We start from the raw sequence: 72,089 nt of genomic DNA, 5'->3' as shown, positions 1-72,089 counted from the left end.
CAGAGTATCTCTTAAAATTCTGCAAACGATAATGTGTTTGCAAGTTTATATTTGATGCATGAAACGTGGAGAAAGTTCTCTCTAACTTTTCTTCCTCTGTTACGTGATACCTAAAAAATTATAGCTTTGAACAAATTCGGTATAAAGCAGAGGTGTAATCATTTACCCTCTTAAAATCTTGGAACCTAAGACTGTTCCATTCATCTCTAGAAGTAGGAAGTAAAACTTCCTTTAGATGACCGAATCTGCTTTTCAAATCTTCCCATATCATATATGGGCTATCATAATTAAAATACTCATGTTGTAGTAATTCATCAATATGTTTATGGATGAAAATATCAGCTCTTGCTTTATCCTGGTCAGAGCAATCATTGTATTCTTGGATTGCGTCTAACACATCCATATATTTTAAATGTCTTTTGACATTTGTTGTCCAAGACATATAATTTTCTCCAGAAATGTTGAGTGCAGGGAATTCAAGTTTTGCTATATTTGACATTTTGTTGCTAAACATAATAGAGCAAATAATAAGATAAATATTAGAATCCATATAATCAATCAACAATGAGATACAATACATTGGTAGAGCTATAAACATATAAAAGAAAAAGAAAATGCCGAAATCTTCAGATGGGAGATTAAAAATTAGAATGAGAAGTAGTATAAGCATTATAGTGACCAACATCAAAACCGGGTGAATCATTTTGAGAATTTTATCTTGGATAAATTTAATAAGAAGAATGTTTGTTGTAAATGAAATGGGGTTAATGATTGGTTATTTATAGTGAAAATTTATAACCTTTTACAACGGTTATATTACCGTTTATAACGGTAACATTACCGTTTGTGTGTATATATATAATATATAATATTAATTATTTTAAAGTAAGATAATAAATAAGATATTAAATACAGTTTATTTTATAAAATATATATAATTAGTATGCACAATAATAAGAATAGAATTGTTGGTGTAAATAAATCTAACTTCTAAATGAGATATTAGTGTGCATATATAAATAAAAGTTAAAATAGTTATCAAATTTTAATAACAATGTTTATACACATTATTGCTATTACTCAGTATATTAGTTAGTATATGTATATGCATAGATATATATCTAATGTACATAATTAAAGAAGTGTTTATGATGCTTATGTAGATACATTTGTGTCTATTACCTTTCTTGGTTAGGATATAAGCGGCTCGTGCTGATAACGTGTTATAATATTACCACTAAAATTATAACAAGACTATCAATGTATTAAACAATTTGAAGATGACAAAAAACAAAAACATGAGAGAGATATATATTCAGTAACTTTCGATTGTTGCTGCTTCCTTTGTTACATAAGGTTCATATATATACAACTACTTTTACTATTTAGGAAACATATGCATTAAATTTGTGTTAGAAAATGTTCATCCATTCACATGGATGTTTCTTTTCTTACACGTTTATAACATTTATGTTTTTATTTTCATTTATTACTTATACCAACTATACATACATCATACAACACATCATACATATAGAGATATATACATACAGGGTTTCTTTATCTTCTCTTCTCTTCCTCTTCTCTTCTCCCCAAATTCAATCCAAAGTTTTGTTTTTCAATTCAAAGTCTTCTGGGTGTTCTTGTTTCTTGATTTCTTGATTTCTGATTCAAGTTCATCGCATTTCCTCAATTTCTTTGCGTTTTGTTCAATTCCAACTTCTGGGTGTTGTTTAATTTGTAATTCTGTACAAAACCCAGTTCCAGATTTTGATTTGGTAACAAATTATTATGAGGGCAGGATTGAGTACGATCCAGCAAACCCTAACGCCTGAGGCGGCAAGTGTATTGAATAATTCAATATCATTAGCCGGCCGGAGAAACCACGGCCAAACGACGCCGCTTCATGTGGCGTCGACACTCCTGGCCGCACCGACCGGGTTTCTCCGGCAAGCGTGTATTCGGTCCCACCCAAATTCCTCCCACCCGCTCCAGTGTCGAGCGCTGGAGCTTTGCTTCAGCGTGGCACTGGAACGGCTCCCAACCGCGACGTCAGCTGTTGCGGAACCGCCTATTTCCAACGCCCTGATGGCGGCCCTTAAACGGGCCCAGGCCCATCAGCGGCGCGGTTGCCCAGAGCAACAACAGCAACCGCTTTTAGCGGTTAAGGTGGAGCTCGAACAGCTTATTATTTCCATTCTCGATGACCCGAGCGTCAGTCGGGTCATGCTAGAAGCAAGCTTTTCGAGCCCCACCGTTAAAGCGACTATCGAACAGTCGCTGAATAATAACGTTACTAATGTTGTTAATAACATTAGTAACAACGTTAGTGGCGTTTCTGGTGGAAACAACCCGAATCCGACAATCCGACCCCTCTAGGGATCGGATTCCGGTCGTCCACCACGCCAGTTTCGTTACCCGTAAACCGGAATTTGTACTTGAATCCACGGTTGATTCAACAAAAGAATAACAAACCAGCATCTTCGTCGCCACGAAATCTTTATCTGAATCCGCGGTTACAGCAACCGCAACAGGGGAATCAAGGTTCAAATCAATCAGGACAGCACAGGACTGATGATGTAGAAAGGGTTATTGATATTATGACAAAACCGAAAAGAAGGAATTCGATTCTAGTGGGGGAAGTGGAACCCGAAGCAATCCGTAAAGAGATCTTGATACGAATCGAAAAGGGGGAATTCGCAACAGGTGGAGAGCTGAACAACAACGTTGACGTTATTTCCATCGAAAAAGATTTCGCATCTGTTTCGGATAAGTCACTTATTCCGGTTAAGATCAAGGAATTAAACGAAGTACTCGATAAAAGAATTGGGGGTTTCGATAGTACTAAACGGATAATAATCGACCTGGCTGATTTAAAATGGCTGGTGGAGCAGCCACCAGCCTCGGTTGCAGCTTCGGTTGGCCGAGAATCTGTGGCCGAGATGACCAAATTGGTTGCGAAATTTACTGGGAAAGTCTGGTTGTTTGGTACAGCTACCTGTGAAACTTATTTAAGGTGTCAAGTTTATCATCCATCTATGGAAGCCGATTGGGATTTACACGCGGTTCCAATTACATCAAGATCACCTCTCCCAAATATGTTTCCCAGGTAAATCTTTATTCATAATCGAAAAGTTGGTGTTGTTTAAATTCATGTTATGAAGTATGAAGTATCTTTGGATATAAATTTATGAACTTGTTTTGATTGTTATTATTATTATTGTTAGGATGGGGACGAATGGTGTTCTTGGTGGTTCGGTTTCGGTTCAGTCTTTAAACACTTTAAAACCGTTAAATAGTTTCACAACAACTATGAATCTGGATCTTGCCTGAAAGGCGCCTTACTGCCTGGTTTGTTCAACTAGTTATGAACAAGAATTGGCAAAACTGAAAGAGTCGGATAAACAGTTGGATTCGGTTAACAATAGTTTACCTTCATGGCTGCAAAATGCGAGAACGAACGATCAATCTCAGGTAAAACGACGATTTAATTATCTAAGTTTCGGCTGTCTTTTTTTTTTTTGTTAATAATTGTTTGTTGATTTATTTGATAGAATAAGGATAAGGAACATGTTTTGAAACAAAAGATTCAAGATTTGCAAAAGAAATGGAGCGAAGAGTGTTCGCAGATTCATCCGAATTATAACCATAACCAATCTCCAAGATTGGATAGAGTTGTACCCATGGCTATGCCTTTGACCAGGGCGTATAAACCGAACATGCTTCTAAGACCAAGTCAACCCGGTCAACAGCCACGGTTACAACCACCTAGAACTCTTAAAGAGGCGTTGCAGCCTGTCCAGCAACCTCGGTTAGAGCCGCCACGAAGCCCTGTCGTGACTGATCTGGTTCTCGGGCCAATGAAACCTTCAGAACTCACGGGCCCGAAAGATAGCGAGGATTTGGCTGTTAAGGACCTTTTGGGTTGCATATCTTCCGAGCCAATAAAGGGTAAATTCGCCAACCAAGCCGACACCGACTCGTTTAAAAGACTACTCAAAGGTCTAATGAAAAACACTTGGTGGCAGCCTGAGGCGGCTTCCACCATAGCCACAACGATAACACAATGTAAAGTAGACACCGGGAACCGAGGTTGCGTGTGGCTACTGTTTGCGGGTCCTGATCCGGTTGCAAAGAAGAAGACGGCATCGGTTCTTGCCGAACACATAAGCGGGAGCAACCCAGTCACTATTGCGCTCGGGTCGAGACGTGACGGTGAGGAAACCGATACGGGTTTTCGTGGTAAAACGGTTTTGGACCGTATAACGGAGGCGGTCCGTCAGAACCCTTTTGGGGTAATCGTACTTTCGGACATTGATGAAGCGGATATGTTGATTCGCGGGAGTATTAAACGGGCCATGGAAAGAAGCCGGCTTACGGATCCTCACGGCCGGGAAATTAGCCTCGGGAATGTCGTTTTCGTACTAACCGGGAATTGGTCAACCGCTAGCGTAGACGAGCATCGGGCTGATGAGCAACGGCTGCACTCGATGGCGAGCTCTGACTGGCAGTTGAAGCTAACGGTCAGTGAAAAACGGTTAAAACGGAGAGCTAGTTGGTTGTCTGGAATAGATAAGTCAAGGAGACCCAGGAAAGAATCGGGTTCGGGTTTAGATTTGTCACTCGATCTTAACCTAGCCATAGACTATGAGGAGGACCGAACCGATGGGTCGATAAACTCGAGCAATCTAACCATTGACCAAGAAGACGAGAGTCAACAGTTTGCGGTCATGTCAATGCCTCCTGAGCTCGTGGTGCATAGCGACGGGACCATTGTGTTCAAACCCGTTAATTTTGAAAACATTCGTAGTGAAATCGAGAAAACCATCACTAACGCGTTCTCGACTATAGTTGACGATAAGTTGACCATCGAGGTGGACGAGGGTGCGGTTGAGAATATACTGGGCGGGTTATGGTTCGGTCGGACTAGTCTAGAGGAATGGGCTGAACAGGTATTGGTACCGAGCCTGCGCCAGGTCAGTGCACGGTTACCGGCTCAAGGCGAAGACATGATGGTTCGGCTCGAGTCGGACCGTGACTCGGTCCAGGTGGGTGGTGGTGGGGATTGGTTGCCTAGTAAAATTGCAGTGGTGGTTGATGGGGTATAATTTTGGTACTTGAAAACTAAGGGACTATATATGTAAATAGACCATGGTGGGGTGAGGTATAGTGAAACTTGTAGAAAAGACGAGGGACGTTAATAGATGTAACGCTTTTCTTCGTCTTTTTTTTTTGTCGTATAAATATAATATTTCAAAGTAATTATTACAATTTAAGTTTGAGCAATAAGATGATTTATTAAATGATGTTCACTTATTTGTTTTGCTGTTTCCGTTTTGATATGATGTATGTTGAGTTTTTACTCAAAATGAGTTGGATGGAAAATTTATTTATCAATTTAGGTGATTTGAAAACTATTTATCAAAATAGGTTAAAATTACTTTTTTCTCACACCTAATGCTATTGAATACATTTACTTCTTATTAAAAAATAAAAATGTCAAATATATTACATTTATAAAATATAAGATTATGTGGCTAATATTTATAAATATTTCTTTTTCATAATCTTGGTCATATCGTAACAATTAAAAAAAATAGCCGTAAGTGTTTAAAATATTTTTTCAAACTATGAATTTTCAATTTAACTTATTTAAAAAGCATATTAAAATAAGTTATATAAAATCTTTTTGCTTCCTTATACATAGGTATAGTCATATGCATTTTTGTACACGCAGATGTTATATTATGTTCTAATATGTAAATATCAAATTGCTGTTATTATATATATTAAAAGAAAATGTCAGTATATATAATATAGGTTTTTTTTCTATCGTTTCGGTGTCAATTTTGCTGAAAACACAGTTATATTCAAAATATATTATTTTTTTGAAACGTAAGTTATACGAGTTCCGGTACCACACATGTACCTTCATGAATTATCGAAACGGTTCCGACCAAACAGTGTCGACACATGTATCGGAATTTTTTGGGTATATTACGATTTTATTTTGTGAATTTTTCTAGATTCTTTATTTTAGGTATTTAGAAAAATAAATAATTTTTTCTTTAAAAATATTCTTTGAAAACTGAAAATAAAACCTAAATTTTACTTTTTTTATTAAAATATATTTTAATTCTTAATAAAAATTTTTTTAGTGTTACGATATTCCTAAATTAGAGAAAACATTAAAATAATAAATTATTTAAAAATGAACTAGAAACAACTATTTTTAATCATAAATAACAAGTAATTATTAATATTTATATGTTTGAGAATAATACATGACGAGCAAGAAAAAGAGAATTTATTCTGTTTAAAATGTTTTTTTAAAAAGAAAGTTTGTTTTTTAAATTTCTAATTAAAAAAATATATTTAATCTTATTAAGTTTTTTTAGTATGAAATATTGTATTCTATTTAGGAGCGAGAAAAAGTAATTTTACCTATTTTGATAAATACTTTTCAAATCATCTATATTGATAAATAATTTTTCCATTCACTCTATTTTGGTAAAAAACTCATGTATGTTTGTGCTTCGGATTTAATCAGTAACTAAGTTTTAATATCGTTTCAATTAATTTCCAGGTAAAAAATATATACATAGTAATCTGTTATTCAAGTAAAAAAAAATATAGCGTTAAAACATCTCTTGAAATTTGAGTAATCCAATTATGACAAAAAAATAACGATGTAATTGAATCAATATTGAAATTCGGTTTTTACTCTATAAAGTTTTCCCTTGAAAAATGATTAAATGTGAGAAAGAAAATCACTATACTTCATGGAATTAATGTTAAATACAATGTGACTTGTGAATGTTAGTTCAAGTCACCACAACCTACGCCCTAAGAGAAAGGGGGGGGGGGGGGGGATGTCCGCTGGATTTTTTTTGTTTTGCTGTTTATATGTATAAAAATCCGATCACCCTCCTTTAATTTAGCGTTAAGCCTCCTGTTGTTCCTATGAACAAAAATTTCTAGGTCTGCCTGATTGTAACTAAAACTAACAGATTTTTAAATTGCCATATCATTATAAAGTAATAACCAAAAGTAAAAGGGGCTAATATGATCTAGAAAATTTTTTGGGGTCTAAGTGACAAATAGGAAAAGCATGGGAAGGTGACTGTGAATGTGTGAAATAAATATCACATGGCGATGATATGGTTCACTGATGAAATTTAAGCGGTCATAAAAGCACTTTTTGGTTTTATTAAATAAATAATAACAACAATAAGATAATGTGGATGTAAGCGAGTCTAAACAAGCACACGTCTTGGCCTCAATCTATGTCTAGCTACTACTTCTATAACTATACTCTTTTCACATTTTTATATTTATATCTATTTATTTATTTTTATTAGCCACTGAAAAACTAATTCTTATATATAATTGAGAAATGAAATGTAATGTAAAATTATAAGTGATTATATTTATTTTTTTTAGCTTATTAGCCATTACAAAATTTAATATTTTTTAATATAATTGAGAAAAGATGGATAATGTAAAGGTATAAATGATTGTTTTATTTTAATGGTTAGCATAAGTGATTGTTAAAAGCAAAGTCTTAAAGAACACATAGGCTTGGAGGTCTCGGTTTCAATTTCTGTTTATATCAAATTTAAAGAAATTTATCGCTCTAAAAAAATATATATTATTAAACGTAAGTAAATTTCAATCAAAGTAGATGGTAAGGTCATTGATGGCTTTGATTCTTTATTAAAACTATAAAGATATCCTCGTAAAGTCATTAATACACGTTTGTTTCCATTATTTTTTATTTCTACAAAATGACTATAAACGATGGCCTCTTGGTTGGTATCATATTTATCCTTATCAAATTGGTGTGGACTTGAGTCTTATAAAATGTGCTTCGTGTAAATTTTATCCTTTTGAAGCCCTAGTTGTAGTAGCCCCATTCGTCTGCTAGATTGTTCGATTGGAGTGGGAACTATATGCCTCCTGAATAACGTATGCATAGTTGTTTGGAAATGGCAAAAACACACGTATAGTTTATATTGAAGGCTGGATTGAATAACGTGTAGTTGTAAATCAAAGCTAATGAATAGTTAATTTACTGAGACAGCTAAATTTTGGTTTTTAATATGTATATATAATTAGTCATCGCTAGGTGGTAGATGCTATACCCCTTTTTGAAGAGAAAACGATTATTCAAATTCTTATATAAGGTTGATTATTTGTTAATTAAATAGATGAGTATGTGAGTCGTCGTTTAAAGAATAACAATATTTTTATATATAAATCAATAAACATGGGATCCATGAAATTACGTAAATCACCAAAAATGATTGATCAGAAAGATGTACATTAATAAACACAAAAACACTAGAGTTATTAAAATCTAAATTAGACATTTTTACAAGGTTGGGTGCAAACAAATGAGTTTCAATCTAATTCAGCTAATAAACGAGTTTGAGTTAAAGTTCATACACTAAACTTGATTAGTATCGTAAGTATAAACAAAACTGTCATTTATATAAATATAATAACGATAATATGAGCATATAATAATACAATTATATAATTTATTATTATATATATCATTATAACACGCTAAATATATAATAAACAAATATTAAATCAAACTTGAGCTTATAATATTTTTTTTTAAGTTGAGCTCTATGAACCTCAAACTCTAGACATAAAACTTGAAACGAGTCAAAATAATTATGTGAATTATGCTAGTTATTTAAATTATAAATAAAATTGGAGTTATATAACTTATTGTCCAAGTCTCATTTTCAGAAATTAAAAAGAAAAACAAAATAACACATAAATCCAAGATCCATATTCATTGAAACTAATATTACCATCTTTAATAAATGATAATTGACTTTATATGCAAATTTAAGGGCAAAACTACACCTATCAACATTGTGAGTTAGGTTTGCCTACAATGCACGATTGCGATTCTTAACGACATTTGGTGTCGTTATTAATGTTTGAAGATGAGTTTTGACGAATCTTCCCAGTTTAAGCTTTTGATTACTAAAAAGAAAATGACCTTTTTTGTAATAAAAGTTCTACTTAAAGGCTTCAAAGACTAAGTAAAATTAGCATAATATATAAATAACACTCTTGACTTAATCTAACTTCATCTTTAACAACTTTATATTAAACATGCTAATACGTGCACGCAATAACAAAATCCATGCAAACATACATGAATAAGAAAACTAGAATTTACTAGACCGAAACATGTCGGGACGGCTAAGTAAGTTCGATTATGTTCAACACTTTGTTGAGATTGCAATTGGATTGTTTTTGTGGTAATAAAAGCTTGTTTTGCTGGTAAGAAATAGTAAACCACTACAATTTACGAAATTGCTTATATAAAATGGACAATAATAAATCATTAATATTTGTGTTCTTATATATTTATTGAACCAAAACTAGTCAAAGTTTTTGACGCAGCCTGTTTGAAGAGGAGTGGCATTATTAATGCCCACAGCATATAAAGATAAGAAAAGCAGGACCATTTTGGTATTAATAAGATTTTCAAAATTTCTATAAGTTCTTTAAATGTGGATACAAAGACAAATATTGTTTTGAGAGTTGTCTTGCATTGATGCATGCATGTTGTCATGTGTCATGTGCCACACTTTCTAAACTTAGGTCTTTGCCCATCCACACCATGTATTCTCATTTATTATGATGTATGCTTTCCTCTTTCACCTCATATCAAATCCAAAATCAACTTAGATCATGAGTTAGCTACAAAAAATGTATTTTTAATTAAAAGTTATAATATTTAAATTAGTATAAAGTTTTATCTTATTATAGTTATTATATTTCGCTCTATTAAATATATATATTTCTTTTAGAAGCATATGCTTTGAGTTTGGTTATTTATTTGATAAGAAATAAAAAGGAATATCAAAAATTCAAGTGACAACTTCTAAGTAGAAAGGCAACAAATAGAGTGGGAGAGTAAAAGTAAAAAAGAGGATTTTTCACTTCTTTCTCTCATTCAAAGCCATGCATGAGAATTTCATCTCACACGGCTCCCAAGTGATAAAAGAAAGAAGAACATGTCTTCTTTATTTTTCAATTGCGTTCCTTGCATATGTATACCACCAAATCCTTTCAATTTTTTAAAAGGATTATTTATCTGTAACTTCTGAGGAATCTTTCATCGATCAGTTGTTGTGAATGACTGATTTTTCAATCTTTCCGATCTTGATTCTGTAGGAGCAAGTCAGATTGTAGAACCATCTGATTTGATTCAATCTAAAATAACCACGACATAATCATCTTAGGGTGGGCAGCTGCCCTCGTCATTTCTTTTAGAGTTATGCATACTCAAAAATCCTGATTGCTACCATGAAAAGATATCGTAGGTCCGTCGTTGTCTAATCTTTTGGAAAGATATTAATTTAGGAATATTGGACATGATAACAAAAATTGCATAAAGATGTTGGTTATTAAAATGGACTGTTAGTTATGTATCATGTGCGGCTATAGAGATTACATATTGAATTAAACATGTTAATTATACCACATTCAATAAGTAACGTGTAAACTTCTTCTTGTTTCCAAACCATAGTTCATGATTTCTTTTCACGTGGAATAATTATGCATAGCGAATTAGGTGTGATATATAAACACATACCTAAGTATATATATATCTTCTTTTTTACACGTGAATTGATAATATGATAATGTAAAAAAACAGAGAAAGTTAAGATCATAAAGAATACGCTTGATTGCAGTGGCGAGGTTTGGAAGAGAACCCTGGAGGTGGGGGGGGGGGTTGAAAACGGATTAACTTATACTAACATATAAATATTTTCGGATGCAAACGGGTACATTTACACCACTTAACAAAGCAATAAGAGGGTTGGGAACCTCCCTCGCCCTTATACAAGCTGCGCCCCTGCTTCATTGAAAATTTTTTATAAATGCATTAATGATAAACTTTTAAAAATATAAGTAAACACGATGTAAAGCTAAAAGCATCACAACTAATTATTCCTTTAATTATAACAGGTTTTGTTTTCTTCCATTTTTTGTGGCTTTTATGCATGTGGAGAGATTTGTGGTAAAAGCGTGATCTCAATTATGAGATTTTTTTATTTGGTCCTCGTGTAAAATTGATATCAAAATCATTAGATCATGGGTGTGGAAACGGCCACTTGCCACGTAAGCGTCATGTTATTTCCACATCACTTTATCACTGATCCATAATTAAAAGGAGGCGTGGTTTCACTTTCCACGTGTAAAAATTAAAATGCCATTTTTATTTTCTTACACTAACAATTAAAACATTACATAATGATGATTGTGAAACATAATACAAAATTAAATAAAATTTCTGAAAATATAGTATAAAAAAACTACAATTCGAAGCAGTTAAACAAGCGAAACTTAAAAAGTTCGAGCTATATTTTGAAGCCAACTCGGATTTCAATGAATTTATATAAGAATGTTTAAAAAAAAGAAAATAAACAACACTATGTAAAAAATTCTACCCATCTCATCCCACGCCTTCAAAGGCAACACCCACACCCATCAATCTAAGGATACTAATTGTTAACTTTGCGAAGTTTAACTTATGTTATTCTAATTCAAAAGTTTGATGATTTTAAAGTTTCAAAAAGTATTTAAGCCATATATATATATTGGGGAAATTTCAAATGAGAACCCTTTTGAGTTTTAAGAACTCGAAAGAACTTAGTGTAACGATTTTTTTTTTCGAATTTTTTTTACACATGCGTAATATATGTAGGTTACATAGACGTAAAAAAATTACAGAATTTTTTACGCATCGAGTCGACTTTTTACACATGTGTAACGGACGTAAAAGTTAGTGTAATCAGTTACATCTTTATTCTCTCTCCTACTTTGACTTTTTTGCCAGATTTAATCTCAACCACATATTCCAATCCATTTAATTAAATGTGTGGCCTAGAATAGAGTTCTTAAAACTCAACATGGTTCTCAAAAAATCCCTCATATATATATATATGTAATGGATTATATAAAAACTTAAGAATTGAAGTCAACAATTTGTATATTCAGTTTTGTGTCTTGTATACAGAAACACTTTAATAGAGGTTTAAAGTGTCAATTATGCTAGCTGTGCAACTTGTATCATCAGTTGAAAGTTATATGTGCAACTTCGATCACGTTTAACCCATCTTGCACGGCCAAGTTGATAATATGTGCAATGCATCGGCTATGAAAAAACGCTCCATCACAAATAGGTTTATACTTTAATTTTAAATGGCCAACCGCGGCCGTATTGTTGGACGCGTTATCAAACGAAATTGAAAAGATTTTATGTTCAATCTTGTATTGTCGAATGACTTTATCCAAGATTTGAAAAATATTTCTACCCGTGTGCGGGTAATCAAACAATTGAAACGCAACGGTTCGTTTCATCATTTGCCACGACTCGGGGTCAACCCAATGAGCCGTCACACAAATGTATGAGTCGGGCGAACCATGAGGTACCGACCACACATCCGTTGTTAAGTTTACACCAGTTTGTAAGTTTGAAAAGTATGAAATTAGTTCGGATTTAGCGTTTTTCCATGCTTTAAGACAATCTCTTCTAAGGGTCGAACGACTTACGTGTTGGTAGCGTGGTTGAACATAGTTTTGCATCATCTCCGTGAATTGAGGGTTGTCGAAGTGGTTGAAAGGAAGTGTTTGTTGAATCACAAAGTTTGAAAACTTTTGACGTACCGCTTCAACGTCGTACGTAAACACCGCTCCTTGATTCGTCATCTCCGGCTGCGAACTACTTCCCGATTCGTCCTTCAAGGCCTTGCAAAAGGGCCTTTGTACATGCGCTTTTAAAGTGGAGTTTGCATCTTTGCCATAAAACTTCAAACAATGTTTGCATCGAGCTTTTTGGCTACCGTTAGACATTTCGCATAGGTCGAAATGTTGCCAAACATCATGGTTTCGTTTCGTGGGGATGACCCGAACGACCGTTTCTCCCGTGTTCGAGGCACCCATGTTGATGGATGAAGCAGCACTTTGGGAGGCCATGATAATCGACTACGAAATAAGAGCGTATGGAGTGGTAATGTGGTATAATTGAGCGTGAGATAACAAAATAATCGCGTATGAAATAAACGTTTAGAGCGTTTGGAGTTGTATAATCGAGTGTGATCTAACAAATACCCAACCTAAACTATATATAGATGTTTGTGGGGGTAAAATGGTAAAAAAAAAAAACGGTCAAAAAAAAAAAAACGGGCATATAGCCGTTATACAACGTTCAAAAACCGGTTTTTAACTGGTTAACCGGTTATGGAGAAACCGGTTAACCGGTTTTTCCACAACGGTCAAAAACCGGTTTTTTTATAAACCGGTTAACCGGTTATTAAAAAAAATCGGTTTTTTCATTAACCGGTTCGTTAACCGGTTTTGGATCTAAAACTTGTAACCGAAATACGAACCGGCGGTTTGTAAACCGGTCAAACCGATTTTTAAAAAACCGGTTTTCGTAAAAACCGGTTTCCGGTTTAAACCGGTAAACCGGTTCCCCAACCGGTTTTTTTGACCATCTCTACGTGTGCCTGTGCGCGCACGCGCGTGTTGTATACATTTTAATGAATTGTAAACGTTAGATAATCTAGCATTATAATTATAAAGTATTACATTGTTACTTTAATTAAAAGAACCTAACATACAAAAGACAAATCGAGAAAAATAACAATTTAAAACATAATTCTATGTTATGCCACATATTTATAACTTATAAATTGAAACGAAAAAGACATATTAGTTAAAACTCTACCATCTACTAAAGTCATATGTTGTAAATTGTGAACCGTGAACATATAGATGTTGTAACATAAGTTGTGCGTTACAAAAACTATTTTTATTGAAATAATAAAACATTTATAAATATCCATACATCCAGTCCAAACATTTATAAATAATTTCCCAAGTCAAAAAAATAAAATAAAATAAAATAACAAAGTCTCAAAATAAAAAAAAACTAGCAATGAAAACAATTAATTGTCTTTATTACTCAATAAATGATAATTATAACAATTTATTTTGAAACTTTCTCCAACTTAGGAGTTAGTGGTTAAATTAATGTTTAAATTAACATGTGAAAATTATATAAATAAAAAATTGATGAGTTGGAAGCCTATATGAACATTCTCGTTGAATGCCATGTGAAAATCTTATATTGCTTTAATAATATAGTAAGATAAGATGACTGGTATAGTTTTTCTATTATATATATGATGGTTTACGGTAATTGTAAAGTGTGGTTTTCTAGTGTCTGTATATATATATATTGAAAGATTAATGATGAGTTATCACAAAAATATAAGTATTGTTCATGTTGTTCTATTCAGTTAATTCCAAAATATTTGTGTTAGTTTTATAATTTTTTTTATTAATGTCTAAGCTTTATTCAATCCGATGATGTAATAATGATGATAATGTTTGAAAAAAAAATGCTTGCTAATTCGGCTAAATGTTAGAAATTAAACTATTTTTCACAAGATCAAGAGTAACTAATACATATAAACCATATATTAATTGAAAAACTTTGGAAATCATAACTCCATAACTAGAATTTCAAATCACATATTATATGATCTGATATTTGTAGCATTCGATATTATTAGAAAATAGAAACTTCACACTCTTAATAATTTTACAATTGAGACCGGCCGTCTAGAACAATAAAATAAATAATATGCATTGCGGGTTGTACAATAATTTGAAAACATCTTTATAGCAAAAGACAACACATGTTATAGCGTTTTTGAAAAAAATTACAACATTAGCAACATTCTCACCAAAAATCATTATGGATTAGCTTAGAAAACCGAAAAAACGTAACCCTACAAAACTTGTTAAATAAAACTAAATAGGCATTATATTATAGTTGATGACATAGAGTGTCTTTTGAAAAGAATGTTATCTAAATCAAAAGTACTAAACTAATCCTAACCCCATATAAAGTTCACCTTTTATGTGACCAACCACTCTTAGGTCACACACATTAAAATAATTAACACTTAATTAATATTCAAATAGATAAAATGTAATTAATGATTAGAAGTGGGAAATAAAGCTTTTTAATTAGAAGGAAAGGTCCACTTTGGTTTGTTTGGAAGTAGGATGCCTTTTTTATATCAAGACAAAACAAACCCCTCCTTTCCCCCTAACCACTCTTGTCATCTTCACCTTTCCACCCACTACATCATCTTTTTTTTAATCCACTTCTTTTTATTAGTTTATAGATCAATAATAGAATTAAAAATGCCATAGATATACATTGAAATTGACTTGTATTTTGGCCAAAGGAATTTAGGTTACTTTTATATGGACTTTGTGATTCATTCGTCCCTATCAAACCAAAACATATAAGGTGGGTTGTGAGGTGTTATGATTCACAGTTTGGAGTTTTGTGACAAGGGTTTCATGAGTTTTGATACAAAATACTCACAATTTGCAGTCATTTGTTAATTTATTATTATTATTACTAAAATAATAGTTGAAAATGATATTTTATTAATGTTTCTGCCGACTGAAATTTATTCTCTTTTGTGGACTTTTTGTGTATATTTTCACACCTCAGGTTTTGGGCATGTGCATGTGCATGTGCGCACGTACGTAAGGGGATTATGTAGTTGGCACAAAATTTTTGATGCTTTTGTTTTGTGGAATTAACATTAGGGTGACATGACATGACATGTATGCTACGTATCCAATGTTATTTCAATTACCAATGTACACAACATGAGAGTGTGGAAAAACATATAGTCAAAAAGAAGAACGAAAACCGGGTTCGTTATATTTGTTAGATGTTATATACTCGACGAAATTATAGCCCACATATTTCAAAAACACGTTTTATCAATCAAACTTTACTTTTCAGTAAAATGTTAGAGACCTTTTAAAGTGATTGGTACGTTGATATTTTAATGATTGACTAATTACAACAATAACCAACAAGCGCATCCCACAAATAACAAAGATGTTGGCAGGGTTTGGGGATGTAAGATATAAATAAACCTTAACTGTGTCTACAAGAATAAAAATGTTGCTTCCAGAGAGAACCATCGGCTTTTGTTAGAACTATAGAATAAAAAGTTACCAATAACAAAAGTAGTGAGGTAGTAACATCTACCTATTATAATAAAAGAAAATAACTACGACACGTGTTACTTGAAGATTTATTCTTAACATAAATTTCCCGCTCAAACTATTTTATATTTTTATTGAAAACATATTTATATCAGTGTAATAATAAACATGCCAATACATCCTTAAATTAAATAAATAATTACCTAAATTATAATGACTGAAAATATGCGGGTATTTATCTCAATACAATCAAAATGTTTATATCTTTAGTGAAATCAGATTTACCTTTTTTTATTAAATAAATTTATAGAATGATATTTATAGGTCTAAAATGATAAAGACGAAAATATTATGAATGAATAACAATTTTATTATCACATATTAATTCAACTTTTATGAATCCATGAGGTTTTCATTAATCTCTTTCGAAACTATAATACAAAAGTGTGTTTTTATTCATGTTTAATTTTATATGTGGTGTTCTTTTTTTCATATCATTAATAATGAAGCTTCTTATCATCTTTTCTTAGAATTCAATATTCTATTAAAAATATAATTACAACTTATAAAATCATTAGGTGCATCTTTATCGTAATTATAAGGAAATTGTGTGTAAATATACCACGAATTCATATAAATATTTCATTAGATTATATAATTTGAACTTTAAAACATAATTTGATAAAATATAGGGTTAGTTTTGTTCAATTTAATCATTTAATTTCTATAACTTGATTATATTTCTTTTAAGAATCCCGTGCATCACACAGGTTCTAAAACTAGTAGTAAAATAGAGACACCCATAGCCTCATTTAGTAACTGCTTGCTATATTGTGAGAAAGTGACACAAGCGTGACCCAAGTTAAATATTTGGTGAAACTTGAATTTATATTATCGGGCCCATTAAAGGTATAGCCACGAGATTAATGTGTATTACCACGATTATAGTTGTTGTCTAATAGTGTGTGCTAAAGAAATAATTTATTTGAAAAGTTACTTCACTAAGCATCAACTTCTCTACCCCGAAGTGATGGCATGACAAGAACATGAATAAATAAGTAACTTTAATTTTATTAACTTTCTCACTTTAAGAATACTTGTAATTAAGGTTTCATTTTATTTTTTGATATCTAAGATGTGACTAAATAGACCATAGATTAAAAGTGTTATGAACACATAAAGAAATAATATATACTGGTTCAAATAAATGTTAGCAAATTCATTGTATATCGACTCTTTGATCACCAACCTTGGGTTCTTCAGGCTTGACTAAGCTTCTTTTTAACTCGTAGAGCTCAACGTTGCTGAGTTTCTTCGTTGAGCTTATTTCCATGACATATTAATTTTACAAGCTTTTAAGTATTACTTTCACATCACACAAAATATGAAGTTATAATGTTTAACGGATATGAAATTATGGATACATAATACATTCATATATTTTGTTACATCATCTAACATACGCTAGAGAAAGATTAAATTATTTATTTTACACTCGTTTGTTACGGGATCAAGGGACATGAATGGTGATACCTAAAACCCATCGAAAGAAAAATAAGCTACAATTCTTTGTGATCCAACTTAAAATCGGTGTTTGTTAGTGAATATCGCAAGAGATCGTAAACAATCACACGCGTTTAACCGACAAACGATTATACACCTAAACTAAAATGTAAATATATTTTTTTCAATTTGCAATGATCCAATGTTTGAATTAACCCGTTAGAAACGAAACTAGTGTCTGAAATATGGTATTTCCCACCACATGTGCAAATATTGGTATTATTGACTTAAAAAGAGAGAGAATATTTGATTGATTCAATCATCTTTTTATGACTTTCAAAAAGTAGGGTGTGTTTTTATATTTATTTTCCACGTTACACCATACATAAGGAATATTATTATATGATTGAAAAGTATAGTGTAGAAATTATTGTTTGCTTAATTAAAACTTTCTCATGAACAGAGATGATGATGTTGGTTTTGTGGGCCTAGTATCTTCCTATAAACCTTAACTATTATTTTCGTTTCACGATTTATAACCGTTAAAGTTTTTAAGTCATTTGTCTCCTTTTAAATTATCGATATAGGTCGCGAATTCAATCAAGAGTCTTTATCACTTTCATCAACATCGTATGGTACATCTCGGCTAATCATAATATATTTGTACTAGAAAACGTACAAAAATTATCACAAGAAGTCAAACAACTTAGAGCATGTTTGGGAACGAGTTTGAAAAATGCTTATTGGCTTATTAGTTTTTTCAAAAAATCATTTTGAAAAGCCAGGATTTAAGACTTTTGAAAAATTGCTTTTTAATTCTTTCAAAAAGCTAAAATAAGAAAGATTTTTGTGATTGCCAAACGCATTTTAATTTATTGGATTTTTGAAAACACCAATAAGTCAATAAGCATTTTTCAAACTCAATCCCAAACATGCTCTTAATGAAACAAGTTGGATATTACCTCGATAAAACGGTGCCCACACTCTTGGATTTGCATAGAAGCAATCATACTCGACGGTCGATTGTTTACTTGCTTAGTTAGAATTTGGACCTCACTTGGTTTTTTAATTAGGTAAAATGTGTATTGAATTTAAAAATTGAGAATAAAATTCAATTTTAATTGTATAGCTTATTTATAATGCATTTATATAATTATATTTGTTGAAATTTTCATTTTCTTATTAGGGTCGGTCTCAAACTTTTATGGGATCATTCTTTAAATTCTACAGCGGGCGATGTCAAAATTTCACAGAAGACAGTCAAGATCTAAACACTATAATAGTACCAAAGAAAATTTAATAAAAGACATCTGATCCCAATAAGGGTAAGCCCGCCCTGAATATAATATGTATAAGAAAATGACTACTTTTACTGTATAAGAAAATGACTACTTTTACGGCATATACAATTTAAAAGATATAGATTTTTATTATATGTTTCTGATATCCTACATGATGAAAAACTGAAAAGTATGGATGGGTCCTCAAACTTATAAAAACCCCACAAGGAATAAAAATTTATAATTTTTTTTATATCATTTCTCTAATATCAAATTTAAAACCTTTAATTTCAACTTTATAAAAACCCCACAAGAAGTAGGAAATTTTCAAGGTGATCATTTACAAACTATTCCAAGTGGATGACATATTACAAGATGACTTTTTTACCTTGTTCATCTTTTTGTAGATATGCAAACTTTTTTATAGCACCATGCTTGCTTGTTCCCTCCAATCATGTATCAATAGAAATCAAAGAAAGGGTGTCTTCAATCAACTCAATTTTCTAATGTAAAGCATTTCATAGGGCAATTTGCTCACTTATATCCCTTGTTAATTGGTTCTCCTTTGAGAGTCAAAAATACAATCATCTATCATGAATAATTTAATACATTTAATACAAGTACAATTATCAATAATGAAGCGGCTTTTGATTCACTCTATAGTCATGTAGTCTTGAAAATATTTTTATAACCACAAAAAGAAAAATGTATTCCAACTTTCCAAGTATTAAAAGCAATCACTCTAACTATGATTTCCTTATATTTGGAAACTCTGTTTTGAAAAGGAAAAAGGTAATACCTTTTACACATATATAAAACTCTAGTTCATTTTTATATATAACATATACATGTATGTATGAGCGGATGATCCCACATTAGTTTGAATAAATATTTTTCTCGAGCGGTGTCAGAGCAATGACTCACCTGCTTAATTACTGCTAGTTTGGCAGGGTCGCCTTTAGTTCGAAACAAGAATCCTCCAATAGAGATGCTCGTCATATTAAGTTATTAACTACACTTGCGACGACCGAACCCTGAAAACCCTAGAAAGAAACCATTTTGAGAAAATCTCCTGACCATCTATAAGGGCATAACAGCCCAGCAGGTTTATTTTGAATGTGTGGTATACGCATATCAAAATCAAACGAATTTATATTCGTCAACAAAATATTTTTTTTTCTTAACACGGTTACTTTAAACTACAAACGTGTGATCTACAATAGGTTATTGACTGACCAAACTCGTAGTAACAGGACCCGAAATGGTTCCCTACAAATGATCGTACACATTTTTTTAATAAGCGTGCTACCAAAAACACCACGTTTTAGCCAACAAAAACAACTTTTTGACTTTGTAAAAAAAAGGGAAAGAAATAATTGGGATTACTAAAAGAGGGTATAGAAAGAATTTGAAACCAGTTAATAATATGACTACTATGTGGTTTTTGTAGGTGGCAAATTTGATCGGCATGGTTGTAAAAGTCGCTAGGCGGACCCTATACGGCCGATCGAGAAGTTGGGTGTACTCGGACTACTTGGGGAATACTCGAAGAGTACTCGGATTTGGTATAGATAAAGAAAATTATTTTTTGAGTAATATATATATATGTCAAATATCATACGTATACTAATATTTATAATAAAATAAGTAAATATCCATAAAAATAAAAGAAATACATTTTTAAATACTAAATTATTCTAAAATTTGCTAATCATTAATTAAAAAAAAGTGTGATATATTTTTTTTAATATTATAGAAATATGATTATGTTTTATTCTTAAAGTCAAAATCGGCCCAAGTTACTTTGTTCTAGGTTAAATTAACGCTTGCGATTGCAGTTGTAGAATCGACAATGTAAGGCTTTCAACTTAAGCAACCACACCTTTGTCTTCAGCGGAGGATTCGTTCTCCAATTGGTAACGATTCACGCGTTATAATCTATCCATAGTCGCACATTAACTACAACTCCGAAATTTTGATAGTTAGGGGTTAATGATTAATCAAATTAAATGATTTAAGGCACCCTTCAATCCATTCCCATCACAGCTGTTGGATTGAATTCGGCTTTGTTTTCACATGGATAATTGATTAGGGCTTTAGAGCTCTCTGATGGGAATCATCCACTTAGCAAGGTTTGTTAATAGCATGCATTTATCTACTGTGTTCATCTATTCTATTCAGTTGAAGCCTAATTTTGATTCATTTAAGATTGAGACACCCTAATATTGTCCAAACAGGAGGTGCACGACCGCTGCTGGTCATAGTTACATGAAGGGCAATGCTACCAAACAAATCCTAGGTTCGTATCACACAATCCAATTGAACTTTTTGGATTAGTTTCGAGCTTTTTATTAGTCCCATCTCGCGTAACTCGCGAACGACTCAGCTCACTTATATATTTGTAATCATTTTTTTATTCTTTTAACAGCCCATATTATTAACCCAGTGCGGATGAAAATTTTTAGTCTTCAACTTCTACAGAAAGTTAGTTTATATTTCATATTATAGGCACAATGTCAAGGTATGGAGTTTATATTTCATAATAAAAGTTGATTCATTTCTAGCATATTGAGGTTTTACATCGATAATTTACTAGATCACTTGATTATACAAATTAGGGTTAAATTTGTATGTTTGCTCTTTGTAGTTATACATGTTACATGATTAATTTTGGATTTTATGCTTTATGTGAGTTTTTTTGTCATATTGTAGTGATTGCAGGCTTTGAAGTTTGATCTAAGCTTCTTATTAGCAATTTGTTTCTGTAATCTCTTTAAATGATAGTGTGAGAGAACAAACAGAAAGTAGGTAATTTTATTAATTGTGTTTTTGTTAGTAAATAATGAGTCTCAATACATCTACATATCGACTAATGCATAGGCTTATAACTAATTCAAAGTCAACTGTGTAACTAACTCTGTCAACTCATTAATAGAATGCTTTCTGTAGAGTATTTAAATGCATAACCCAGTGGCAGGATGTAAAGATTAGCATGCTTTATAACTTATTAGATGCCAAAATGTAGATTATTTGCATAATTTGGAAGTGAAGTTGCTTATATGTAATTATGTATTATAACAATTTGTGTTTTGTATATAATTGCGTGTTATATGTGTGGTTGTGGATATGTTGCAGGCCTTCATCTTGGGTACAACATATGCCTCTAGACAACAAAACAGGGATGGATCCACCAGGGACTATTTCACCCCAGGATATTTTGTTTGACTGTTTTGATTGCTAACTTGGCCCGTGTTGGTTACGAAGAGAAAAACATGTACATGGCTGCATATGACTGGAGACTCTCATTTCAAAACACAGAGGTAGGTTTTGTTTCTGCTTAACCAGGTGGCAAGATGGATAGGCCATGTCATAACTGAAATGGATTGTTTTGTTGTGTCAGGTAAGAGACCAAACATTGAGCCGGATAAAGAGCAATATAGAACTAATGGTTGCTACAAATGGCGGTAGAAAGGCGGTTATTATCCCGCATTCAATGGGGGTTATCTACTTCCTGCATTTCATGAAATGGGTTGAAGCACCGGCTCTAATGGGTGGTGGAGGTGGACCAGATTGGTGTGCTAAACATATGAAGGCGGTGATGAATATTGGTGGACCGTTTTTAGGTTTCCCAAAAGTTGTATCCAGGCTTTTCTCTGCTGAAGCCAAAGATATTGCATCAGTCAGGTACTTAGGTTTTTCGTTAAACTTTAGCATGTAATACATCGGTCGGGTTTATATTAACAATTTAACATTTAGTACTACTTGTATGCAACTTATTTGCAGAGCTCTTGCACCGGGTTTGTTAGACTCGGATTTATTTCAGATTCAAACATTACAGCATGTAATGAGAATGAGCCACACGTGGTATTCAACCATGTCTATGATATCGAAAGGTGGGGGCACCATTTGGGGCGGTCTTGATTGGTCACCCAAAGACGGGTATAGTCCAAGTAAGAGAACATTCAAAAAATGACACTGAATCTTCCACCAAAAGTGAGTCGGAAATTGAAGCAACACATGCAAATTATGGAAGAATAATATTGTTTGGGAGAGATGCAGCAGAGGCACCATCTTCAGAGATCGAGAAAATAGAATTCTGGGTACGATTTTTAGTATTAGTTTATTCAAACAACCATATCGTATTACTGCAGTTTCAGAACCAATAATGTGTTCTAAAGTAAGTGTTGATGTTTAGGGTGCTGTAAAGGGTAACAATGTTGCAAACAATACATGTCGAGATGTTTGGACCAAATACCATGACATGGGATTTGGTGGAATTAAGGCTATTACAGAGTACAAGGTTTATACAACTAGCGACATTGTGGATTTGCTTGAGTTTGTTGCTCCAAAAATGATGGAACGCGATGCTGCTCATTTCTCATATGGTATTGCTGATAACTTGGATGACCCAAAATACAAACATCACAAATATTGGTCTAATCCATTGCAGACAAAGTGAATCTTTGTAACACATGTTTGTTATGTACCGTTTACAAAATGACCTTTTTGCCCTTTACTATTTAGCAATAATATCCATTTTCAGGTTACCAAACGGTCCAGACATGGAGATTTATTCAATGTATGGAGTTGGTATCCCAACTGAAAGAGGATATGTTTTATAAACTCATAACCGTAGCTGAATGCTACATACCATTCCAAATTGACACGTCAGCAAAGGATAAAAACGAGGACGATTGCTTAAAAGATGGGGTTTATACAGTTGATGGTGATGAAACCGTACCAGCATTCAATCCTTCGGGAATCAAAACGTATGTTCGGGAATACGATCACAACCCTCCAGCTAACATTCTTGAGGGCCGGGGCACCCAGAGTGGGGTCCACGTGGATATTATGGGTAATTTCCAGTTGATTGAAGATGTTATTAGAGTCGCAGCCGGAGCCAAGGGTGAAGAACTGGGAGGTGATCAGGTGTACACAGATATGTTCGAGTGGTCCGAGAAAGTAAATATGCCAATGTATGGAGTTTTTGTGTTATAGCATATATTCTTCCATATGGTAGCCGCTCTTTTCGTGCTCGATCTGAATCCAAAAATTTTTGCGCAGTTTCAAGGCAATTCTATGTTTAGATGAAGCCTTGAATAAACGGTTCGGAAATATCGAATGGAGTTGCCAGTCACTGGCCCGGATTATGCAAGACCTCCATACCGATGAATCTATACAATTACAGGTGCAATGATATGTTTAAATGAAAGTAACACAACATTTGTTTTGTATATATTGAATGTTAAGATATGTTAGATGTAGATTGTTGGATTGTTTATTGTAATATTACCACTCGAAAGAGGCGCACTCATTTGTAAATTGTAATGAATCTTATGTTAAAACGGTCTAGACTTCATCATACCAATCAAATCCTCATTGCATCCCCGCCGTAACGCGCGGGCATACGTACTAGTGAATATTTATATATTTAGCTTACGTTTTTAAATGCAATTACTTCATTCTCTAGTTCTTGTAATCACATTAACCAATTTAAAAATATACAATTATTCACCCTTAACCATCATATCATCTCGTATTAAAAGCACTAGTTTTCTTTTTGGGTACAAAGAAACCCCACACGTTGTATCTTGGGTCACCTGACAAGTAAGCCCCATGCTCCACAACCCATCTAACATGATCCGTGGAATTAAGACATATAAGCTGTGCATCATACCTTAAAGAAGCCCAAAGTCATTGATAAACCACGCTAAATCCGAACTAGTTTCATACTTTTCAAACTTACAAACTGGTGTAAACTTAACAACGGATGTGTGGTCGGTACCTAATGGTTCGCCCGACTCATACATTTGTGTGACGGCTCATTGGGTTGACCCCGAGTCGTGGTAAATGATGAAACGAACCGTTGCGTTTCAATTGTTTGATTACCGGCATACGGGTAGAAATATTTTTAAACTCTTGGATAAAGTCATTCGACAATACAAGATTGAACATAAAATCTTTTCAATTTCGTTTGATAACGCGTTCAACAATACGGCCGCGGTTGGCCATTTAAAATTAAAGTATAAACCTATTTGTGATGGAGCGTTTTTTCATAGCCGATGCATTGCACATATTATCAACTTGGCCGTGCAAGACGGGTTAAACGTGATCGAAACGCAAAGAAACAATTTTAAAAGAATGTTACGAGATGTTTTTAGCAACAATAAAACATTTTCAAGATACAAAAAATTTTGTGTAGAAGCTAATTGTCAATGGTTGGGGCCAAATTGGGATTGTCCAACAAGATGGAACTCGACTTGTGATATGTTTGAGAAAGCCATCCAACAAAAAGAATCATTAATTGCGTTTCATCAAATTTTGTCAAGTAGGGGTAAATGTGCACCGTACGATCCTAGAAACTGGTTATTGATTGAGATCGTTACGGAGGTCCTTCAAATTTTTAAATCTTGCACAACTAGTTTATCCGGGGTTTACTATCCAACAAGCCCCATTGCTTTACAAAAAATTGCTGTCATGTGCACAAAGTTGAGTGAACTTCATTGTCGGGGTGCACCTTATTTTGATATGGGTGTAAAAATGAAAGAAAAATTCCGAAAATATTTTCAAGAACTACCCGCTGTTTTGACATGTGCTGCTGCGTTAAACCCTTGCATCAATGTTGGTGGTGTTGAAGCTTTAATAGAAAAAATTTGTGACGAGCTAGAGTTAAACGACGATCAAAACCCCTATTATAACCAAACTTTAAAGAATGCTTTCAACACCACCTTGTCAAACATGTATGATGTTTACCTTACAAAATACGGGTCGTCTTCCCAAATTCATGACTCGTTAAGAGCTGTTGCCCAATCCCAATCCCAAACCGACCTTGAAATGGGGATGTACTACATGATTTGGGAAGACACCGGTAAACGTCAAAAGGTAAACACCCCAAGCAGTGAACTTGGAAGGTATGGTAGTACCAACTTTGTGAAACACATGACTCAGGATGAATTTAGAAGTCTTGATTTGCTGGCTTGGTGGAGAGGTAAGGAGGATGAGTTTCCGATCCTCGCCGCCATGGCCAAAGATTTACTAACGGTCCAAGCTTCCACGGTAGCTTCGGAGTTTGCTTTTTCTGTTTCTGGCAGGGTTATATCGATTAGGAGGACTCGACTCACTCCACCAGCTGTAGAGATGTCGATTTGCTACAAGGATTACTTGGACTCTTTAGATAGGGCACAACATCAACGCTCACTCGAGGGGGAAATGGACTATGAGGCGGGCTTGTATGAAGACGAGGTCAATCAAGGACACACTCAACCAATGACCGATGAAGAAGCCGCGTACGACGATTACCTAAGGAATAGCTCGGGATCGGGTAGCGAAGAAAATTAGTTAAAGAAACAGCAAACATGGAGGCAAATAATGAGTAAGAAACAGCAAGTTGTTAATGTAATCGTGTCTACGCATTCTTTAATGTTTGTATTTTTGAGATACGAATATGCGATAACGATTTAATGTTTGTATTTTTAATGTAAAAGCTATAAATGAAAGTTATGTGTTTTTAATCTTCCAAGCAAAGAACCATAACAACGAAAGCAAAGAATGGAGTAAGTCAAGTTTTGCCTTGTAGTTACCGGTTTGCCTTGTAGTTACCGGTTTGTTTATACTGTGAAAAAATAATGGTTATTTAAAAAAAAAAAAAAAAGGGTTAACCTGAAAACCGGTTTTTATAAAACCGGTTAATAAAAAAACCGGTTTATTAACCGGTCTGAACCGGTTTCTAAACCGGTCCTAACCGGTTAGACCGGTTAGGGATTTCAGATAAAAAAACCGGTTATTAACCGGTCCGGTTAATAACCGAACCGGTTTTTTTAAAAAAACCGATTTGTGCACCTCTGCCTTAAATCACGGCATTCTTAAGGTGAGATCCGTGCCTGATAATCCTTGAAAATTCGAGTGTCTTGGAGGAGTAAAGGAAATAGGTCTCTAGATTATATACTCAATAACTCGTATCTAAAAATGGGCCCCTCGTTATAAACCCTATATATATATTTGTGTTTTCTAAATAAGTTTAAATTTTAAGACAATTTTTGGTTTAGTTGGGTCAAAAGAGAATTGGATTTATTTGTTTTTATGGCCCTAAACTAAATAAGATAAGTTCATGGGTTTAAAAACATATTGGGTTTAACCTTTTATTTTCAATTATATGTTTTTTTTTTTCTAAAACTACATTTAGAATATATTTATTAAAAATTATTGGGCCCCATGGGAGGATGGGCCCGGGGCGTTCACCGTCACTCCCTCACCATAGACGATTTCTATGGTTTTTTCGGAGCTTTATACATTGAACCAAAGTACAAAAGTAGATTACCCATAACTATTTGACCAACACAACCCGACCCCCCCCCCCCCCCCCAACAAAGAAGGCTTTGGCTTCCAGTAACTCAATCTTTCTTTAATTGATCTTTTGCTAATAGTATTCCAAAATTTTGACAACCTCATGTTTGCCATAAAGGCAACCACAAGAAGGTAAAAGACAAGGACGTCGCCTCGCAACGAAAAGTACTCGTCGTGCTATTAACCTTGGACTCAACCACCGAAATGTCGTATACTTGACTCTTGACCACGTAATGAGACATGTATACAAGTATGATATGAGTTTAAAGCTGCTTTGGGTATGAAATAAGTATGATATCTAGTAACACCTGACCCAATTACCTTAAATGTTCATACCCATTTATTTGAACCATGCCTGTAATAATTTATTTTTATCATCGTTGTTTAATATAGTAATCTATCAATTTACCAACTTTTAGTATGCATATTTCTATTTTTCTTGGATAATATAATTATATAAAAGATTAATTAGCGAAAAGAAATTTATAAGAAAAGCTCAAGACACGGTTAATACATGACGGGAAGTTACGTATTGGGTCATCGAATGAATTTAACAATACTCGTCATATTATCATGCCTAAATAGAAGAATTGAACACTTAATTTCCTATAATTATTATTAATTTTTTTCTAAAAGTGACATCACTTTCAGATGCTCACAATCTTGAAACTTTAAAGTTAAAAAAGTCTATATCCATGTGATTAACCTATCATTATGTGTTGTTCTTAGGATGTGAAGTCACGGATGAGGCTTCCACTTTTTAAATGAAAATGAAAAATGAGAGTAAAGGTTGATAAAAACAAATAATAAATGATATATAAATGAAATAATTGGGATATTGGATTTTAATAATCTTAATTAAATGCTATTAGCAAATAATAATTTTAATTGAGTTTATCGTTACTGGTAATCTCAAAAAGTTTTAGGGCTTAATGCTGTTATCTTTTTTTTGAAATTTCAAACTAATATTATAGGGCTTTTGATTATAAGGAGGATACATGTTGAGTAAAACTTAGCTTGAACAGTGATCCAAACGGCTTAATTTTTTTTAATTGGATGTTCAAACACCCGAATTGAAACATTGTTTCGTCCTTTTGGAGTTTCGAACTACGTTTTACATCAATCGACTCGTATACTCCTTCCGATTAAAAACCCTAAAACATTAGTTTGAAATTCAGAAAAGAAAATATAAAAGTGGGGGACCATTGAGGGCAAACTTTTTTAAATTTGAAATCACCAGTGCCGATAAACTCAAGTGAGATTATTATAATATAATTAGGTAGCGTTTGGTATGCATGAATGATAGGGGGAATGAAATGATTCATTACGTAAGAATGAAAAAAGTGGTGCTTTGTTGCTCAATGGAATGGACTCATCCATTACACATGTAATCTCATTCCATCAAAACCATTCTCTCCTACCCCTCTTCTTTTTTTTTAATTTCATTCCTCATTCATCATACTTTCTCAACAACACCATCACCACCTAACAACAACTACCACTACCATCGCCATCACCGACACCTTACCGCCACCATCTCCACCACCACCGCCTCCGCCACCACCATCTTACCACCAGCGCAACCACCGCCGCTGCCGTCGCCACCATTGTCGCTGTAACTACTGAAAACATTGTAACCGCCGCCGCCTGACCATCACCACCACCCTACAATCGCCATCACTACCAATGCTATCACCGCCACCCCCACCACCACCGTCGTCATTGCCACCACCATTTTCGTCACCAGAGCTAACACCACCACCATCGCCATTGCGATTTTTTTTTTTTTTTGTAAAAAAAATTATTTTGAGATAGGAGTGTTTTTATTATTTCTATTTCAATCATATAATTTTTTAGAATACCAAACAACATAAAGTAATAATTCATTTCATTTCCATAGGTTAACCTAACAAGACAAAGAAATGGAATGATCAATTTCATTCCCTTGTCCATTTCATTCATTCTTCCATTCCTTTCCCCCTTTATTCCATTACCTCCAACCAAACATACCATTAAGGTAAAAGTTGATTAATCCAATGACACACGAATCTTGAGAACCGATGAAAAAGGAACGATTCTTACAAGATCACGGATTCCTATCTTAAAAAGAACAAATAGTTTCAAATGCTTTCTAGAACCAGAATATCTTGTCACTTTCTGGCTAAAAACATGGTCCACGGATAACCCATTACTTGCCTCCTATCTCCAACCAAGTATATACGTTTCGTTAAGCTTAATGATCATTAAACAAATAATCCATTTAACATAAGTAACACTTGTGCTTTTGTTTTGATTTGTACATATTCGATCATCAATAGTTTTCTTCTTCAAAAGTTATGTAAATGGTTGTAACTGCAATATTCTCGTAACCGGTTTGATTGAGTTAATTTGTACCTATTAGCAGCTTTGATTGAGTTAATTTAAATCAACTAGATAGTTGGACCACGTGAACGAGTGTGCTTGAAATCAAGAATTCCAACCCAAAACAAAAAACCGACGGTTTATTAGTTTTATGTTTTTGTAAAAACCAAACTTATGGTTTGGTTTTGATTTTGCATGTAATGAAACCATGATTGAACAAAAATTCTAAACTTTCATTCTTTTTTGCTTTTTATTTGAAGTAATTACTAATAATTTAATAAATACATAACTCTAATATTTTAGCCTAAATGTATAATAACCAAGTAGGTTTTTAACTTCTTTTTAACAAAACGATTTTAAACCTAAATTGATTATTTTGCCAGAATTTTTTTTTCGCCAAAATTTCTGGCAAAACGAAAAACTAAACCGGACCAAAACAAAAATTGAAAAACTGAAACCGAACGATTTCAACCTTTCTAAAACTAAAGCTTTGGTTTTGGTTCGGTGTTAGCCAAAACCAACCCAAACTAAACTATACACAACCCATCCCCGCGAACCTACAAAACGGACACATGGTGACATTGTGTGATACAACAAATATACTATAATAAATTATTAATATCTGGCTTTATTTTATACATATATAATTTTTTTTTCACTTTCTATATATAGACATATAGTTATGGCTTTTACTTTAATGAAAAGGGAAAATAATTAGTGGGAGGATGAGTAAGAGATTCCCAAAGGACAACCATGATATTAATACGAGGAGGCACGTCCCTTTAACCTTTTAGGTCATCAATCGTTGTTAACATTCTTCGGCTTCTACATATTCATATTTTTAAAATGCCAATAACCTTACACATGCATGTTTTTATATAGACTCGACCTTACAATTATATAATAACTTTTTCAATATGGTTAGGCTAAAGGTATTTTCAAGCTTTTATATATATATATATATATATTTTGTATCACTTATCGATCGTAGTCAATGCCTATCTATTACTACTAGAAACAAGCATTCGCCAAGACTTGAAACGACACGTCATGTACAATGACCTGGACGAGATCAATCAACAAAAGCTCGGGAATTTGGTTTCGATTTGCATTTGAGCAACAAAGACACCATAAGATCAAATAAACTTGGAAAACGTCTACAAAGAAAGGAATCTCCTGAATAAAAATCCGACTGAGTGAAATTGAAAAATAAAAAAAATTATATGCTAGTCGAGTGACAGGTGCTAACCTTTTTAATTTTAGTACTATTTTGTTGTATAACATGTTCTTAGGTTAGCATATACTGATACAAACGATGGTATGACTCGACTCAAACCGGTAGAAGCCGAAGTGATACCACAAGATTACCAAACCCCAAAAATCGAATATGTGGACAGCACTGTTAAAATTTGCAAAAAATAATGGTGTTTCAAATGAAATAGAATTGAAAAACGCCTAGTCATATATAACCGGCTACCATCAATGTCCTTATCAAACTATCAAATAGCGTAATAGCGGCGATCTCAACAAAGCAATATTAAAGATTAAGCAGACATCTTACAATAGATGAAACTGATACTCGACAATGACAACTTGACATGAAACATAGATGAAGAGTTATTACTCGTATTCGGATTTGATTTGTTACGATCGGTTACACCTAATGCTAAAACTGAAATATCGTTAAAAAAAAAGAACCGATCTAAATACAATTGTCTTTGAAATTAAATACCACAAGGATCTGAGTTCACCCATATAATTTAACAATAGCATAAATCTCATTATTAAAATTAATTTTTTTAATCAATTTTCCAACCAATACAAGTACTACCAACTAAACATCCCACTTAAAAAACCGACAACACAGCTAATAAATGACTTAAAAACTGAATTCTTAATTTCCATAAGTAAAATATAATAATAGTATCCAAGCATTAATTAAATAATTATGAAAAATTAAATCTCATTCAAATCCATTATCTTCTTAACTCATTTTTTTTAATGGTCATCAAATCATCCAAATGAGCTACATGCTAAATTAATTACATCGGGATGCACTCGTCTTTTGTTCAGGAGAAAACCTTCATTTAAGACCAATGTTCGTAAATACTTGCCCGAAGGCATGACAGTGCGGTGCGATAAAACCGTTCAGTTCAAGTATCCAACTAGTGAATGCTATGAGTGTTTAAAGGCAGACTTTCGGATATTCGAACTTCAGATGTTTGAACCTTTCGATAGTGGATTTCACTATCTGAATCTGAATCTGAATCTGAAATTTCGAATATCCGAAATTTCGAATTTTCCGATTGGACAGTGAACCGGACATCCGAAAAAATAATAATTATAATAAACTTTAAAGAACTATTTTTAAAAATATTTCGAATATCCGAAATGCCTGAAAAATTATCCGAAGTATCCGAAAATTATCCAAAAAATTATCCGAAATAACCAAAATTATTCGAAATTTATAAATAATATTTATTATTTAATAATTAAAAACATTTCAGATATTCGGATTCGAATTTTTTGAACACCCCTACACCACCTACTCGCCTAGTCTTCACATCACCTGGTACCACTGAAACTAAATGCTATGGGCAGAAATCGAACCACTAACCCACAAATCTTAATTAATATATTAACTAGTAACCGACGTTACCATCACTCAATTACATTACTAGCAGTGACTAATTAGGTATTAAAACCAATCAAATCAAATCCCATTTCATCCTCCATTTGATCTATCTTGGTGGGTCACCACCACCGTTTCAATCCCAAATTCCCAATTCTTTGATTATTACTATTATGATCCTAATTCATACCCACATAGTAAGTAACATTTGGGTTACACGACACACCAATATTACGTAATTTTCGATAAATTCCTTCAAGATCTTCGGCTATTTCCGCATAACTCGCAAAACCCATCTCGAAAGTCACCATCTTTACCCATAAAGACTCGTGGGTTTCCATCTTTTTTCATTATTAGCACAATTTGCATATTAATTGGCTGTTTTTTCTGAAATTAGGGTTTTGTTTTTACAATTTGGGGAAATTGAGTATGGTATTGATTTGGGGTTTGGTTATATTAGGAATCTATGATCATGTCAGTTTGTTTAGGTCAAATTAGTTGGATGATCAAATAATGTAGAACACATTTGGTTTCTTTATTATTGGTTTTTATTTTTTGGGGTTTTGTTATGAGATTTTTTAGCCTTATGGGCAATTCATTCGGGTGCTCTGCATCCGGTGAACGGCTCGTTTCGGCTGCACGAGATGGTGATGTTCAAGAAGCTAAAGCTTTGCTGGAATATAACCCGAGACTTGCTCGATATTCGACTTTCGGTGTCCGGAATTCGCCTCTTCATTACTCTGCAGCTCAAGGTCACCATGAGGTATTATAATATTATTTATGTTTTGAAATGATTAATCTTGAGTGATTCAACTGATTTGAATCATAAGCTGTGTTGATGGTTGGTGTTTGGTTTTAGATCGTTTCGCTTTTGATCGAATCTGGGGTTGATATTAATCTCAGAAACTATCGCGGGCAGGTTAGATTTAATCGTCTTGATCATATAATTGCTAAAGATTTAGTAGCATGTATAAAGTTAAAAGTTATATCTTTTTGTTTCTTGTTGGAATGTTGAATAGACTGCTTTGATGCAAGCTTGTCAGTATGGGCATTGGGAGGTTGTTCTGACTTTGATTCTTTACAAAGCAAACGTACGTGATTATCATGTTAATACATCATTAGGGGTAAATTGGGAATAATGTTTTTAGGCTAACGATTCTTGAATATAGATTCACAAAGCTGATTATCTAAATGGAGGTACCGCATTGCATTTGGCTGCTCTTAACGGACATTCAAGATGCATCCGGATCCTTCTTGCAGATTATATCCCTAGTGTTGCTAATTTTTATAATCATGTTAACAAAAGATCAGAAATTGAAGAGTTTGCCTCGGAATTCGACGAAGGGTATGCTTCAAGAACTCCAAATGAGACACCTTTTGACTTTTTTGGTGACGGGCTTGACTAATCTTGAAATGTTTTCTATGAATAGATCACTTTATGAAACGGTTAATAAACCTGCTGATGGTGGCGTGACAGCTCTTCATATGGCTGCATTAAACGGTCATGTTGATACTGTACAGTTACTCGTTGATTTGGGGGCTTCTGTAAATGAAGTTACCGTGGATGCCGGCACGACGATTGACTTGATTGGTAACTTATTTTGAGATCGAGCTAATATTAATTTTGTAGAGTTAATTGTGAATTTGAGGGAAAGTTGTGTCTTTTAGGTGCTGGAAGCATGCCCCTTCATTATGCTGCGTGTGGTGGAAATGCACAATGTTGTCAAGTATGTTTTGACTTTTTCAACGCCTCAAGATCTTTGACTTTTGACTAATGCATCGATATGTGTTATTTTTTGTCTTTTAAGTATCTGATAGCTAGGGGGGCGAGCCTAACTGCTGAAAATGTAAAAGGGTATGATTTTAATTTTTCAAGTTTTGTTTTTTGGGGTGTTATGTTGACTTGTTGGCCTACATTAAAAGGTGGAACCCTTTGGCGGTGGCTCGTTCTTGGAATAGAGATTGGCTTGAGGAAGTGTTGGTTGAACAACCGCAAGGCGAGGAACCGACTTCTTCTCCATACTTGTGTCTTCCTCTTATGAGTGTTGTTACGATTGCTCGGTAATTTATCTTTGGAGTTTCTAAATTCTAAAGTCCACTTTGGATTTTGAGGTAAAAAGTCAACGTTGATTGTGTTTTCTGTTTTGAAATGTGCAGAGAGTGTGGATGGAGCGACGATTCGCTTTCCATATGTTCGGATCCTTGTGCTGTTTGTTTGGAGAACAAGTGTGCCATTGCTGCAGAAGGTATAATATAATGCGTATTTTAGATAAAATTCTTAGTTTCTAACAAAAGCTAAAAACAAGTTTTTGATGAAAATAATCAATATAGAGATGGCAACTATGGCCCGTTTAATTATGAATGGGTTGGTTTTGTTGCATCTCTAACTTGTCAGTTTGACAAGTTAATAAATTAGCTAACAAAGGAACGGGTCAAGCTGGTGGGACATGTTTAATGGCACTTCAGGCAATGTTGTAAAAGTAGGTTTACAAGGCCGAGTACTCCCCGGGTACTCGCTACAAGGTACGTCGCCGAGAGGAGTTTCTTTAACTCCGCCTAGTTACTAAGAATCGATCAAAGATGGTCAATCTCAGCCAGAATCACATTTAGTTGGTCGACTTGAGCCGATTTTGACTTAAAAAATAAAACATATATTCTTATTTCTATAATATTAAAGAACAAATATCATTTTTTAATTAATGATCAGTAATTCTTAGAATAATTTATTGTGTATGTTTTCTATTTATATTGATATTTACATATTTTGTTATAAATATTAGTAAAATAGTGATACTTGACACATATATAATATTCAAAAATTAATTTTCTTTATATTTACCATGTCCGAGTACTCCCCGAGTACTCCGAGTAAACCCAACTCCCCAGTCGACCGCCTAGGGTCCGCCTAGCAACTTTTGCAACCTTGCGTACAGGTGGATCTTTAATGCATAAAACATCCTAAATAATTTTATTTTTATTGTTCAAGTTTCATCAAAACAATTTGACGAGATACAAACTATTTATAGCAAAAAACTAAAATTTATTTGGCAAAAGTGCTTTGGGATAATGCAACCCAGTTTGACCTGTTGGTAGGGCTGTAAACGAGCCGAGCCGAGCCGAGCCATGGTGGGCTCTGGCTTGGCTCTCTTATCTTAACGAGCTGAATTGTTTAGCTCGGGCTCGGCTAATCAAAAGCTTGAGGCTGCTCATTTATTTTTATATTTTACTCGTATTTATAAATGAGCCAGTCGAGAATTTTAATATTAAGAGAATCTATTAATATTATTATTTTTAATTAAAAGTGTCTTGTGGATTTAAGTTGCACATACACATATGCATATATAAATTTGGGATTTAATTTAAACGAGGCAACGAGCTAGCTAACGAGTGAGCCACTGGCTGAGCCAGCCTTGGCTTCTGCTCGGCTCGGTTGCACACTGAGCCATCATGGTTCAGCTCCTTTACAAACGAGCCAATTTCGAGCAAGACACGAGCTTTTTGATCAACCGATTTTGCCCACATTTGGTTTAACTGAATAGCATCCTTTTTGCGATTAAATCTTGACCTGAGTCTACATTAACAGGTTGTTTTCATGAATTCTGCACTCGTTGTGCGCTATACCTTTGCTCCACAAGTACCGCCTCAAACGCCTCCCAAGGGCCGCCAGGCTCCATCCCCTGCCCTCTTTGCCGCCAAGCGATCGTCTCGTTCAAGAAGCTTCCAGGCACCCGAGCACTACTCGGGATGCCCCGAACAAGCTTACCCCTATCATTTTTCACATGCACTTCTTTAACCGAAGATCCAGATAACATTGCGCTTGATACAACCCCATTATGCAAGCCCGAGTTCCCATCTCCGCTTAGATCCTTGAGCTGCCAAAAGTTCCCGTCTATGAAACTGAGCTCGAGTCTTTGCATGGGAGCTACAGACACGAGCCCGTCTTTGTCTCGATCATCGGTTGACGGTGGTCGGTATTCAAGGTCGAGTTTTCGAAGGTCGAGTTCATATTCGGAAAGTAGAAGGTCATGGCTATGTTCATTAAATCAATCATTAGAAACTGGCTAATAATGGAGTTGAAGAGTAAATGGAAAGGAAGAAATATGGATGTCTGAATATAATACCTTTTATAAATCTTGGGTTTTGAATGATGTGTTGGGCTTTTGGTATGGGATTTTGAGGGAAAAAAACAGAAATTTGAAGTTATTAGATTTTTGCTTTGATTTTAATGTTTTGTTATTGGTGGATTTATAATTGAAATTCACTTCTTTTGTGGTGGTGGTTATTGTTAGCTGTTGACATGATTGAAATTGGCTAACAAGTATATTTTGTAACATTTTGAATTTATAATTAAATGATTATGTTGAGTGATTTTTTTATTCTATTTTCATTTATTTTAAATCTAAAACATATAGGGGGTGTAAATGATCCAAGTCGAGCCCGAGCTTGACTTGAGTTGTTAGCGAGCTGAACTCGACTAGTCAACAAACAGCTTGACTCGATTACATGGGATATTGGTTTTTTATAAATGGTATATTGATTTTTAATACTCTCAAGTTTCACCCATTACATTTAGTGTCGTTAGCTATAAGCTTCTTTTGGGCCTCAGTTTAAATTTTTGATCACAACTTTCACCACAAACTTTTAATTTGTATCAGTTGTTTGAATACAAACTCTCAAGTTGATTGTTAAAACAATCATTTATAATCAAGAAACAAACATATATATTAATAATCACTGCATGACAAACCATACAATAAAAAATTTAAATTATGATTTTAGGTCATTCATGAGGCTCAACTCCCAAGTCCAAAGAATATAAGTTCTTGATGGATCTTGATGGATCAAATCACCACTTATTAAAACTATTACATTTTGAGGAAATAATGTGTTTGTAACTACGCATAATAGATCAATAAACCAAGTAATGAAGTCATCTTAATTACGGTATGGAAGGGAATATTTTGTGAAAGATGTCGAAAGATACAGCATATGATTGATACTCCATGTCCATAGCTTGTAACATCGATCATCGTTCATCATATTCAGTTTTATAATCCCTTGGGTGGTCGTTAAAACAACAAGAAAACAAGTTTCTTTGTCGTCTTTGGGGTTCTTGTAGAGCTACACATGTTGGTCTAACACGACACCTATGTTAAAAACATAAAGAAAATTAGTCAATGTCATCTAACACCGGGATAAAGATAACATATCTGCCTGAATTGTAGAGGTAGTAACAAGTGAATAACCAAACAAATAGGAAAGCGTACTTTCTTTTTTGCTAGTGAATGCATTCAGTAGATTAGACTTCCTTGTTCTGAGAATAACCTGATGGTTAGAAGAAACCGAACATATAGTTAATACCGGCAACACTAAAAAATGCCCCATTTAATATACGGTAGATTATAATTAGTAGCATATCAATTGTGGCTTAATGTAGTTAAATGACTATTTAATTTTGTGATTAATAAAAGATACTATTGCTTGAATAAATTGAAAGATGTAATGATAAGAGATTAATTAGGGGTAAAGTAGAAAAAAACAATAAAGGGAGTTAAAAAGATTAATTAGACAAAACTATTATTTAATTTAAAATTAGACAAAAATATTTGAGCAAACTAAAATAAAAATAGAAAAAATGAAAATTATTTACAGTGGTAGTAGTGAAACACTAAACCAAAAACTAAAGGGAGTTAAAAAGATTAAAACTTTAACCAAGTTATAAGTTTGGATAAATTCAGTTTCAAATTGAAACCAAATTCGGTTTAACCTCAATAAACCGAATAATAGATAATAATTATTTAAGTTTTGTCATTAGGTGAATCTTATAGCTTTAGCTCAAGTTTATTTAAACCAATCCAATAACAAACAAAAAAAAAAATTAAAACAAAATTATTTTGTTTTTCAGTTGAAGCCGAAAACCAAACTGAATCCGTATTCGCTTTTGGGTTTAGTTTTAAACCACCTGAATTCGGTTAGGTTCGTCATTCGGTTAAATAAATAAAAAACCAAACAGATAAATACCACTATTTATAAAACAGGTGAAATATTGCACCTTGGCTTCATGATTCAAGGCTATAGACACTGATCTCATTATGCATCTACGTGTTCAGCAATATGGAAGTCAGTACATAATTTGATACATAGCCAAGAATCATAATAAAAGAAAATGAATTAAACCGGAAATTTGCTAACCATCTGATGTCTTGATCTTGAGTTCAGCCCCTCTTCTTAGTATTAATCGACACCGCTCAATGTTGAACTCAAGATCAGTATTTTCTTCTATAGGCGTTACAGTAACACTCGAGTTTAACATATTCTTGCATCCTGATCTTGTTTTAAGTGCTGCAGCTACTCGTAATGCTGAAAAAAGACAAAATATATATTTATTAGTCAAAAGAATAAATATTCCACAATGTTAACAATCGATAATAATAAATTATCGATAACTACATGTTGAAGCGGCAGCAGTGAGAGTTAAAATGTCACTTGTGCTTGTTGCACACATGGCTGAGTTCATTGCAGTTTTGATCTGTTGTTTATTTGCTCCCATTGCTTCTGCAGTTTTGGCACAGTGAGGAGTGAGCGGCCACCAGGGTGGCTGCAGACGCTACTGCTGCTTCCTTTGTGGCGGAATTTGAGCCGCAGTAGTTTGAGTTCCTGGCTGCTATGGCCGCCAGAGCGGCAGCAACACTAGTTACTGAGATTGCTGCATGGACTTCTGCCTTTTGTAGTCTCTCATTTTCTTTTTTCTTTCTTTTGATTTCTTTCAACCATTTTTAGATTGAGATATGTGTTGATTTAAATGGAGTTATATAGCATGATTGCTGGAGAAATGATAAGAGATATTTTTATGAACGATAATAGATAATAGATAATAGTACGCTTACGTGGTTTATGAAACTTATTTTTAGACAGTTCGCTACCTCTCTAAGCAGACTTTCGTTTGGGTTTCAAGCGAACTCCGGCCATAGAGTTTCTCACAAAACTCTATCGACTTCGCTTGCCACCCTTCGCTTATCGCGGTAGCGAACTGTCTAGATTTACAAGAAGTTTAAAAAGCACCTGAAGGTACACTCTCTAATACAAAAATTCTAATGTGAAATTAGATGGTTTGATGAGATGTTTATTGAAATTTATTGAATTCAGTACCCATCTTTTCGGGAAATAGCTGTTGTAATTCAATTCCGGGTGCATCGCTTGTTGCATCCATATCCATGACTGCCCAAAGAAGACGAAGACGCATGAGTTTTTTCACGTGGAATGGATTATAAAGCAATAAGAACTACTAAAGAAGGCATAAATTTTTTATAAAGCAATATCCATGACATTCAAAAAGAGCATTGCGGCGCAACTTGTTGTCCATTTACCTGCCTCTTTATTGTAAATGGATCCTTTATGGGCTATTTTAATAATAGAAACAAAAGAGTAATATTTAAAGACTTTTGGAACTTACCTTCACATCATTGGTCTTCCATGGTGTTAAGGATTTTGTTCTGTTATCCATCTTTATGCTTCCCATTTTCTGCAAATTTAACATGTATCATCATGTTAAATGTATAATCTAATAAGTGTTGGTGTTAACTTATGGCTGTTGCATATACCGCGAAATTAGGGGACATTGACCCCTCATCAAAGCTGTTGGTTGAGCACTCATGGAGAACAACTGCTTGGCTTTGAAACTCCGCCGGTTGAAAAGCTTCTTTAACTGCGAAATCACACCACGTGCGCGATAACAGATCCATTGTCTCAGGATCCACTTCGGAAAGTGTTGGCATATTATCACAATCCATATGGATTTGGAGGTTTTTGCTACACTAGCTAGTAAGTTTATTATATTAAGACCACTTAATTAATAAGTTCTTTAATAAACTAAAGAGAACAAGCTACGCTTACCAATCTTCGATAAGAGGATTTGTGCGTGTATATATATATGCATACGTATTATATTCATGAACATCTTTGCTTAATGAAGAATCTTCATTGAAGAAGTGATTGTTAGCATATAGCTTTATGCATATATATTTTAAGAACTTATGTATAACAAAACAACACTTGTGCCCTTTCTACATCATTGTGTCAAGTTAAACACAGGCACACACATACAAACAAACATACCATTACTAGAAAACTAGGTATTTGCAACCGCAAATTCTGCTTCAAAAACCTCCATAGGTAATTCTATTTTGCGAAAATAATAGCGACTGAAGTTGCAGTCGCAAATATTGCACCAAATTGTGACGATCCTGTTTTGATTCCTATTTGCAACCGCCATGTTTTGTGACTGATGCCACATATGACGGCCGTAGTCTGTCTTTAAACAGCCCTGCGTGAACATAACAACTATGTAAAAGTTGCATGGACTTTAATTATGTATAGTTTTAAAGTTTCATGTAAAAGCAACAGAAGAGTAACCTGTGAACGTATATGTTTATATGCGTCGCATATATTTTAGTATATATATTGTTTTTTGGTTTCTTGCTAATTGTAATTTTCATTCTAATGATATAAAATTTTCCTTGTTAATTTCTTTTCTTTTCTTAAGATGTCATCGTTCTTCAACGATTACATAACCAAATGATACTTTTATTAAAAAAAAAGGTCGATAGTTACGTATTTATTTTACATCGATTGGTAATTCGTAGGTTTTGAAACAACAAATTTTATTATAGTAATACTTCTTTACTTTTTTTTAGTTCTCTCCAAAAAAGAAGAACCATTATTTTAATTTTGTTAATGTTTCTTTCGCTTGTCTTTACTTAATAGACGTAGACTCATATTTATAATATATTGTTATTATGATAGTCATTGATGTAGATAATCTTATTGAAGAGGTAGGTCCCAGCAGGGCTCAGTTGGTCCCGCATGACTCACCTTGAACAGGGATGTCTGCGCAAAGACCATCTACTCCCGCAGGACCCACCATGCTCAGAGAAGCCTACGCGCAGTATGCAAGCTGCATACGCAGGGAAAAGCCTCCCAATGGTAAAGTAACCCGCCTGTTCCCGCAGTTGCGGATACAAGCCATCAGGGAAGGCTACCCGCACAGCATAGCTACACGCATAAGGCTTAACACTTACAAATATTCAGTGTCACCTGAAAGAATGAGCAAAGGCGGGAGGGGGAAAACTCCCGCCAAAATGGGCCAGTCCGTATGATGGAGGATCTTTTGCGTGATACCTGGCGAGGTAAAGACAAAAGATCTGACCAAGAATGCGACAGCTCACTGACAGCAGCGTGGCAGACAGCACGCCACTGCACTGTGACCAATAGCCGCCGCCTGCTCACCAACTCCTGCCAGAGCACGTGCCTAGCCTGCAGTTGGTAGAAGACGAAGAGTGCACGGCACGCCTGCTCTATGTCAGACGCTACCTGTCCACCACTCACAGGCAAGGCACGTGCATAGGTTACAGTTGGTAGCGTGTTGGGCCGGCTAAACCCCTTGGATACCCACCTTCGGCTATAAAAGACAGCAAATGGTATTATCATTTCATCATCTACTATCTCGTATAACTTACTTGATAACTGCTCTAATAGTATTCATATACTTTTATATTCAAAGAGCAATATAGACTGATTCTCACGCCGGAGGGTGGTCACAAGGAGGAACCCCCCCCTTCTCAGTGACGAGCTTACGGTGTCTGTTTTGCAGGTTCCCTGAAGTACAACTTACTCTGCTGGACCTAACCTTCGTGGGAAACATTACTTAGCCCCCAGATTACCTATAATCTGCCCGGGGTCACTTAGTGTTTCTTCATTGGCGCCATCCGTGCATAAAAGCTAGAACTACATCTTTCTCCAGTTTTTCAAAACTTCCAAGATGACTAGAGAAACTCCGGTAACCACAACCCCAGCCACTGGGGTAAACACCGGCAACACAATGTTTACAAACACTACCCCAGCCACCCAAGCTGGGGGAAGTGAAGTACATTTTACGAACACTACCCCAGTCACTCATGTAGGGGCAAGTGGAGTAAATATTCCACTGGGATTCACTGATGCCCAGCTGGAAAAACGAACTCGAGCCCCTCGCCAAACACTTGATCAAGTGAAGGCATGGGCCGAGGCACGTCAAAGAGAATTTCAGGCTGAGTTGGAAGAACGCTTGCGTTCAGTCCAACAAGCTGAGGAATTCGGTAGTACTCGCCAGCACCTCAACATGAGTAGTGAGTGCGAGTACTCAGACGACGAGAGGGAAGACTCCGACACCGACGCGAACCCTCGCCATAGGGCGAAAGGGAAGCGTAAGGAAACGGACCCCCAGCCAAAAAGGAATTTTGGGGAAGCATTCCAACCAGTCACGGAGAAAAGCTCGCGTGACTTCTCCAAGGCCTTTAGACCTACTGCCACAAACGCAGGAAGGTCAAAATTTGCTAGGGACATTGCAGAAGCAATCGCCCCGAGGAGTGCCAAACAAATGTCCAACATTGGCACATACGATGGTCTATCCGACCCAGATGACCATCTGAACAGGTTCATTGCGGGGGCAACCGTCAGTAACTGGACGGAGCACACGTGGTGCTACATGTTCCAGATGACTCTGGTAGGAGCAGCCAGAGCATGGTTTGACCGTTTACCGGTCCACCACATTTATGACTGGGCAGACTTCCAGAACAAGTTCAGTCAACAGTTTAGTCAACAGAGGAAGCACACTGAGGAGCAGTGGACGATCCTCAACTGTGTGAGAGAAGAGGATGAATCCTTACTGGACTTCATCACCCGCTTCAACTCCAAGAAGCTGAGTCTGGGCAACGTCAGCGAAGACCTCGTTCGCGCCGCTTTCATTCAGGGCGCTGAGTACCCAGAACTTATCCGCACTTTGACGGGTAAAGACGGCATGCCATCCACATGGGATGCCATAATGACGGCAGCCAAGCGCTTTGCCGAAACGGAGAAACAGCTGGGAAGAGATCTCCCCCAGAATACAAACCTCTACACACAGAGGACAAGGGAGAACAATGTGAGAGCCGCCCGGCTAAACAAAAAGAGGCGGCAAGGTATTTGGCAGTCAAGGATTAACTTTGACACCCCCTCAAGCTCTCGCCCTCTGGTTGGCGGAAGGGACAACACGCACCCTTCCAACCGAAAGAACCGTTGGACGCCACTCACCAAGAGCGTCACGGAGATATTTGCCACGGAAAAACTGCCATGGCCAAAAGCCCCAGCGATCCGACAGAAACCCAATGCGGATCAAAGCAAGTCTTGTGACTTCCATGGGACAAAGGGCCACAGCACTGAGGAGTGCACATCCTTAAGGGACATCGTCGAGACATTCGTCAAGGATGGGAGGTTGCAACACCTCGTGGCATCTATCAAGAAAGGGGGAAGAAACGACAACAGGTACAGGGGTAACGGACGAAAGCCCGTCGACATCAGCATCAACATGGTCCATGGTAAGGTCAGAGGAAGAAAGAGACCGATGACCGAACCATGCGCATGGAAGGAAGCAGAAGTGCGCTTCCCGCGAGTGCCGGGAGGCCCAAACAAAGAAGGCCCCATTGTCATTAAAAGCCAGCTGGGGCACTACATCACCTCCCGCACACTCGTTGACAATGGCGCATCGTCGACAGTGATGTACAGGCAGTTCTTCGACAAGCTCGACGATGAAGACAAGGAACGCCTGGAGACGGTCTACGCTTCAATGGAGGGGTTTGACGGCAGCATGAACACTCCCTTGGGCATCCTATCTTTCCCCGTCACTCTCACCGATGGGAATTATTCACGCACGGAGGATGTGGATTTTGTTGTAATGAAAAAACCACGTCATACGTATGACATCCTATTCGGGAGAGACGGGATGGCAAGATTCAACGCCGTGGTATCCTCAGTCCACGGCATGATGGGATGGCCAACAACTGACGGCGTAGCGATGATCACGGGCATTCCCCAGGTATGCATCGCATCTGTCTCTTCTAAACCCAAACCGAAGATGGCCAAACAAACCATCACTGAACCTGAACAGTGGGCATTCAATGGGAAATATCCCGATCAGGCCGTTACCATTGGCCCGACAATTGTTGATCCAACACGCACCTTACTCAAGCGCTTACTGCAGCGAAACGCAGACATCTTCGCGTGGACACCAGCCGACATGACTGGTGTACCCCGGAGTAAGGCAGAGCATAAGCTGAAATGCGACCCGGCCGTTACGCCGATCGTACAAAAGCGCAGAGTAATGGGGCCCGAGCAAACCAACGCGTGCAGAACCCAAGTCAAGGAACTCCTTGATGCGGGCATCGTGCGCGTTAGCAAATATCAAACGTGGGTTGCAAATCCCGTAATGGTACCGAAGAATAACAAACAATGGCGCATGTGCATAGATTTCAAAGATTTGAACAAAGCATGCCCCAAAGATTGTTATCCGTTACCAGAAATTGATCTCAAGGTGGATTCGGTGGCACCATTTCGCCTTAAATGCTTCTTGGATGCGTATAAGGGGTACCATCAAATCCACATGGCTGTAGATGACCAGGACAAAACCGCCTTTCGGACGCCCGATGGCACATTTTGTTATAAAATGATGCCATTCGGACTTAAGAACGCCGGGTCCACGTACCAACGACTAATGGACAAAGAGTTTCACGCCCAAATTGGGAGAAACTTGGAAGTCTATATGGATGATTTGGTCATCAAAAGCCCCGAGCCAGAGGCGATGTTGAAAGACATTGAGGAAACTTTCAACACGCTTAGAAAGATAAACATGAAGCTCAACCCGAGCAAGTGTTCATTTGGGGTGGAAGAAGGGAAGTTCTTGGGAGTCATTATTACTAAAGATGGCTTCAGAGCGAACCCTGAAAAAGTCGAAGCCATTGTCAAAATGGAATCACCTACCACCATAAAACAGGCTCAAACACTGAACGGACGACTAGTCGCGCTTAACCGCTTTTTGGCAAACCATGCGGATAGGTCGTTCCCATTTGTGTCAACACTAAGAAATTGTTTAAAGAAAACGCACTTCCGCTGGACACCAGAAGCGGAAGCAGCTTTCCAGGAGATTCGATCACGCCTGATCGAACTCCCAACACTCACAGCACCACAAGCGGGAGAGGAGTTAATCCTATACCTCTCCGCAACAGATAGAGCAACCGGGGCAGTCCTGCTTGTAGAACGAAAAGGCATCCAGATGCCAATCTATTATGTTAGCCGCGTGCTGGCAGACGCGGAAACCCGGTACTCTACCCTGGAAAAACTGGTCTTGGCACTTATACACGCTTCACGCAGGTTGAGACGATATTTCCAGGGTCACCCAATCACTATTCTCACCAACTTCAAACTCTCAAATGTTCTAGGCAAACCCGAGTTATCGGGACGCCTAGCCAAATGGGCAATTGAATTGGGAGAATATGCGATTCAATACAAGCCGAGACCAGCCATTAAAGGCCAGGTCCTGGCTGATTTTATTGCAGAAGTCCCCGCTGCGCGGGAGAAAGAGTGCCAGGAGGAGGTTCAACCCTCCCCAGCACACGAAATCGATGAGGTCTGGCGACTCTACACTGATGGAGCAGCTAGTAACGAGGGTTCAGGCGCAGGGTTAAAATTAACAAACCCAGCAGGCCAGGAATATACTTATGCTATTCGGCTGGATTTCCCAAGTACGAATAACGAAGCTGAATATGAAGCATTCCTGGCCGGATTGAGGATTGCGCGTAAAATGGGTGTAAAAAATTTGGAAGCCCATGTAGATTCCATGCTAGTGGCAAACCAAATAAACGGGACGTACACGGCTGTAAATGACACAATGGCCCTGTACCTCGCCCAGGCCAAAGCCATCATGCGCGATTTTAATGATTGTAAAGTGATACATGTCAAGCGCAGCGAAAACAAATCTGCGGATGCGTTAAGTAAGCTTGCATCACTGGCCTTCACCCACTTGGGAAAGGACATCCGCGTGGAACTCCTCGAAACACCATCAGTCCCGCACAAGGAAATTTGTGTCATCCAAACCGGTACAGAAACATGGATGACCCCAATAATAAAATACCTTGAAGCAGGAACGTTACCAGAGTCGAAGTCACAGGCAAGAAAACTACGCTGTAAAGCACTGAATTATCAGCTGGTCAATGACACCCTTTACAGACGTAACTTTCTTGGCCCATTGTTAAGATGCGTAGACAACCAAGATGCTGACTACCTCCTAAGGGAGGTTCACGAAGGCATCTGTGGAGTACACGCAGGCCCCCGCGCTGTGGTAGCCAAGCTAAACAACGCGGGATACTTCTGGCCGGGTATGCATATGGACGCGTTGGCATACATCAGAAAATGCAGATCTTGTCAGCTTTACGCACCCAACACGCATCGCCCGAAAAATGAACTTGTTCCTGTCACTTCCTCGTGGCCATTTCAGAAGTGGGCCATTGACGTGACAGGCCCATTTCCAACAGCAGCTGGGAATGTTCAGTTCCTAGTGGTAGCCATTGACTACTTCACCAAATGGATAGAAGCGAAACCTTTAGCCCAAACAACTGCAAAGCATATCAAAAAATTTATTTGGGAATTTATTATTTGTCGTTTTGGACTTCCACAGAATTTGGTAAGCGACAATGGCACCAACTTTGCTGACAAGAAGCTACAGCAGTGGCTGAAAGAACTTCAAATCACCCACACCTTTACCTCAGTGGCACACCCGCAAGGTAACGGTGAGGTAGAAAGAGCAAACAAGAGCATCGTCGAAGGCATCAAGAAAAGACTCTTGGAACACAGATCCGGCTGGGTGGACGAGCTTCCGCACGTCCTTTGGGCAAACAGAACGCTGAAGAAGACCAGTACGGGAGAAACCCCGTTCAGTCTCACTTATGGCACTGAAGCCATGATCCCAGTCGAAATCGGTTTACCCTCACCAAGGGTCTTAATCCAACCAGAAGACAATGATGCGGAAAGACGGTTAGACCTTATGCTAACCGAAGAGCGCAGAGACTTAGCCGCCGTGCGTGAAGAAAACTACAAACGACAAATGCAAAAGTACTACAACACGCGGGTAAAACTCTGCAACTTCAAGGAAGGAGACTACATACTGCGTAACAACGAGGCTTCGAACCAACAACGCCCAGGAAAGTTGGCCCCGATTTGGGAAGGGCCATACATTATCAAAGAAGTTCTGGGAAAGGGCGCGTACCGGCTCGAAAGGCTCGATGGCACTCCCATCCCTAGAACATGGAATGGAGCTCAATTACGCAAATGTTATATGTAGATCAATTCCAACTTGTAAAGAAAAGGCCTAGAGCCACTTCTAATGGAAATGATTCTCCTTTCATGATGTATTGATAGCTTGTAACCTATGAACTTCCCTTACGGGAAGAAGTAGTTGCGTGTGGAAGGCGGCAATACCCGCATAAACACAACGCCAAAATGTTAAAAAGTTCTAAGGAAAACCTACACGCAGGTCAGATGAAGGTAAAGTTTAGCCATCCTTGTAAGTGCAAGTGACGGTCTTACCCGCACAATCACGAACAAGGAAGCCAAACTTAACTTACCATCTACCACGTTAAAAGGTTAACTTATGAACACTTAAAGGAGAAGAAAAACCTACACGCAGGTCAGATATAGGTCTAAAGTTAAAGCCATCCTACTAAGTGCAAGTGACGGTTACACCCGCACAATCACGAAAGAGGAAGCGAAAACTTTAGTCCATTATCAACCACGTTCAAAGGTTTAACTTAATGCCTTAGAAATTTCGAAAAGGAAACCTACACGCAGGTCAGATAGAGGGTAAAGATTAGCCATCCTACCAAGTGCAAGTGACGGTTTTACCCGCACAATCACGAAGGAGGAGGCGAAACTTTAACCCATCATCAACCACGTTCAAAGGTTCTTATTCTAAACACTTGGAAAATTGCTAAATCAAACTAAGTATGCAAGTCATAAGTTTATAAAGCAAGGAACCCAAGGAAGGAAATAACAATCTTATACGCAAAGAGATTAATATTTCACAATCAATTACAAGAATGGCTGGGTAACTACCCGCCTAAAAGAAATCTATACAAAGCTAAGTCTATCCTAGCAGCGGGAAGGGATCTTCAGGATCAGGCTTCAGGGCCACCTCCGCTTGGGCCAGCACCATCAGAGCGCGGCTGCCCAAGGAAAGCCTTAAGGATGTTTAGCCCATCATCAGCAGCAGCAGCTTCATTCACCTTCTCCACCACTGGATGCGGGAAGGCAGCGTACTGGTTCACAGCTTGGTCATAAGCAGCTTCAGTGTTAACATTGAATAAAGGGAAGTTGGAGGGCGGAAAGCCTCTCTCAGCAAACCCTAGACCAAGCAGGAAGCCAGTCTTCTGCCCATCCTCATGAGAAGCGTTGAGGGCTGCGCTCATCGCATCGTCATAAGAGGTCTCTGAAAGGACCTGACGCACAACCTACAAAAGAATTAAAGTTAGAACATTTTCTAATTACGAGCAGAAAGCGTAAAGAAAAAGAGGATACCTGAGGCAACGCTTCTCGAAGCAGCCATTGGAGGGTAGCTTGACTTTCTTTGTAAGCACGTTCGGCTCCGCTTTTATCAAGGTTGGCAAGTTGAATTTCCTTGGCGGCAGCTTCTTCGACGCTTTGAAGTTTCCTCTCAGTGCGGTCAAGCACCCCCCTCTGGTCAAGGATCTCTTGCAGCTTCTTGGCATCTTCCATTGCCAAGGCGTCATGAGCATGTTGAAGAGCTTTTAATTTGCATTTAAGCTGCTCATTCTCTTCGCGAAGCGGCTCAGCAACAGCTTCAGCCTTGGCAGCCCTCTCAGTTGAGTTTCGCGCAGTCTCCTTAGCCAGCCGAAGCTGTTCATTCACAGCTTGGGCAGCCTTGGAGCGGGCCTCGAGTCGCGCCTGGACTTCAACCTCGAGGGCCTTGAATGCCTTCTCCTTCTCGGCTGCGGCAGCGGCCAACTGCCGGTTCTCCTCCCGAAGAGCCCGCGCTTCAGATACATCTTTGGCGCGAGCTGCTTTTAACTTGTCGTTTTCACGACAAAGCAGCTCGACGCGGGGCTGCGTTCGGGCCTGGAGAACCCGAAGCTCATTGGTTAGCCTACCCTCTTGGTAGCTAGCCATGGCTTCCCCCAACGCACCATGAGGAGCAGCGTGGCGAGCCCAGTCCACGCACTCCACAGGGGTGCGAAGGGTTGTTCCTCGGCGTATGTTCCATCTTGGAACATACACTTCATTGGAATCCGACACTGCAAAAGAAACAAAGGCAGTTAGGAAAAGATGACAAAAATATACAAAGAAAAAAGAACCCTACGTACCTGTAGGGTCAATAACAGGCCGATAGCCGCCAAACCCATCACCTGAACCTAAAGGAAATCCATCCAACAGGTCAGGCAGACGGGAAGGTGGCATAGATCGGCGGGAAGCCCGGCGCGTACCTGATGGTCCGGCCGTCGGTGCCGTTGGCGCAGGTATAGTGGCAGCCGCCGTGGCAGCCATTGTTGGCGCCGACTGCTCAGCAACAGTAACCGCCGGCTCCGTGAAAGATGCTGTAAAAACTGCACTCACGGCCGGCGGAGACACCTTCGCAGCTGGAACAGCCTCAGGAAGGCTGGAACCAGCGGAAGCAAGCGTAGACGCTTGGGTCGACGCCTCGGGAAGGCTGACCGAGCCTACCGTCATTGGTGGGGGAATACTTACTCCAACTCCACCCTGGAATGCGTCAACATCCGCACCTGCACGAGCAAAAGTGTTAGAAAAATTTATTCGAAACAAATCTAGACAAGAATTATGGGGGTACTTACGGGGTCTCTTGAGCTTGAACGCACGGACGAGCGGGGGCGAACCCGATGGAGCCGGCCTCTTAACACCGGTAACCGTCGTCGTCGCTGCCTCCCCGGAGGTAACACCTGCAGCCTCCGGAACGGTGGTCTCTTCACCACCGGGCTTCCCCGCCACCTCTGCATTATCTGACTCCGAGTCAGATAGGACTACCGGGTCGGCCGTAGAGGCCACCTTCTCCTTGCCTTTCCCGACGGCAGCCTTTTTCTTCCGCACCAGCGGAGGACCTTCTGCGGATTCCTCAGAAGAAGAAATGTCATGAACTCCAGCAGCAGGCACAGCATTGAGAGGATCAGGGTAGAAGATAGGCTTACCTGGCCGTCGGTGGCTCAGGATCTCTTGGCCTGGCGGGTAAACCTACACGAACCGACCCGCAGTCTGCTCTAAGATGGGCAACTCGTTCTCGTCCAGAGCACGAGTACCCATCCGCGCAGGACCATCTTCCTCCCGCGGATTCAGGAGCGATTGAAGATCGTTACCCTCTGAAATCAACAAGAAAGTTAGAAAAAATCGTAGTCAGCAAAAAGAAACAAGACATACCATAAGGGGTAGAGTTCGAACCATATTCAAGGACGATCGGAACCTTATCCGCATTCGCCGCCTTCCACACCCGGCTCATCCCCAGCATCACCATCGCCGACTCTGGAAAACGGAAAACCGGGGACTGGACCCGGGATATCTTCGCGAACCATTCCGCCTCCTCGTAGTTGATGGCGGGAAGGTTCGGAAGCGGCTGGCCATTCTTGAACTTCATGGCAATGGGGATGGCTCGAGCGGATATGAAGAAGAACTCTCTCCTCCATGAGCGAAGACTCCGCTCGGTGGCACAAATCTTTAAACCCTTGATACGGGTTGTAAGAGTGTACCACCCTTGGATGCACCTCCAAGTATAGAAGGTCATCAGGCGGTCAACGAGGGGCTCAAGGCCCAGTATCCGGCACACCCACTCAAAGTGCCGGACCTTGGCAATAGCCATGGGGTGCACCTCTGTCAAGTGCACACCGTGCCTCTCTAGGACACGGTACACAAACTTTGTCAACGGAAACCTAAGGTTCCCATAGACAAAGAATGCAGCATAAACCCCGATCTTGCCACTTGGGGCATCGTACACAGTATGGTGGGGCTCAGGAAACTCAGGCTCGAGAGACTCGAGCATGAACTTCCTGACGATATACTGGTACAGCTCGGCAGGAAGAGAACACTGGCATTCACCAGCAGTCTTCTGGTCATCAGCATCGTGAGAAGACATGGTGGAAGAAGAGATTTCGGAATAATGCTTTACTGAAAAAGAAATTCGCCGGAAATTACTTGAGAAGAAGAGATGAAAGTGGAAAGTGTGAATTGCAAATAACCTTCTCCCCCTTTATATAGTAATCGCAATTAATGCGATGCATTTAATACGGAAGAAAGAGAAAGCAAAGGTGCAATGACACTATGACGCGTGGCAAAAACAAACTGGCAACAGCTGTCAAAAGGACGTGTGCCAGAGATTTCGCGGCCACGCGCCCGAAATCCCGTGCCCACGCGCCTGAAAAAGCAACTGGAATGACCACATAATGTCATGTCGCCATAACTTCTGGCACGTCCTGACACAGTCAGAAGAAACCGTCGCACGACGTTTGAGGTATTGGGTTGTTATCCATCCACCAACCCTTCAAATTTCAAAATTTAAAAATTTGAAGACTTAAGGTTCAAAAAATAAGCGGGAAAATACCCCTTGGCAAACAAGTAACCATAAGCCGGGTGTGGGTACAGTGTAAAGGCAAAACCCTTCACATACCTAACACCCGCAGGGAATTGAAGCCAAAATATTTGGCAACCAAGTAACCATAAGACGGGTGCGGGTACAGTGTAAAGGCAAAACCCTTCACATACCTAGCACCCGCAGGGAATGGACGCCAGGAATACCTTGGAAGTAAAGTAACCGTAAGACGGGTGCGGGTACAGTGTAAAGGCAAAACCCTTCACATACCTAGCACCCGCTGAGAATTGAAACCAAGAAGGATCTTCTGGGCAATGCTTGCGGAAGCGGAAATAACATCCCCGCATAGCGGGAACATCGAGTACTACGTTGTTTGAGGCTCCAAGATGGAATTGGTGGTTTAAACATAATTGATCACTATGTTCAAAACCTACCAGAACCACAGGGAGAATCCGCACAACTAAGACTCAGTGCTCCTGACTTGCGAGGAGGTTACAGACCTACCCGCATCATACCCAAAGACCAAGCAGGAAACTCGGGAATTTCTGCAAGTGACAAGGACTTCCGCGGGAAGAACCCCCATGGAAAACCTTACAAAAACCCCTTTTCAAAAACCCTTTGCTTAAGTCCAAAAGTTCACCTCACTTTATTAGACATTCATGAGAAGAACATTGGACTGGGGGGACTTGAAGAGGTAGGTCCCAGCAGGGCTCAGTTGGTCCCGCATGACTCACCTTGAACAGGGATGTCTGCGCAAAGACCATCTACTCCCGCAGGACCCACCATGCTCAGAGAAGCCTACGCGCAGTATGCAAGCTGCATACGCAGGGAAAAGCCTCCCAATGGTAAAGTAACCCGCCTGTTCCCGCAGTTGCGGATACAAGCCATCAGGGAAGGCTACCCGCACAGCATAGCTACACGCATAAGGCTTAACACTTACAAATATTCAGTGTCACCTGAAAGAATGAGCAAAGGCGGGAGGGGGAAAACTCCCGCCAAAATGGGCCAGTCCGTATGATGGAGGATCTTTTGCGTGATACCTGGCGAGGTAAAGACAAAAGATCTGACCAAGAATGCGACAGCTCACTGACAGCAGCGTGGCAGACAGCACGCCACTGCACTGTGACCAATAGCCGCCGCCTGCTCACCAACTCCTGCCAGAGCACGTGCCTAGCCTGCAGTTGGTAGAAGACGAAGAGTGCACGGCACGCCTGCTCTATGTCAGACGCTACCTGTCCACCACTCACAGGCAAGGCACGTGCATAGGTTACAGTTGGTAGCGTGTTGGGCCGGCTAAACCCCTTGGATACCCACCTTCGGCTATAAAAGACAGCAAATGGTATTATCATTTCATCATCTACTATCTCGTATAACTTACTTGATAACTGCTCTAATAGTATTCATATACTTTTATATTCAAAGAGCAATATAGACTGATTCTCACGCCGGAGGGTGGTCACAAGGAGGAACCCCCCCCTTCTCAGTGACGAGCTTACGGTGTCTGTTTTGCAGGTTCCCTGAAGTACAACTTACTCTGCTGGACCTAACCTTCGTGGGAAACATTACTTAGCCCCCAGATTACCTATAATCTGCCCGGGGTCACTTAGTGTTTCTTCACTTATCCTATAATTAGGAGATTACGTTTGCATGTTTATATATACTATTAATGAGAAAAGGAATGGGGGCATTCATTCAAAAATACTATCTCCTTATTATCTCCTTCATGGTGTCATAGTCTCAAAACCCTAGCCTCCATTGACGGCTAGATTCTTTATCTCGATCCCACGCTTCTGCTACCATCATCCTATTCCTTTTCTTCTATTTACCTCATGGAATCTAAGCTACATCCCGCACTTACAATCACAAATATGAAAAACTTCATCCCCATAACCCTAGATAACGAATCTAGACAATACACGTCATGGTTGGAGTTATTTAAAATTCATTGTAAGGCTTTTCTGGTCTTCGATCATCTCACCTCCTGTAAGCACCCATGTGCCGAAGCCTCCGAGCAATCTCCAACAGATGCTCCCAAACCGCCGCCTCCTATTGACTCTTGGGAACGAATTGATGCCATAGTTCTTCAATAGATTTATGGAACCATATCCCTTGATTTGTTAAACACAATTCTTAAGAAAGACACAACGGCCTTCGATGCATGGACTGCACTCGAAGATCTATTCAATGACAGCAAAGCTACTAGGTCCGTCTATCTCAAAACAAGGTTCGTGAACACACGCCTTGACAACTTTCCTAACATGCATGCCTATTGTCAAGAGCTCAAAGTCATTGCCGACCAGTTAGCCAACGTCGATGCTCCGGTTAGCGAGCATGATTTGGTGATTCAATTAGTTACGGGTTTAAACGAACAATATGAAGGAATCGGCATGATTATACAGAACACCGAGCCGCTTCTTTTTTTTCTAATGCTCGATCTCGGGTCACGATGGAAGAACAAAGAAAGTCTCATCAAGATGCCCAAGCCGCAACCACTGCCGGAACCGCGTTGCACGCCACAACCAACAAACCGGATCACCCGGTTCACGCAGAGCATCGTTCTGAACCAGAAAGGGGGCGTGGTCGCGGCCGTAATCGTGGTCGAGGTCGTGGACGGACAGGTTGGGGTAGGGGCCGCGGATCCAGATACAATAACTAGTCCACCACCGGTTACGGTTACAATATACCACAAATTGGTTATGGATACAATAACTCTTCTGGTCCATCTCACAACAATACTTCACCAACTTGGACTCCTAATAACTCTACCTGGAATTCACAGGCCCAAAACTTCCCCTCTAATTGGCCCAACCTCCCATGTCCTTATCCCACCACCCCTCGGCCTAATGTACACTCAAGCATCTCGGCTGCTGGTCTTCTTGGTCCACGGCCAAATCAGGCCTACACTGCGGCTTATACACCGACTAATATCGAACAGGCTCTCTACACCATGTCTCTTAACCCACCTGATCAGTGGAACATGGATACTGGCGCAACTTCTCACATGACGAACAATCCGGGTAATTTCCATTCCTTTTTTAATAATGGCATTTTACATAATACAATTGTCGGCAACGACACTACCATTCCAGTTCATGGACAAGGATATCAATACCTACCACCTCCATACCAACCCCTAAAACTAAATAATGTCCTTTATGCACCTAAATTAATCAAAAACCTTATTTCTGTTCGTCGCCTTACTACCGATAATTGGATTTCTATAGAATTTGACCCTTTTGGCTTTCTTGTGAAGGATTTCAAGACCCGGATCCCTATCCTCCGGTGCAACAGTAGCGGTGATCTATATCCTCTACTTCCACCAGAGTCTACCCAATACACACCTCCTTCAACATTTGAAGCTATTTCCAACCAACTTTGGCATCAACGTTTGGGTCATCCCGGGCCATCTTTACTTCAGTTTTTAAGACGTTCGGATGCTATATCTTTTACTAAATTGAACAAGACTATTTGTCAATCATGTATTTTTGGGAAGAGTGTTAAATTACCATTTATGCCATCGTATACATGTTCATCTTTACTTTTTGACATTATTCATAGCGACCTTTCGACCTCTCCTATTGTTAGTAATGGAGGTCATCGTTACTACATTCTATTCTTAGATGACCACACTAATTTTCTATGGACGTATCCACTAGCAAAAAAAATCCCAAGTCCACTTTATATTTTGTACCTTTTCCAAATTAATAGAAACACAATTTGAACGAAAAATTAAAAACCTACAATGTGATAATGGTACCGAATATGTAAACAATTCCTTCAAACAATATTGTGACCAAAATGGTTTGATGTTTCGTTTATCATGCCCTCACACATCCTCCCCAAATGGGAAAGCGAAACGCAAAATCCGCTCCATTAACAATATCATTCGCACTCTTCTAGCTCATGCCTCTCTTCCTTCAACTTTTTGGCATCACGCTCTTGAAATGGCCACTTATATTCTAAATATTCTCCCAAGCAAAACCCATCGCTTTAAAACCCCCACCGAACTACTCTATAATAGACACCCATCATACGAACATCTCCGTGTGTTTGGTTCCTTATGCTACCCTCTCCACCCGTCCACCCTCACTCATAAACTTGCCTATCGCTCACACCCATGTGTTTTTCTTGGGTACCCTCAAAATCATAGGAGTTACAAATGTCTAGACATTAAAACCAATCAAATCACCATCTCACGACATGTTGTTTTTGATGAAACAATTTTTCCATTTGCAAATAACCCATCCAATCCAATTTCCTCATATACCGAACCTCACAGTTTCCTCAACACTCCATCACATCCATACTTATGGTCCCACATCAGTAATTCCTCCCAACCCACATCTCCAGAACAAACAATCATCACACTCAATCAACCCTCCTCTCCACTCACGGCCCAACCATCCCCACCCTTCTCTCCACTCATGGCCCAACCATCCCCAGCTCATCTCACTTCCCCAACCCAACCACTCCATCAAATACCTACCCCACAACACCTTCCTACCTCTCTGCCTAACACACCATCGTCATCCCCCACACCCATTGCCCCGGTTGCTCACGCCATGCGCACCCGTGGCATGAACGGCATCGTGAAACCAAAGAAAACCTTTAATTTATCTGCCACCACGATCTTCCCTATACCTAAAAATCCCACCTATGCCTTGTCCATACCGGTGTGGTATAATGCCATGCAAGATGAGTATAACACACTTATTAAAAACGGGACTTGGGAACTTGTCCCTCGCCATCCACAAATGAATGTTATACGCAGTATGTGGTTGTTCAAACACAAGTTTAATTCGGATGGTACTTTAGAGAGATATAAAGCAAGGTTGGTTTGTGATGGTAGGTCGCAACAAGTTGGTATAGACTGTGGGGAAACTTTTAGTCCGGTGGTTAAGCTGGCAACGATACGTACTGTCTTATCCATTTCTTGTTGTAGGTCATGGCTAGTATATCAGTTGGACGTCACTAATGCATTTTTACATGGCACTCTTCATGAAACAGTCTACATGTATCAACCCATGGGGTTTCGAAGCAAAATCCATCCAGATTATGTTTGCCGACTTAAACGGTCCTTATACGGTCTCAAACAAGCACCGCGGGCATGGTACCAACGTTTTACAGATTTTGTTCTGCATATGGGGTTCCAACAAAGTAAGTGTGATAATTCTCTGTTCATCTTACATCGCGGGTCTAACACAGCTTATTTATTACTTTACGTCGATGATATTCTTCTCACGTCATCCTCTGAAGTTCTCCGTCAACAGATCATGAACAGTTTGGCACTTGAATTCTCCATGAAGACCAAGGTCAACTTAGTTACTTCCTAGGTATCTCAGTTACCCGGACTGGAGACTCAATGTTTCTAAACCAGTCTTCTTATGCTCATGAGATTATCCGACGTGCTGGTATGCAAGCGTGCAAATCCGCACCCACTCCTGTAGACTCATATGGTAAAATGAGCGCCGATTCGGGTACCCTGTTTGAAGACCTCACACTGTATCGTAGCATGGCCGGTGCGCTATAATATCTTACTTTTACTAGACCTGATATCACTTATGCCGTTTAACAGGTCTGTATGCATATGCATGCCCCGCGGTCCTCCCATTGGGAAGCCCTTAAACGCATTCTTCGATACATTCAGGGTACAGTGCACTTCGGACTCACACTTAGCAAATCGGTTGATCCTTCATTACTTGCTTACACTGACGCCGACTGGGCAGGTTGCCCGGATACTCGAAGATCGACATCGGGGTATTGTGTGTATTATGGAACCAATCTGATCTCTTGGTCCTCTAAACGTCAGCCGACTATCTCCCGCTCGAGTGCCGAGGCTGAATACCGAGGAGTGGCCAATGTCGTTGCAGAAATTTGTTGGCTTCGTAATCTTCTTTTGGAACTTCATTGTCCCCTACTACGGGCTGCTCTCGTCAACTGTGACAACGTAAGCGCGATATATCTTTTGGGAACCCCGTTCATCATCAGCGTACGAAGCATATTGAGCTCGATATTCACTTTGTTTGTGAACAAGTTCAGCGCGGGCAGGTGCGTATACAACATGTTCCGACGTCTTACCAGATTGCGGATATATTTACAAAGGGTCTACCTCGCGCTTTGTTTGAAGATTTCCGGTCCAGTCTTAACATCCGGTCCCCTCCTGTTTCGACTGCAGGGGTGTAATAGACGTAGACTCATATTTAGAATATATTGTTATTATGATAGTCATTGATGTAGATAATCTTATCCTATAATTAGGAGATTACGTTTGCATGTTTATATATACTATTAATGAGAAAAGGAATGAGGGCATTCATTCAAAAATACTATCTCCTTATTATCTCCTTCATTACTAATTTCAATACTTAAAAAAACGCGCGCACACATTTTATATGTTTCAACTTTCAAGTTATATCATGTACGGTAATGATTAAATAGGGGATAAAGCGTGCGTTGAGGAGGATAGCCAGAAGCAAAGAGAGGCAACTAAGTTAAGCTTATGATTGAAAGAAACGTACTCTTGTCCCATAGAAATATTATATTTTTCTATTAAATCATGACATATTATATGCTTGTTACTTTAATATATATGAGCTTTTCTTTTTAGGTTGAGTAACACTTTTTGTTCTTGATCTCATGTGGTTTTGATTAAAGGGGTAATCATTGAATCATGTGACCAATTCACCATTCAATGTGTCTTTTGATAACTTATGAGATGATAAACATTTTGGGCTAATGTTTTACACCTTAAATCTTTATATTTAGAGTAATGCGTGTATAACTTTACAAGGCAAGTTATGAGACTTTATATATTGCTATGAGTAGAACACAACGAAGGGTACACACACGACGCTGAGTCGCTGATCGACTTATCACTTGGAGTTGGAATTTTCCAAAGTGTTATACGTGTGATTAAGTGAAACCTAAGTCATCAATGGGTTTTAGACAAGCAATTATCGTACAATTAAGCTATTGTGTTGTCGGCCTATCATTTGAGCTGGTTGGTCGGTCACTTTGAATCACCTCTCATTTATTGGGCCTAAGGTTTTACGAAGTAGTATAAATTTGGGTAAATCCCTAACCCAGCTCGGCACGACAATCAAATGTATGAATGCCCATAAGATATGTAAGTCCCACATAGGTTGAGGATAATAACAAAACATTCCTCTTAATTAGTGACTGAAATCTTCTATACTTGGATGCATTTTGCCTGAGCAAGCAAATCGTCTGGTGAAATCAAAACCGTGAGTTCCTTGGTGACTCATTCATTGAGGACAAAACATACAATATCTTTATCTGCTTTACTTTCGACTAAATGAGCTAGTGGTGGAGTGGTAAGGAAGAGACTTGGTGTTCCGTGTGACCCATGTTCGATTCCTGCCCACAACATTTAGTTTCATAGGCACCAGGGTGATGATGGGAGACTAGGCGATTATGTGACTTTCACTAGTTGGATCCTTGAACCGAACGGGTTTTATCTCATCGCATTGTCGTGCCTTTGGGCGAGTGTTTACGGGCGTTGACTTTAAGTGAGGATTTTCCCCAGATCGAAATGCGAGTGTATCCCGATGCGGTGAATTTAACCGGTAGCCAATTTGAAGAATTCTTTGTTCATTAAAAAAAATAGACATTATTAATTTATTTTATTTTCCTCAAAATAGAAATATATTTTCTATTGAACAACGTACCCAAAAGAAAAATATTATGAAAGTTTAAATACGCTTCATGTCTTTGGTGAACTTTAAATAATGTATCGTTCATCCTTCTACAGAATACAATATATTATATTACTAGGTTAGATACCCGTGTAGAACACGGTTTAAAATAAATAAATTTATTTAAATAATAACACAATGTGAAATATAAAAAATATGTTAAACATATAAAAAATATAATATATGGTAGAATAAATTACGCAATACACAATATGAAAATGAAAAGTTGAAAATTCATAAATCTCTAAATATTTCTTTGTATACAATATTTGTAATTTAATTTGTAACTTGATCCTTTATATTATTAGTTTCACTTTGTTTTTGGTTTCAACTCTAGATAATGAAACACATAACTGAGCATGCGTTAAAACAGGTTGCCTAAAAAAAAAGAAAAAGACAAACAAACCATCTAAAGCAATCGGCCTTAGATTTTATTAATCTTCATTACAAAACAAACATTAAGTGAAAATTTGTTTCTTTGAAATTTGAAATTAACTATTTTATCTAAATTAACGTGAAAATTCGTTACTTATAAAAGCTTAATATTAACGACTAATAAAATATATCTATATAAAACTAAATAGTATATTTATGTTGGTATTAGATTTTTAAAACCAGGAAATAATTATTAAAAAGATAAAATAATAGATCAAATAGAAAAAAGAATAAAATATGAAACTATTAATAAGAAAAAGAAATATATATTTAATATGAAAGAGAAGTGGAAAAATTTTGTTAGAACCACTCATGTGTAAGAGCATTCTCATCCCACTCTCTATCTTCAAACAAAAAATTACATTAAAACTCACTTTATTTTCTCTCTCCATTTCAATTAAATAATACTTTTTATACATTTTATCATTACCTTTTCTCTTTCCTTTACTCACAACCACTTTCAAAATATATTAAAAAATTATAGGGGATGAACAGTAACTTTTTAAATATACAGAAAAATCACTACTTTTTCTAAAATATAAAAACCCTTTACTCACAACACCCTAAATCACTCTCTAAATTATAAAAACACCCTCACATAATATGAGGGGTTGTATGAGAATGCTCTAATAACATATTGTATTAAGATCCATGTAGAACACAGGTTATAAAAAATAAATTTATTTAAATAATAACACAATCTAAAATACAAAAATATGTTCAAAAGATATAAAGATATAATATATGGTAAAATAAATTATACATCACACAATATAGAAATAAAAGTTGTTGAAAATTCATAAATCTCTAAATATTTTTTTGTATACAATATTTGTATTTTTTTTTTTGTAATTTTAACCTCAATATCAAAATTAGTAGTTTTGTTTTGTTTTTGCTTTCAAATTTAGATAATAACACACATAACTTACAATGCGTTAAAACAGGTTGTCTTGAAAACTAATCAACCATCTACAGTGATTAGCCTTAGTTTTATTAATCTTTATTGGAAAACAAACATAAAGTGAAAATTTATTTCTTTGAAATTTGAAATTAATTATTTTATCCAAATCAACGTAAAAAATCGTTACTTATAAAAGAATAACTAATGCAATGTATTTATATAAAACTAAATAATATATTTATGTTGGTATTAAATTTTTTATATAAAAATAATTATTAAAAAGAAAAAATAATAGATTAAAAAGAAAAAAAGTTAAATATAAACTATTAATAAGAAAGAGAATTGTATTTAATAAGAGAGAGATGTGGGAAAATTTTATAGAAAGTTATTTTGTGTGATGCCATATGGCATTGAGAAACCTTTATTATTAGACAGAATTACAAATTTTGTCCTTTAAAATAAGACGAATTTCGGTTCGTGTCCTTTTCTAAGTTTCCTTGCAGGCGGTGTACTTTAAACTTTTTTTTCCTACAAGTTTTGTCCTTTACGCTAACTGGGTTAGAAAAACTCAGTTAAATGCCCTCACGTGAGACGCATGTGAGGGCATTTTTGTCATTTCGTATTACCTGCAACTAAGCCTCTGTATCACTCTTCCCCCTCTTTTCCATCAGTGTGTCCTTCAATCGATTCAATTCTCCGGCGACGCGACTCAATTAGGGCTTCAATCAGGGCTTCAATTAGGGCTCGTGTCCGACGCGACTCAATTAGGGCTTCAATCAATTAGGGCTCGATGCGAAATTCAAATACCAGAGCTCAATTGATGATGGCTTACTGTGTTTGTGGCAAGGTAGCAGTTGTTCGAACTTCATGGACTGATAGAAATCCAGGTCGTCGGTTTTTCTCTTGTCCGGACATGGTAAGTGTGTAATTCGATTTAAGTTCCAGTCAATTGTTTATACTTCATGTTTCTCCTCTTTTCTAGACATCGGATTGCCCCTTTCTTGGATGGCGTGACCCACCAATGTGTGAACGGGCATTGGAGATTATCCCGGGCTTATTGAAGTCGAAAAACAAGGTTGAACAAAGTTTAGAGAGTTATAAAGAACAAGCAAGGAAGATGAAGAACAGATTGTTCATTAGTTGGATCATTTTCATTGCAATTGTAATTGCAATGAAAATGTAACTAGTTGACTGAATTTGAAGTTGTTGACTATTTGTATTTTGACTTTATTAGTTAATTTAGGACTTTATGCAGTTTAAGTATTATGTATTTTGACTTTATTTTGGATGTAATTTTGGATCCCTTTTAAGCAATGTATCATCAGTTTATTTTGGATCTTTGGTTAGTTTATTTTGGACTTTTGGATGGATTGTATACATGGATTGTATACATGGATTGTATACATGCACATGTACTTGTGCTCATGTACTTGTGCACTATCTACACATGATGCACAATCTGCACATTGTGCACTATCTACACATTATGCACAATCTACACATTATGCAGAATCTGCACATTATGCACAATCTGCACATCATACACAATCTGCACATCCATCTATCTGCACATCATGCACAATCTGCACATTGTGCACTATCTATCTACACATCCATCTATCTGCACATCATGCACAATCTGCACATCATACACAATCTGCACATCCATCTATCTGCACATCATGCACAATCTGCAATCTGCACATCATGCACAATCTGCACATCATACACAATCTGCACATCCATCTATCTGCACATCATGCACAATCTGCAATCTGCACATCCATCTATCTGCACATCATGCACAATCTGCACATTGTGCACTATCTATCTACACATCCATCTATCTGCACATCATGCACAATCTGCACATTGTGCACTATCTATCTGCACATCTGATCCAAGGGCAAATATGTCCAAACCCTTAAAATAAGTAACATTTATCCATCCATCTGCAGTTATGCACAACCATTACCATACCATGAAAAACTTCAAAAACATGAAAAACTTAATACATCCATAACAACTTAATACATCCATACAAGTGTTTGAAAAACTTAAAATAAGTCCAGACAACAACTTAATACATCCATACCATGAAAAACTTCAAAAAAAGTCTAACAACTTAATCTGCAAAAACAGTCATAAAAATATCCATACCATAAAGTCATAAAAACTACAAAAACAGTCAAACAGTAGGCACATTAATCTGCAAAATTTTTCATGCATGATCTCTTGTTGTGACCCTTTTGACCACATGTCCCACAAGTGTTTGATCCTTTTGTCTTTGTCTTTCTCACTGCCTTCACTTTCTGGCCTTCACCCTCCACAGCCTTTCCCTTGCCCTTTGCATCAACCTTTGACTTTTTCCTTGAACCACCATCTTCACTTTCCACTGCTGACTTCTTCCTTGATTTCTTTGGCCTTCCAGTTTGCTTTTTTAATTTAGGAGCTGTGATCTGGATTGGGACTTGTGATGTGGGCCACATACTCATACCATTGATGGGATACACCTTGTAGCTATACACTGCCTTCCACCTATCCATTGTGTAAATTGGTTTGACAAATGTTTCTGGCCTGCCAACAGATCTGTCATGTGCACCCTTCACCCAAATACATGCCACCACATGTCTACAAGGTATCCCAGTTATCTCCCATCTCCTACATGCACATGTACTTGTGCTCATGTTCACTACACACTGATCACCATATGGACCTGTTACCTGATAATGATCCTCACCGTTCCAATGCACAGAGTACCTATCATCCAAATATATAAACCATTCACATCATTTACAAGACAAGTAAATATTCACATACAACTCACCTGCTTGCTTCCTTCTTCACTGACTCCATAATTTGTGTAGCATATGGTGTTAGTAACCCTGATGACCTATCAATTACCTTCAACACAGTAACAATCTTCCTCATCACATATTCTCTGATGTATTCCAGCAATGTGATAATAGGCTTGTCCCTTCCATCTACCAGCTTTGAATTGAAACATTCACACATGTTGTTGGTCAACACATTAGACATTGCTCTACCTATTATAACAAAACACAACAGATAAAGGACAAAACTTGAAAGTTATTAGAGAATAAAGGATACAAAATTAAAAACTTACCAGAGAAGTGTGACCTTGACCATGTTTCTGGTGGGATCTTAGATACCCAAAGATGACACCTTTTGTTCAAGTTTTTTAGGTTGTTCATCTCTCTCTCATATTGTGTAGGTGATGTACATCTAGCCAGCTTCCAAAGAGCATCCCTTAAAAGCTTTCCTTTGAAGAGTGATCTTAGGTTATCTTCAATGTGCCTCACACAAAACCTATGCTCTGCAGAAGGAAACAACTTATCTACAGCCTGTATAAGACCCTTTTGCCTGTCACTCATAAAGGTAAACTTGGATCTGTTGTTTATATCCAAGTCATCACCAAGGCATTCCAAGAACCATTCCCAAGAGTTCAATGTTTCAGCTTCAACTACAGCATATGCAACAGGGTAGTATCCATTGTTTGGATCTAGAGCAACTGCTGTTAAAAGTTGACCAGGCCAAGCACTTTTAAGGAAAGCCCCATCCAGTCCCAACAGATCCCTACCTATTGCTTTGAACCCCTTTTTCAAAGACCCCAAACAGATGTATATCCTCTTGAATTGTCTTGTCTCAGATGTTGGATCTGAGCATTCTTCTAATTCAAGCTTCACTGTTGTATCTGGATTAGTCCTCTTCAACTCTTCAATATAATCCCTCAATAACCCATATTGGCCTCTGAAATTTCCAATTATATGTTCCCTGGCCAACATCTTTGCCCTATAAGCTTTCATCTCAGACACACCAACTTCAAACCTCCTTTGAAACCTTTCTTTGATGGATTTAACTTTCAGCTTTGGGTCATCTTGAAGATCAGTAACCAAATGGTTTGAGAGGAACCCGGCTGTGCAAGCATAAATTTCCCTAGATTGAAGGCATTTATGTTCATTTATCAACCTTGTAATTTTCCATGAAGCTGTTCTCTTTTGGTATGACAACAACAGTACCCAAGGGCATCTAATAGCAAGTGGGTCTTTCCTTTTTCCCCTACCCCCAATACTTTTCTGGACTGGTCCCTCATCTTTATTAGCACTGCTAGATCCAACCCCCTGCACTTCCATATCTCCTTCACACACAGCCCTGACCCTTACCAAATCATCTTTTCTTATCCTAATTTGTCTTCTTGTTTCAACTGCATGTGCCTTGATCATATCCTTCACCTCTGCTTTTGTACCAAAAACTTGTCCTACATGGAAAAGATAATCCATGTCCCCCTCATTTCTTTGTTTCTCATTATACATCCTATCATTATCCAACATCACATCATCCATTTCTATGTCCAAAACCTCTAAACTACAATTTGCATCCTGCTGTTCAACTTCAAAATCAGTATGCAGTCTGAAATCCCTCATATCTACATCTACATCATGTATTTCACCATCTTCATAGTTGAAGTCACTATCTGAATCACTTTCTGAATCTTCATCACCATCCCTAGTTTTCTTAACATTTTTAGATTTCTTTTTGTTCTTAGATTTCTTCACATTCTTTGGTTTCTTAATTGGACAACCCTCTAGATGTTCATCATCATCAGAACTCTCATCTCTCATTTCATAGTTAGAATCCCTACTATCATCAGTTCCACTTTCATCTGAACTTGAAGACTCATCTCCACTGTCTTCATCTGAAATTGAAGAATCTTCACTATCTTCATCCCCACCTCCATCCCCACCTCCATCCCCACCTCCATCCCCACCTCCACCTCATTTGTAGGCTGCACACCATATCCACCTCCATCCCCACCTCCATCTACATCACCATTGTAATCAATCTCCACCTCATTTGTAGGTTGCACACCAAAAGCATCCTCTCCAAACATAGGGTCAAATTCTGGATCCTCATGACATATATCAATCTGGTCTTGTTGTTCAACAACACCAACATTATTCTCTTCTACAACATTCACATTTGCATCCTGTTTGTCTTGTTCCACAACTACCTCATTTGTGCTATCTTGCCATTCCAACAACAACATTTTCTTAACTGAGTTTGCTTTATCTAGTACGACCTCACTTGCAAGAAACTCCTCATCTGTTATCTCTTCAATGGTAAACTTTGAGGGTGAGCAGAAGTATGTGTGTATAGAGGTGAACTCATGCTCAACATACACATTCATTAACTGATTAAAAGCTCCAATATACTTAGCAAATCCCCTAACATCATCATCACTTCCCAAAGCTCTAAGCCCCCAATCCAATTCTGAACCCGGTACTACATAATGGTAGAATCTAACCTTATCTGTAGGATAGGATAATTCAAGCAAGATTCGATCAAGCTCGTGAACTGAAAACTTGTCAATATCTAGCATGTCAACAAAATGGACAACGGCTCTCTTATAAACCCGTCCTGGAAATTTAGTGAAACTGCCACCATGGTGCATCTTGATCGTGAACAAATGTGGATTATTTACTATACAAACAAGATTAAACAGCTGTTAGTTAAATAAACCCAATTATAAACCCTAAAGTTTTAACTTACCATACAACGCATCAGCATCTGATTGTTCATCAGCTTCACGAATGTAGAATGGAGGATGAGGAGGATCATCCATCTTACGTGTTTAAGTTCTGAGAATGATTTGCAATTGATTGAAGCCCTAATTGAGTCGCGTCGTCGGACACGAGGGTTTTAGGTTTTTGATCGCCGGCACTTGATTCGATTGAGAGGGAGGGGGAAGAGTGATACAGAGGCTTAGTTGCAGAGATATAAGAAAGGACAAAAGTACCCTCACATGCGACTCACGTGATGGGATTTAACTGACTTTTTCTAACCCAGTTAGCGTAAAGGACAAAACTTGTAGGAAAAAAAAGTTTAAAGTACACCGCCTGCAAGGAAACTTAGAAAAGGACACGAACCGAAATTCGTCTTATTTTAAAGGACAAAATTTGTAATTCTGTCTTATTATTATATAGTATAGATATAGATTTCATGTCCCGTGAAGTATAAAAGGAAAAAAATAATGAAAACTTGAGTCATGAGCCAAAAAAATTACAATCTTTCAGGGACAAGGGGGCTCAACACATATAAAGATTTTCGGCTGAATACATATCACTTTACATTATTAAGAGGATGGGATTGAGTTTGAAAAATGCTTATTGGCTAGCCAGGATTCGAGACTTTTAGAAAACAGCTTTTTAACCATTTCAAAAAGCTAAAATAAGAAAGATTTTTGTGATTGCCAAACATATTTTAATTTATTGACTTTTTGAATACACTAATAAGCCAATAAGTATTTTTCAAACTCAATCCCAAACATGCTATAAGTAAAAAGAAAAAAAAGGGGGGGGGGATTCCCAAAAGAGAGGATAATTTATAGGTATATGGTGGTATAATATAACAGCAAAGCTCCTAGTCAGAAATGGAATTAATGGGGGGTGATCAAACACTACATTTCATGAAAACATCATCACCCCAAAAGAAATCAAGATCTCACTTTGGTTTATACAAGTTTGATATTGAATTTAATGATGCATGATCGAAGTTCACATCCCAAAATGAGCCCTACTCGCGAAAGCCCGTGATCCAAATATAGTTAATTTAGCCCGGTAAGTTCATGTTTCATTATATATAATTCATGTTCAATATTCTAAGTTTATTACACTCACATGTACACCTTCATTTCTGGTCGATCTAAGCTCAATCTTCGCCTCTATCCATGACTACGTACCACTAAAGGCACTAACATTGTCTTCTCTTACAGGCAGTGCTACTTTTCACTTTAGTCTACATTAACTGGATAATATATCACGGTCTGGTTCATCATGTGGAGATCTTGTTGTCACAACTATTATCAATATTAACCGCGGCCATGTTGAGTTGGACCATGGCATCGTAGATTTTGTTCTCGCGATCATGTTGAATTGGACCATCCGACCATGGCATCCACAAACATTAACTAACATCAAGTCTATAATGGTATATTTGCCATATGTTATGTTGGGAATTTTTGGATTTGGCAACTAGCTTGGATTATCTAAGAGTTGTATGCATTTTCAAATTGAAACTATTTGATGGTTCTCCAAATAAATCAATCAGGTAAAACTTTGAGATCAAGAACTTCATATGCAAATTTTGCAGTGAAAATTGAACCAGAGAATGATATGTTTGACGCAATGAACGAGATAATGCATATTAGGGGAGATAATGCATATTAGGGTTTGGTAATTACTACATTCGCACTTAACATCGTAATAAACTCAAAAAAGTGTGTACATCGCACATTCTTATTTGTTTAATGTATATTATGATTTATATTGGTCAATAAGTTAATCCAATTACACTAAAATATCTAACATGTTATATGGTCATCAACTTGTAGTTTTCAGATGCAAATTAATTGTATTTAGTTAATTAATTAATAATTATGGAATTGAAACTCTTTTTTTTTAATCTAAAAATGCAGCCAAAGATGAAAACGAATTGCATTTGTCACTCTATTAAAAATTAAAATGGCTCGTACATGCTATCTTAAAAAAGGATGCAAGCTGAATAGGATTTTAAACTTACCATAAATAAGTGTCCCAAGCATGCATAAACGTTATTGTGTGACACGTCTCCTCTTATTAAATTAAGCCCAAACCATAAGTCTGTGGCCACATATATATTCTTGAAGAGGTAGGTCCCAGCAGAGCCCAGTTGGACCCGCAAGACTCACCTTTAAGAGGGACGTCTGCGCAGAAACCAACTGGGTCCGCAGGACCCACCATGCTCAGAGACGTGACGTCCTTACGCGCAGTACGCAAGCTGTTCCCGCAGGAAAAGCCTCCCAATGGTGAAGTACTCTGCCTGTTCCCGCAGCTGCGGATACAAGCCATCAGGGAAGGCTACCTGCGCAGCAAAGCTACACGCACAAGGCACTTAACTCTTAAATAATTCAGTAATGTCACCTGAAGAAGGAGTGAGCAAGCCGGGAACACTCCCGCACAAAGCCGGGAGAACTCCCGCCCAAATGAGCCAGTCCGTATGATACTGGAGGATCTTTTGTACTGTACCTGACGAGGTATGGACAAAAGATCTGACCAAGGATACGACAGCTCACTGACAACAGTATGACGAGCAGCACGCTCTTGTACTGTATGTCACTATTAGCCGCTGCCTACTCACCAACCTGTCGGAGGACGTGCATGGCATGGCCTGCAGTTGGTGGAACAGGAATAGTACACAGCCGGCCTGGTCACTATCAGCCGCTGCCTATCCACCAACCACCAGCATGGCATGTGCATAGCCCACAGTTGGCAGAACAGGAACACTATTCAGCCGGCTGTACCTGCTTGGAAACCTACCTTCGGCTATAAATACTCCAACACATTGGAATGGTATCATCTTATCTCATATCTCATATCTTGATATATTACCTGATATCTGCTCTAGTCATTCTCTTAATATACACTTATATTCAAGAGCAATCTAGTCTGATTCTCACGCCGGAGGGTGGTCACAAAGAGGTACCCCCCCTTCTCAGTGACGAGCTCACGGTGTCTGTTTTGCAGGTTATCAGAAGAACCATCTTTGCCGGATCTAACCCCTCGTGGGAAACATCTATTTAACCCCCAGATTATCCGTAATCTGCCCGGGGTCGATTAGTGTTTCTTCAATTCTGCATGTCTAAAACTCCTATATAGTACCCATGTGTGATTGCTTAAAAAGAGTTTGAAGCTCAAGAACCATTGAATATAGCCAGTTAGTATCCTTAACTTCTTTAACATTGTGGGTTCTTTATTAGGTGGAAAGGTGACGTAGCTTAATTATTTGCTGGAAAGGTTTGGGCTTTTAAGTACAATCACGAAGGCCGAATTAATAGGGGACAGAGTGTTCTTTTGGGAACATTTGTAGTGCTTTTGTTCATAGTATACTAGTTTTATTTTTTAATTAAAGTAATAAAATCTATCTGCATGATTTCTCGATGCTAAAAAATCTGCTGGTTAATCCTCGATCTCGTTAAGGGTTCGTTAGCTTACTAGGAAGTAGTTGAGATCAATGGCGAAGCTTGGACGAGCTCGTCGGAAGGGGGAGGGGGACTCAAAATGTATTAAAAAATTCATAAACGCGGGGGCTAGACTCAAATTTTAAGTCGAAAAACGGGTAAATTTAGACTACGTATAAAAATTTTCGGACAAAAACAGGTAAATTTACACCACTACAAAAAAAAAACAGGGGGTGGCTAAACTTCGCCCATGGTTGAGATGTACTGGTATAGTTTACAATATTTACATATTAACATACTATTACGTAATTATTACACTTTACACCCCAACTACACTAACATATTAAGGAACAAAGTTTATAATACAAATTCGTGCTTCATAACTGTTGTTATATTTATGTATTGTTGAACCGATCTAATTCCCGACCCAATTGCGAGTTATGTAATGGGTTGGGTAAGACCCGTATCACAAGCTGGTGATTCTGGGCAGATTCAGTTTTATCTAGTCAAGTTGGATTAGATTAGTTTATTTCAAATTCAAGTTTTAGATATAGATTAGTTTGAATTTATATCTGATAAGGGGTTTGAGCCTAGCTAGGGATTGGCTAGGTATATAAACATTGTAATCAAGTTTTTGAGTAATTTTTGCTTGATCAATAACACGCTTATAACACGCTGGTAGTTGTTGAATTATGTCTTGTGATATCGATTCATTCTGTGATGTATTAATCGTTGCGTTTAATCGATTCTGAGGCCTTTGTAAAATCGACAATTTCAAACGTATTTGCGACAGCATTAACTTAGTGGCTGTTGCAAAAATTGCATCTGTCTTGTTTAGGTCACAATTCAGTCGAAAAATCACAAAAAATAACTTGTTAAAAAGAAAAATAAAATTATGACTACCGGTTGTAGAGGTTGAACAATTTAAAGGAAGTCGCAAAAAAGTCGAACGTGAAAATAAATAACTAAAATTTAATTAAATGCATGCTGTAAAACGGTTGTAATTTTTTCCATCGACAATCTACGGTGTCACAATACATGAAAATAAAATTTAAAAAGCTAACTACGTGTTGCGAATGTGTAGAAATATATCTTTAAACTAAATTTAAAACCATGTCAAATCATTGATATTTGCGGCCTATTCATGATTGAAAATGCGCTGCAATTGCATTTTGATCGAGTTATTGATCGATATAAGGAAAAATGAAGAATTAAACAATATTTCTGTATTTAGTGTCTTGAAGATGTTCTTGTAATTTTGAATCTATTTGTTAACAATCTGAGCATTGAATTTATTTTAGCTCAAAATAGTGGTGGCATTCACAAGATTCTTCATTACATCAACTTATACCTTAAGAGAAAGTATATAATCCAAAGCTTCTTTAATCACAGACAATTCATCCATGAATTCTCCACCCGGTACTAGTCTTTTAAGCACTCGGGTTCTCTTCTTCACTGATCTTTTCACGATACAACTAGCTAAACTCAATCCACGACGACGAGGCTCCATTTTCTTCATTTTCCTATAAACACCATAACTCTTTTTCAATATTTTCTTGCTGGCGATTCTCTTGTGACAACTAACCTTTTGGTGTGCACGTATGAACTTCGATTCAGGCGATAAATTTTTGACAAGAACAGCGTTTTGTTCGTCGTTTTTGGCCTCTGAGATTATAGCTTTACTCCAAGAAGTTGTTGAGTTTTTAGCAGAAGCCAAGGCTATGTCTGCAGAAAGCTTTATCTTCTTCTTTCTTTCCAAGATGTTCATTTTGGTGTTTGATGAACAACATATTTGAAGACCATGAATCCATTTCTTGATAAATTCTTTCTTGAGTTGCTGGCAAGAGTTGTGCATTATAGTTTCCTGCATATTATACATAATTATTGTTTATGTGATTTTAAGGTTCATGTACAAAGAATTTTATTTTTTTGGATAAATTTTCTTGCTTCACATAAAATAAACATGAAGTTCATAAAACAAATCCCTATAAACATAAAATAAATACCAAAATTCATATAATATTGTGGGCAAAAGAATACAAGAAAATTTTTGGTAGAACTCATTAGTTGCACAAAAAGAGGTGTTAGAACTCATTGAAGCAACGAGTAAGGTTACTGCTTTGTGACGTGGAGGTCACAAGTTCAAGCCGTGAATACAAACTCTTACACAAAAAGTATAGAGTAAAACTGCGTACATTAGATTATGAAACGATCCAGCACCTCCCTAGACCCTGTGCAAACGTGGTAGCCTAATGCACCGAGTGTTTCCTTTTTATTTGCATACTATATAAAAACCATGATAATAAAATATTGAATGTGTACCTTTGAGTTCAGATTTTGTTGACAAAGATTCATGAGAGCCTGAGAGGT

General features: G+C 37.4%; 2 protein-coding genes, 1 long non-coding RNA gene and 3 pseudogenes across 6 annotated transcripts in view; 3 read left to right on the top strand and 3 right to left on the bottom strand.

The window, feature by feature from the left end:
* Positions 1–1,641: 1,641 nt before the first annotated feature.
* LOC143534490 (protein SUPPRESSOR OF MAX2 1-like) lies at positions 1,642–5,206 on the top strand (annotated as a pseudogene). Its single transcript, XR_013135560.1, has 3 exons — positions 1,642–3,109; positions 3,228–3,474; positions 3,555–5,206. The product of XR_013135560.1 is annotated as a protein SUPPRESSOR OF MAX2 1-like (transcript).
* A 16,179-nt stretch (positions 5,207–21,385) lies between these two features.
* Positions 21,386–23,870, top strand: LOC143534456 (phospholipid:diacylglycerol acyltransferase 1-like; annotated as a pseudogene). Its single transcript, XR_013135554.1, has 6 exons — positions 21,386–21,393; positions 22,008–22,192; positions 22,273–22,556; positions 22,656–22,972; positions 23,068–23,327; positions 23,416–23,870. The product of XR_013135554.1 is annotated as a phospholipid:diacylglycerol acyltransferase 1-like (transcript).
* Positions 23,871–32,776: 8,906 nt separating this feature from the next.
* Positions 32,777–36,447, top strand: LOC143534474 (E3 ubiquitin-protein ligase XBAT32-like). The gene is made up of 10 exons (XM_077028951.1): positions 32,777–32,971; positions 33,068–33,127; positions 33,228–33,299; positions 33,378–33,553; positions 33,639–33,799; positions 33,877–33,935; positions 34,017–34,063; positions 34,132–34,269; positions 34,366–34,454; positions 35,792–36,447. Exons 1-10 carry the CDS (start codon positions 32,777–32,779, stop codon positions 36,271–36,273), a joined length of 1,479 nt encoding a protein of 492 aa, XP_076885066.1. The 3' UTR covers positions 36,274–36,447.
* A 712-nt stretch (positions 36,448–37,159) lies between these two features.
* Positions 37,160–38,310, bottom strand: LOC143534473 (uncharacterized). Its single transcript, XR_013135557.1, has 3 exons — positions 38,261–38,310; positions 37,476–37,533; positions 37,160–37,355 (listed from the first exon to the last, which is right to left on the bottom strand). It is a non-coding gene; the product is annotated as an uncharacterized LOC143534473 (long non-coding RNA).
* Positions 38,311–38,395: 85 nt separating this feature from the next.
* LOC143534455 (uncharacterized) lies at positions 38,396–40,029 on the bottom strand (annotated as a pseudogene). The gene is made up of 4 exons (XR_013135553.1): positions 39,810–40,029; positions 39,358–39,426; positions 38,659–39,032; positions 38,396–38,568 (listed from the first exon to the last, which is right to left on the bottom strand). The product of XR_013135553.1 is annotated as an uncharacterized LOC143534455 (transcript).
* A 30,973-nt stretch (positions 40,030–71,002) lies between these two features.
* Positions 71,003–72,089, bottom strand: part of LOC143534472 (transcription factor IBH1-like 1) — a 1,226-nt gene continuing 139 nt past the window's right edge. The window contains exons 1-2 of the mRNA XM_077028950.1: positions 72,042–72,089; positions 71,003–71,583 (exon numbers count right to left, since the gene is read on the bottom strand). The exon at positions 72,042–72,089 is cut by the window's right edge and continues 139 nt beyond it. Coding sequence (XP_076885065.1) covers positions 71,065–71,583; positions 72,042–72,074 — 552 coding nt within the window. The 5' untranslated portion in view covers positions 72,075–72,089 and the 3' untranslated portion in view covers positions 71,003–71,064. The remainder of the gene's footprint in view (positions 71,584–72,041) is intronic.

This window comes from Bidens hawaiensis, unplaced genomic scaffold (assembly GCF_021521415.1).
Source record: "Bidens hawaiensis isolate Kalapana, Puna unplaced genomic scaffold, B.hawaiensis_p1.1 tig00010168_1, whole genome shotgun sequence".
In the NCBI taxonomy this organism is placed as follows: domain Eukaryota; kingdom Viridiplantae; phylum Streptophyta; class Magnoliopsida; order Asterales; family Asteraceae; genus Bidens; species Bidens hawaiensis.
This window is presented reverse-complemented; position numbering and strand designations above follow the sequence as displayed.

Bases quoted from the DNA above. Each gene is read 5' to 3' on its own strand.
- LOC143534474 (XM_077028951.1), top strand. From the start codon at position 32,777: ATGAGATTTTTTAGCCTTATGGGCAATTCATTCGGGTGCTCTGCATCC. The intron at 33,800-33,876 runs GTAACTTATTTT...TGTGTCTTTTAG, and splicing joins CACGACGATTGACTTGATTG to GTGCTGGAAGCATGCCCCTT. The intron at 34,270-34,365 runs GTAATTTATCTT...TGAAATGTGCAG, and splicing joins AGTGTTGTTACGATTGCTCG to AGAGTGTGGATGGAGCGACG.